Raw genomic sequence first — 72,089 nt, 5'->3', positions numbered from 1 at the left:
TCGTCGTTCTCCCATTTCGAATGCTTCCTTGTTTGATCCAGAGTTTCGTCTTCCATAAACACCGACATCGGTGTACTCAGCACATACACCACCTTCAATGTTGTCAAGAGAAAGCACATCTTCTTTTGCCATCTCCTGAAATCCTGCCCTTCAAACTTGTCCAACTTCGCAAACTTGTTTGTCATCTTCGAACTATCGTTCGTCATCTCGAAAGATTTGATTCAATCTTTTGTTGGTTAATTTGAAAATCGAGATAATACTGGATAAATCTGAAGTCGTGTATAACACTTTCAGATTGAATCAAATTTCGGGGTTCAACCAAAATTGTTTAATCGGATAAAATCAGAAGATTATAATTCAAGAGTTTTGTTTTGGTCTTGTATGTTTTGTCACACCGTTATGCTTTCTGAACCAGAATGATTATTTATGATCAAAGAACAGGTGGTTTTTGGCGGTTGATAGAAGTTTTTTCTTTTTAAAAACTGCCGTTGATGGAAGTTTTAGTAACTTCCATGTAACTTCTAACCGTTGATGGAAGTTTTAGTAACTTCCATGTAACTTCCAAAATTTGCCTAAACCGAACATCTCGTTATTATATTAAAACAAGCGTGCACTCTTATTTTAACATAATAAAGAGATCAATTACACTAAAATGTCCAACATGCATGGTTGTGGTGAGTGCACCCATGGCAGATGCTAGGATCAACTGCGGACGTGTCGCGGCCGTGGTGTCTCCATGCCTTGGCTACCTTCGGAGGGGCGGAAGACCACAGGCGAGGTGTTGCAACGGAGTGAGGAACCTTCACGCCCTGGCCAAGACCACCGCTGACCACAGGACGGCATGCAACTGCCTGAAAACCTTTGCAAGAGGTCTTGGTAGGGGTGTCAATGCCAACAATGTAGCTACACTCCCAAGAAAATGTAGAGTCAACATCCCCTACAAGATCAGCATCTCCACTAACTGCAACACGTATGTGAGACTGACTACTCACTCCATATGCTTTCATTTCCTCATACATTTTCATTCAGTAACTCCTCAGAGCAATTTCACTAGAGAGCAATGATACACAAAGCATCATTTATTTCACTAATACCTAAAGTGCAATACTCACTCTATATATATATATATATCCTCACATTGGTAAAGAGAGTAGTAATTTTTACCAAGGGGATTAAGTCTAGTGGTAGGGAGTCAGGATGGGCCCAATGGTAAGAGAGATCTAAAATAAATTATAAAAGAACGAATTGTATGTTAATTTTTTTTTGTTAACATATGTGATTTTTTTGTTAATATATGTGATTTTTTACTTTATAAAAACTAATAACAAATATTTTTTTGTGAGCCTAAAATATAAATTTTAATTACTTTATCTTTAAATTGGTCCTATTCCATTAAAGAAAGTTTTCACAACTAGTATCTGATCATAACTTAAACATGATTGACATGGAAAGGAAATATATACCATGGGAAACTAAAAAAAAGAGTAATGTTTGATTTTAGATTCTCAAAAAAAGTAAATGGATTCTTTTTATTTTCTATTTATGAAAATTTGTCATATATGATATATGAACTCTAAAGAGACCAAAGATGATATATTTTTTTTTGGAAAGATAAGGACCACAAATAATACCTTTACATAAATGAAAGGCAGCAAATGACAATTTATTTTTTAGGGACTAAAAAAGAACATTGTATTATTTGAAAGGACTAAAAGTATATCTAACCCCATTTTTAATTATTAGTTAAAATCTAACCTTTACTGTACCGAGTCTCATTTATAATTTTACATAATAAAAAATTATTTTTAAGAAAAGAAAAAAGAGGTTAAAAGTATGTTATTAACTTTAATCGTACTTAAATGGTGTTCAGAAGTTTAATTAAGAACTAGCTAGTGTCATAAGTTTGTGTAATTTGTTACGCATTCATTTTGTAACTTTATTTTACTTGACGAGCATATAGATGATTATTTTAGTTTGAAAACTTGTAGTTATTTGAGTTGATTTGTTAAATGGTTTGTGCAATATTGCAGCATCAGGTAAGGATGGATGATGAATCTCAGGATCTTGTACAAGGAAGAAACAGCAGGTCAATTTTTCAGTCGAAGGATACTATATATGATAATAGTGCTGCTGAATTAACTAATGAAAATAATTAAAGGGAGGTTGATGAGGGCTCCACTTGTGCGAGTCTCCTCTTGATCTCGGTGTGTCTCTTAGTTTTTTCCGACTTTGGTCCAGTTATTATGTTATTATTGTACGTGTTCGCTGAAATTTGTCTCATTTGGTTGTTGCATGTAATAATGACATATATATTGTGCTGTAATTCCTTGCTACTTGCTAGTTTACTTTTGAAAACTTTCGCAGTTGTCTTAATGATTCTCCTCACCTTAATTCCAAATCATTTCTCTGCATATATAGAGTATTATTGGAATCATCAGCCTCTCAAATAAAATTCTTCTAGACATATATAGTTGACAAAAATACACGGTGTATAAATATTTATTTTATATAATTAAAATTTATAATAAATAAATATTTTTAATTATATAAATTATATTATAATATGTTAGAAGAGTGTTTTAATTGTATGGTTCAATTTATTAGTGACACCATGGCAAAAAATAATACTATGGTTAGTAATTTTTATCAAGTTAAGAGGTCGGTGCAGAAATTGGGTCTCAGTTGTTTGAAAATTGATTATTGCCCGAACAGATTCATATTGTATTACAAAGAAAATTCAGATAAGAGTATAACTAATTTTTTTTTTTTGTAAGTGATCGATACTTGACAGCTAATAGGAGAGGGATTAAAAAGAAGTTTCCTGATAATAAAAAAAATGTGGTACTTTCCACTCATTCCAAGACTAAAAAGATTGTACTCTTCAATGGTCACTACATCTCACATGAGATGGCATAGTGAGAATTAGAGAGACCCGAATGTCATGTGTCATCCATCTGATGGTGAAGCGTGGAAGCATTTTGATAAAATGCATCTAGAATTTAGTTAGGACCCTAGGAATATCATATCAGGGTTATGTTCAGATGAATTTAGTCCTTTTGGTCAATTTGGGAAGATTTACTCTTGTTGATCGATTATCTTAATTCCATATAATCTTCCTCTTGGCATGTAAATGAAGAGATATGTTTTTAACTGTCTTAATTCCAAGTCCATTAGATCCAAGACACAAGATTGATGTGTACTTGCAACCACTCATAGATGACTTGTGCACCTTGTGGAATGATATACCAACTTTTGATGTGTCATTGAGGTAGAATTTTTTTATGAAGGCTACTTTGATATGGACAATCAATGACTTCCCAGCTTATGGGATGTTGTCAGGTTGGACAACTGCTAGCAGACTTGGTTGTTCCATATGTATGGAACAATCGAAGAAATTCACAACTTTAAATTTTCACAAGGTCTATTATTTTGATTGTCATCACCAATTTCTTTCGCTTAATCATGCATATAGGAGGAATAAAAAATCATTCAAGAAGGATCAGGTTGAGACCTCACCCCCTCCTCCATGTTTGTCTAGTCTTGACATTTGGAATAGAGTTGCACATTTATCGCTCTGTCTTGAGTCACAAGAAGAAAAAGATTTTCCTGGTTATGGTATTGAACATAATTGGAAGAAACAAAGTATATCTTGGTTGTTGTCGTATTGGAAAACATAGTTTTTGCATCATAACATTGATGTCATGCACACGGAGAAATGTGCTTATGAATGTCATTAACATTGTGATGAACATCTATGGCAAAAGTAAGGATACACCGAATGCTCGAATAAATTTAGTAGAAATATGTAATCAGAAGGAGCTTGAGTTGGTAGATGTTGGTCGTGGCAAGTTTTTTAAACCAAAGGTAGCTTATGTAATGACAAAATCCCAGAGACTCATTATTCTTAAATGGGTCAAAGAATTAAAGTTACCAGATGGCTATGCCTCAAATTTAGATCGGTGTGTGGATCTTAACAAGGGAAAAATCATGGAATGAAAAGTCATGATTGTTATGTTTTCATGCAACAGTTGCTTCCAATTACATTTGACTCATTACGAAAACCTATTTGGAAGTCACTTGTTAAACTTAGCCAATTTTTCAGAGAACTAACTTTGACAACATTAAATGTTGAACAACTAAGAGTTATGCAAAATAACATACTTGTGTTGTTGTGTAAGTTAGCACAAATATTCCCACCAAGCTTCTTTGATTCAATGGAGCATCTTCTAGTTCATCTACCTTATGAGGCAAGAATTGGTGGTCTGTTCCAACATCGTTAGATGTATCCTTTCGAGAGGTATAAAATGAGTAATCATTTATACACCATTGTATTATAAAGTCATTTTTTAAAAACTACTTATTCATATTAATTTTAGGTTTTTACACTCCCTAAAAAATAAAGTCAAGAATAAGGCTAGAGTCGAGGGATTGATTTGTGAAGCGTACTTAGTGAAGGAGACATCTACCTTTGCCTCGTTTTACTATCTTGATCAAATTGCAACGACAAGGACTAGGATGTCTCAGAATATTGATGCAGATGAAGGTTATTCTTCTTCTCCTCCTATACCAATTTGCAATTACCCAGGAAGAGCGAGTGGTAAATCCAAAACATACTTTTTGGACCAAGTTGATCTTCATGTTGCTCACATGTGCGTTCTTCAAAATTGTCCAAAGTTTGAGCCATATTTAGAGTAAGATGATTTTAATACTTTTATAACTCTAATTAATAATTTAATGATGTTATGTTGTGTATTTTGAGTAATTTGTTTTCTTCTTTCCAGTATTTATGAGAATTTTTTGAGGAAGCTGAATCCCATTGCTTCAGATGCTCAGCTTAACCAAGATATTTCATCCAACTTTCCTACATTTTTCAAGTAATATGTAGGTTAACACCTTATATATTATTCAAATAATGTTTCTTCCATAATGATATGGTCTTATATACGACATTAATTGTTAAAATTTTTAGGTTCTAAATCCAGAAAATAATATTCAAGATTCAAAATTGGTTAATTTGGCATGGGGACCTAAGAGAAAAGTTGAATCATGGCCTATCTACATTATAAATGGATACAAATTTCAAACTGGAATGAAGACATGAATTCTTCTAATTATGGTGTTTATGTACGGGGAACTAATGGTCAACTAGAATCTTATTTTTATGGAATGTTGTCTGATATTATTCAATTGGAGTATAGTAGAATCCCGTTGGTGAAGTTAGTTCTATTCAAGTGTGATTGGTTTGATAATACTCCTTATATAGGGACACGAGTAAATAAAAAGTATGAGTTTGTTGAAGTAAGGTAATCAAAAGGATATACTAAAGCATACGACCCATTCATATTTGCACAATAAGCAGAACAAGTTTATTACACAACATATCCCAAGGGACATCGAGAATGGTTAGCCGTAATGAAGACAAAAGCTCGCAACATAACCACTGACAATATAGTAAGTGAAACTAAGCAAGAGGTTCCATACCAAGATGATGAGCTTGTAGGGCTTCAAGATGTGTTGGAAGTTGACCCTGATGTCATTAATGAATCTCTTGTAGATGTTGATGGCGGTGGAGAAGAGATAAATGCAGATTTACTTAAACATCTAGACTTGATTGGACCAAACGAGGATGAATGCATATTAAGTGAGAATGAGATTGAGAGTAATTTTGATGATACAGATCCTTCTTAGATAATTCATACATTAAAGTTGATTGCATATCTTATGTTCATTGTGTGTGTGTGTGTGTATAGTTACATTTGTATGACTGTGATTTGTAATAATTATTACTTTTACTCTTGTAGTGAATATGAAAGAGAAGATGAGTTACCTATTTTGGTGTGGAAAATATGTTTATGTGAGTTTTCATTAACAAGTTGGGTTTATTTGTTTGGTACTTCACTTTTTATTTATTTGTTATTAAATATCATATATATATATATATATATATATATATATATATATGTATATATATATATGTATGTATGCATGTATATGTACGTGTGTAACAAAATCAAATAGGTAGATAACAAACAGAGGTAGAAGTGGTGGTCACAGAACATTTAATCGTGGTACAAGACGTGTTGTTAGTTTGGGAGCTCCAATTTCCACTAACCCTTTCACCTCTTCCATTCACATATCAACCTCAGAGTCGATGATTCGTGTTATTGCACCAGCACCACACACAGTTCCTATAGCTCAAATATGACCTTTGTAAGTGAGTCAATTCCTATTACCCCTGTTGAAGAGGCTTCACCTTCAGCATCATATGATTCTCTTACACCTGAGTACCCACCTAATCCAAATTGTGAACATATTGTTGATCAGAGGCCTTTCATTCGTGCATATAAAGGAGAGTAAGTGCATTTTTTTTAACTAATTTTTCTTAAAAAAATTTGAATGTGGTATTGACAATGTTTTTGTACATAGGTTTCAACCAACATATGGATGTTCTAGTATCATATCAAATATCATTAGGGCAAAGTTTGATGAACCAACTGCAAGTTGGTTGAAGGTATCGATTGACCTTCGTGATAAGTGGTTTAGAGAGTTTAAGGTAATTTGAATTATGGTTTAATTTAAAATGAATTGTTTTTTGTATCATTTCTAATTTAGTTCTTGTTTCCTATTTTATGCAAAAAGAGTATAGGTGGTACCCAGTAGAAGAGCGAACCATTAATGCTATTTTTGAGACAAAAGTTTCACACATTTTGAAAAATGCAATAAACAAGATCAGAAATGGTCAAGATTAAGGAAAGTGGATAACAACCAATGTTGGAGGAGCCTTGGATGAACATTGGTTCTACAGATTTCCTAAACAAGAGCTCCACTGCCAAGGCGAATCGATTTGTTGATAGAGGAGCCTCAACATACTGTGGTTCCATATCTACTACAACTCACTTCGAAAAGCAAGTAATTTCACTTTATATATATATATATATATATATATATATATACACACACACACACACACACACTTCATTGATTTTCAATTCAATGTAATCAATTAAATGTTTTACAATTTTAATTTTTTAAATTTATGTAGTCAAAGGAATTTCAAAGACCACCAACTGCTTTCGGAGGTGATGGAGAAAACTAAGAAACTGAAGTCGGGAGAATGGATCAATGATAAGTCCTTTGAATTTGTTGTAAGTTATTTTTTCTAATTATATCACTTTATTTGATATATAGTAGTTGATATTATAAATGAACCCTTACCTTTGGTTAATATCTCTTGAACTTATTTACACATCTTGATTTTCTTTTCTTTAGCTAGTGTTAAGTGTTTGTGATTGGCTAGTATAAACTTTGAAGCCTACTATAATAGATTAAAGTCAATTTTTTCTTGTATTAGTGGTGATTTTCTTGAATATTAATCATTATATACCGCCTACACATTTAACAATTTATCTTTATACCTCACTTTATATTGAAGGAAAAATATCAACATCGTCAAGAGGAAATCTTACAACATTTGACAAAGGAAAGCACATCTACACAGGATTCCCCTAACATTGTTACTTCTGTTAATGATAATGAAATATATTTGAATGTTGTTGTAGGTCTAAATTACAAGGGGAACGTGTACGTGCTAGGTACTTTGAGCAAAAGGTTTAGATGCTCAAAATCAGCTCCATCTACTTCTATTGCTCCTGTGGAAGACCAAATAGAGGAGATGCGTGAGACAATTAATAAATTGAATGTTGAATTTTTGGCAAAGACAAATAAGGAGAGGACACTTAAGGAAAAGATGTTGCAGCTAATAGAGAATCATGACCACCAAAGTCAGGAGATGCGACAACAGATGCAAGAGCAAAATGAGCAAATTTGTCAACAAAATGAGCAAGTGCAGCGTATATTACAACACTTGCATGTTTAGTCTATCGTGTCAGCTCCTAGTCCATCAACTATCATAGCGGATGGAATTGAGCACCATGTTGATGATGCTCAGGTTGATCGTCCTCATGTCATGTTAAAGGATCATTGACTCTTGGTTATTATTTATTTTAGTTTCATTATTCCATGTTAGTTATAAATTTGAACTTTATTAAACTTTGACATTGCATTTTATTAAACTTTGAAAACTTTGAAGTTGCACTTTATCAATATTTAAATTAGAACTTTGTTATTAGATATATTTACTCATTATGAATGTCCAGTTTTATTTATAAGTTTGATTATACAATTTAATTAAAAATTATATTTACAATTGATAATTACTAAGTAGGTCAAAATGTAACAAATGAAAAAAAAAACAAAAAATACAACATATTTTCGTTTAGCGACTGAATCTGCACCGAATTATAATTTTAATTAATTTTATATTTTAAAATTAAAAATTAAATAGCGACCGAATTAGCAATCAAATTGCATTTTTTATTGCAAAATTCACTATTAAATAGCAACCGAATTAGCGACCAAATTATATTTTTTATTTAGCGGCTAAGCTTAGAAAGTAATTTTTTAAAATTTTATTTTAAAATTCATTATTCAATAGCAACTGAAATAGAGACCAAATATTATTTTAATTTATTTTATATTTAAATTTAATTATTCAATAGCGACCAAATGTTATTTTAATTTATTTTATATTTAAAATTTTATCTATTAGCGATTGACATTTTGGGTTGCTGAATTGTCCCAAGCAAAACAACAACCAAATATGCAGTGATCGAATTTTTTTTTTCGGACGACTAATTCGGTCGCTAAATAGCGACTATAGAGAAATTCGATGACTAAGGACTTAGCGACTAGAGTTTTTGGGACATAGAGAATTCGACTGCTAACACTTTTAGCGACCAAATTTAACGATTTAGCAAACAAATTTGTCGATCGCTAAATCATGTTTTTTTGTAGTGGATTGTTTGAATTTAAATAGGTAATGTAGAGACAACACATAGAAACACAAGACAAGTAAGGCTTCACAAACACGGGGAAGCATGCAACAGACACAAGGAAACATGTAACAAGTTGAAAAGTGTGCAAAACCATAAACTAGTTGGTTCACAATTAACTCATGAGTCATTGGTTTTGCTAAATATTGACCGGCTCATATTGGTTTGAAAATTTTTGTGATCAAATAATAGGCTCAAATAGGTTAGTGATTGATTTCTGGTTTGTCCAACATAACTGGTTAAACTGATCAGTCCAAGTCAAGTCTAATAACACTTGGCTAAGGGATTAATTAAGAGGCCTTATGATGGAAACAGTGAAAAATTAATTTTTTTTTCTAGCATTGGGATTAGGAAGGATGGTATAAATGTTCACATGTTATAAGTTGTTGACAACAAAATTTCCTTTGCACATTCTTTGGTGAATAATGTCATCATCTCAAAGTAAATTAGATTCATTTTTTTCTAAAAAAAAGTCATTTTATTCACCACACAAATTATTTATGTTTTTGATAAATTGTAGAAATATTATGTTGATAAAGAAATTATATGATAACTACCAAGAAGATTTAACTTAGTTGATTAAATAAGATGTACGAATGTTATAAACCTCTAGTATTATCTTCGATTCCCACGAATAAAAAAAATTATATAACAACTTATTTGTTTTTCTTCTATTTTTTTAATCATATCAGTTGTTATTTTATATTTTTTTCTATTTCTTTTCTATATTTCTTATTTATAAAAAAAACATATGCAACACATATATAACCATTTATAAACCAATTTTTGTGTCTATTTTTTTCTATATCATTTAGTGTATTTTTTTCTCTTGCTCTGTTAGTTGTAAAAATTATTGTATTATTTAATTATTACTACTATAAAAGTTTGGGGTGTAAGTGGTTTGGGTTTTATTGAACTTTGTCTATTTTTTAACCTAATCTAATTAAAACTTAATTGGATTAGATTGAGTTGAGTTTACTTTTTTATTTTCCAATTTAATCCAACTCAAATCCAACTTTAATTGGATTGAATTGAGTTGGTTATCAGATTAGGTCATTAAAAAAACCTCACCTTTTTAAATCTTGTAAAAAAGTTTAAAAAATCCTCAAACTCAAAAATAGTAAGGATATTTTTAAAATGGATAAATAATCAATTTCGTTCTTATAATTTTTGCTTGGTGACAATTTCATTCCTGTACCATGGAAATGAACAATTTAGTCCACAAATATCCAAATGTACCGACAATTTAGTCCAACCGTTAACTTATCTTCATTTTTGTTAACATTGAGTGCATATTGGCACGTGAAGCTTGAAATGGCACATCCATATATGCAGGTCTGCCAACAATATTTTAGACTAAAATGTCAATGAAATTTTTAAAAAAATGTTGATTTTTTTTATTTTTGAACCTAATGACTATTTTTACTTCACAAAGGTATCGTGAACTATTTTGTCGTTAAGTTATATTTATTGGAGATCAAAGTGTCATTATGTAACAACGTATTATCACAAAACCAAGAAGAAGAAACTTCTTCTCAAAATATCCATTATGTTTAAAAATAGAAAAATAAACATTTAAAACAATTTTCACTGACATTTTACACTACTAAAAAAAGGCTTTCAACATCGCTTCATTAAAATAACCGATGTTAACGAAAGCGCGGTGGCATTTTTGTAATTAAATGGAGTTACTTAACATCGGTTTTAGCAAAACCGATGTTAACTACTTCATGTTAACATCGGTTATTTAAAAAACCGATGTTAACATCATGTTAATATGAATATGGTAACATCGGTTTTGGAAAAACCGATGTTAACTTCATAGTGTTAACATCGGTTTTGACAAAACCGATGTTAAGGAGTTGATGTTAACATCGGTTTTTTAAAAAACCGATGTTACCTTGTTGAAGTTAACATCGGTTTTTACAAAACCGATGTTAACAGATTCATCCTAACATCGGTTATCCTTAAAAAACCGATGTTGATGTTGTTATGTTAATATGTTAAAACGTGATGAAATTTCACAACTCGCGCGCTCGAAAACCCTGTTGCATTCTCTCTTCTCTTTCTCCTCCCACCCGAAATCTGCCGAAAACTACTCGGTCGACACCCACATTGCCCCACATTCATTTCAATACTGTCGGAAACCGCTCGTTGGAACCCACATAACCTCCTATCGAAGAAAAGTCGAAGAAAACCCTACATTACTGTTGGAACTGTGGGTCGAAGAAAACCCTAGACTGCTCTTGGAACAGTCGTGGGTGCTCAAAGCTCAAAGCTTTGTACGCTGCCAATTAACAAGGTATGAGCTCTACCTTAGTTTGTTGCTCTTCTTATTAAGTTCTTAATCAGTGCGATGGCATTGTCCGAAGGTTCTTATCAAATTATTGGGTCATTTTGTCCACTTGGCTAACCATATAAAAGTATCAATAAGAATTGTAATGTGGGGTTTCATTTTGTTGTGGCAGTTGATTGTGCTTTACGTGGTTTTCAAGCTTTACGTGGTTCTCAAAGCTCTTTTCCTTTAACCTAACCTCAGAACTTGATTCTCGCCTTTCATCAAAGCAAAAGGATTTGAGGATTGAAGACCGAATCACTGTGAGTTTTATTTTTAATATTTGTCTGTCACATCATAATTGGATTTAAATTTTCAGGATAGGGCTGTAGAGATTTTTTTTTATGTATTACAAATATTACATTAAGGACTAGTCATTTTATTTTATATATTTGAAAGATGCTAATAGGTAGCTAGCAGGAAAAACAGCACTACAAAGCTTATCATTGGGGGTTCAGCTTTGTACAGATGTATTAATTTATCATTCTGTCAATGCCTGATTAAATGATTGCTTATATATAGTTAATTTATGCTTACAGGTGAGGATGAAGCTACTTTAGCTCCTATAAGTATTGATTAATAGCAAGATGGCACTTTGAGCAAGATTTACTCTCTGTAAGTTTTCATATCAAAAGTCAAATGCTATTGAACTGGATAAATGCACATTATAATTGGTGTGCATCAAGAAGCCTACTTTTCCTCTTAATGCACTGATAAACACTGAGTAGAGCTACTAGTTTGAAATTAACCATTTAATTTACGAGAATTTGATTTACATTAATTTTCAACAGTTCAATCTATGCTAGTTAGAAAATATTTTAGACTGGATCGTCTCTCTTTCCCGCTTGTTGTTTTGTGAATGAATTTGTGTCTCTTATAATGGGCTGGCACATGGGCTACTTGGCCCTATGGGTTTTTTGGCCCCTACCCCCAGCTGCATTATATGAGGGATCACACTCCCAAGTTACACTACTATCACCCCATAAATACAGACAAAGCTTTTTATCTATAGATTCCTTTTTGGTTTCTTGGATGCACAGGATATCAATTTTATGTGACAAGGTCAGCTTCCTGATGGCAGACCATTTGATACCACTACCCAACCCCCTAGAATTGTATGATAGAATATTCATGAGTCAAGTTGTTCCTTTCCCATCACAGCTTGTGGTGCTGTTGATATGTCAGCCTGTTTTAATTCATTCTTCATCTTGACTATGTTGCTTGAATTCTCTTCGAAAGTCATTCCCAAATCTCTGGCTATATCCCAAAAAACACTCTCCTGGGCCTCCTTATTCTGTTTGTTTGATTTGCATGGAATATTCATAATAAACACAGCAGCACCAGAAGTACTGCTGGTGATTTATACATAAGTGCAATGCACCTAATTTTTTTTTTGGAAGACAGAAAATATATATATTATTAATATGTAAACCAGTACTAGCGGTACCAGAGATAAAATTTACAAGGCACCAAGGTGCTACCCTCCAAAAAAACCATCCAACCTAAGCAGCAAAAACATACAAGCCCAACCCTAACTAGGCAACAAAATTCGTTATATTAGAAGACCAGTGGTTGAAACTAGTACTAAAGGTCTTTATCATTAGCCTTTAACCATGACCAAGCTAAAAAAATAGCATGATCCATGACTTTATAGGGGTCAAAAGGTTTTCCTTGGAAAATCAAATGATTCCTATGCTACCATATAGAGCTAGTTAAGGCAATCCACCACCCACATCTTGTACTATGGTTCACATTTGCCCCAAAACCATCACAGAATTGAGAGAAATGGTTAACAGGGTTAATGGGAAGGAACCCTACTACCCGGATCCAGCTCATAGATTCCCACCACAGGCCATTTGTCAGATTACAGTTGAAGAACTGATGGCCCACATCCTCCTGCACACATCCACACAAAGGACAGGTAGCTTCCTGAGTAATGGCATTTCTTCTTAAAAGATTGTCCTTGGTGGGGAGTCTATTTTTAAGAAGTCTCCAACAAAAGATCACTGCCCGAGGGGGGATTTTCAGCTGCCAAATTGTCTTAAAGATCTTCCCATCTGAATTTAGTGAGCTGGTGTTCATGCATAATCTATAAGCTGACTTAGTGGTGTACTGTCCATTAGGTTCAGCCAACCACAACATAGTATCTTTATCCTATCTCTGAACGGGAACAGAGCTGATTTCCTCCATAAACTGCACAGCTAAATGACTTTCATGATCAAATAAGTTCCTCCTCCACCTCATGTCCCACCCCCAACTATCATGAGTAAAATGGCCCATATGTGAAATGTGGGCCTTTTGCTGTCTACTTATCAGGAAAAGCTGATTATATTTCTGCTGAAGAGTGTATTGTTCCCCTAGCCAATTATCTGTCCAGAATTTAATATTTTCCCCACACCCAACCTTCCAAGACAAGTTTTCTTTAAAAATACTGTGGTCCGACTGATGATACAGATTTCTAATGTCTCTCCACCAGTGGCAATAACCCCTTTTGTCTCTACCATTTTGGAATTTTGACCAACCACCATATTTTGAGGTTATAATTCTGACCCAAAGTTGTTGCTGATCAGATGCAAAAGCCCATATCCATCTTCCCATCAAAGCTACATTGAATTTAGAAATATCCTTTATCCCCCAAATCCCCATCAGTCTTAGGCAAACAAATATCAGCCCATTTCACCCAAGGAATTTTTTTATGATCATTGTCTCCACCCCACAGAAAATTCCTTTGGAGGGATATCAGCCTTTGGACTATCTTTTGAGGTATGTTAAAAAAGGAGAGGAGATAAATTGGGAAAGCATTGAGGACAGAGTTTATAAGGGTGATCTTCCCAGCCATGGATATATCTCTCTGAGCCCATTTGGCTAATTTAGACTTGAATTTAGTGATGAGAGACTCCCACACCAACTGGCTTGAAGGATTAGCCCCAATAGGTATGCCTAAATAGAGAAAAGGATAATCCAGTTGTCTACAATGCAGGATATTAGCTGCTTCCAGAGCCCAATTGACTCCACCACCTATAATGCCAAACTGACTTTTGGCAAAATTAATCTTTAGACCAGAAGCTAATTCAAATCCTCTTAGTAAAGCCTTTAGAACATGTATATTCTCCCACACAGCCTCACCTACAAAAACAGTATCATCAGCATACTGCAATATATTGGTAGGTTCCTTTTTCCTTCCAACCAAGAAGCTTCTATACAGGTTTTTGTGGACTGCTTGTCTCATCATACCAGTAATACCTTCACCTACAATATTGAAAAGCAAGGGAGCTAGAGGATCCCCTTGTCTCAAACCCCTTGTAGGGATAAATTCCTTAGAAGGGCTACCATTAATCAAAACTGATATAGTTGCTGACTGGAGGCAAGCTGATATCCATCTTCTCCATCTTGGGCAGAAACCCAACCTAAACAGCATGTAATCCAGAAAAGACCAAGACACTGAATCATAGGCCTTTTCGAAATCCACCTTGAAGATCATCACTGGGTTCTTACTTCTCCTTGCTTCCTCAACCACCTCATTGAGGATCAAGATACCATGGAGAATATGCCTTCCTTTAATGAAGGCTGACTGCCTTTCATCAATTATCCCATCCATGACAGACCTCAATCTGTTAGACAACAGCTTGGCTATCACTTTATACATACATCCTATCAAGGATATAGGTCTATAATTATTGAAGGACTGAAGGTGATTCATTTTAGGAATTAATGCCACAAAGGAAGCATTGCTGCCTCTAGGAAAGTTGCCATGAGCATAGAACTCATCCACAAATCTTCTAAACTCTGGATTCAGCACATCCCAAATTTTTTTGATAAAATTGAAATTAAGGCCATCTGGCCCAGGGCATTTATCACCTCCACAGCTCCACACAGCTTCTTTGATCTCTTGGTCAGAGAAAGGGACAGTCATCTGCTCCCTTTGCCCATGAGAAATAGAATTAAAAGGAACCCCATCCAAATAAGGTCTAGAGTAGTCCTGTTCAGTAAATTAGGTATGAAAAAAATTAGCAGCTGCATTCTTCACCGTATTGGGTTGCTGGACCCACACACCATCAATAAAGATGTTTGGAATAGCATTGAAAGCTCTCCTGTAATTTATTATTCTGTGGAAATAACCAGAGTTGCAGTCCCCTTCCTTCAACCATGTTGCCCTAGATTTTTGTCTCAAAAGAGATTCCACTGCATTTGAAACATTCCATAATTCTTGCTGAAGGGAATTTCTGACCTTGAGCTCTTGGTCAGACAAAATTCGATTAGAGGCTAGATCCTCCACCTCATTTAATTTCTGCTGAATGCTGAATATCTTATTGACATCAATATTCCCCACTCCCTTACTCCACTGTTTTATAGCAGCTTTCAAGTTTTTTAGCTTATTTTTAAGGACAATACCCCCCAAACCTCCCTGCTGATCATTACTCCAGGCCTCCCTCACCATTTTTTGATACCCTTTCTGCTGCAGCCACCAGTCAAACACCCTAAAGGGCTTAGGACCCCAATCCACCATGTTAGTTTGCAGAATCATTGGACAATGATCAGAGATATCCCTTTGTAGAACATGTTGGCAACTCTCAGGCCACAAAGATAACCATTGCTCTGAGACCAAGAATCTATCAAGCCTACTTTTTACATAACCATTAGGCCTAATCCAGGTATAGCTAGACCCAACACACTTAATTTCCTGAAGCTCCATATCAGAAATCCACTGATTGAAAACTGAGATGTCATGTGGGTCTACCCTTCTTTGAGATAAGCTGATTCTTTCCTCTGAACTTCTAATGCTATTAAAGTCCCCAATAACACACCACAATCCCCCTGGATTAGAGGCCTTCAATTGCCTCAGGTCATCCCATAAAGCTTTCTTCCCAACAAGATCACATGGAGCATAGACATTGACAATCAACAACTTTTGATTATTGCTAATGCATATCCCTTCAAGCAATAAGAAACTTCTACCTTTCTCCCTCTTATCTACCTCAAAAGTGGAGTTATTCCACATACATAGCAGGCCACCAGCAGCTTGCACAGAAGGAACACAATCCCACTGAGCAGTCGAGTCCCCCCAAATGGCTTGACAAATGTTCTTATTAAAGTCCTCCCTTTTGGTCTCTTGGATACACACAAGGTCCACCTTGCAAGAAAAAAGCAAAAGATCCCAAACTGAAACTCTGCAATACAAAATTAAATAACAGCATTGGCCAAAGATCCCAAACTGAGTTTTAGCATAATTAATTTTCAGACCAGAGGCCATCTCAAAGCCTCTAAGCATTGCCTTCAAGACAAGAACATTCTCCCAAGAAGCCTCAATACCAAAAATGACACTCCTCAGCCTGTTTGCCAAAAGCTTGGCTATGACTTTATACATACACCCAATGAGAGAAATAGGCTTGTAATCATTTAAAGATTGAGGATGACTTGTTTTAGGAATAAGGGCCATGAAGGAAGCATTGCTGCCTCTACGAAGCCTCTGTACATACACCTTTTTCTTGTTTTCTACTATGTTATTGTCTATAATTGAAATATAGTATAATTGTTTTTTTCTTCTTCTTAAAATTTGAACCGGCGCTATCATTCTTTGAATGCCATCATCTACCTTTAATGATTCACATCTAAATTGCTCCCTGCTTAATTAAATTAATTAGTTATTGCTTTAGTTTGACTCGATAGAAGTATGATATGTATTCTTAAAAAATTGTCCATGACATGTTTGATAGAATGACTGAGAATGAATTGAAATTTTCTTGCAAAGTTGTATTCTGAACTTATTTTTCTTACAAATCAAACTTGGTACTTTGAAACCAGTGTAGTTTGTGTTGAATGTGGTAGAAAGGATTCAGAGGTAATGTCTTTGGAAGAAGACAAATGAACAGTATAGGATGAACATAGGAGATCCTCATTTGCAAATTTTATAATTTTCATGTAACTGACTGTTACCTCCTATAACAGGTCATCAGTGGTTCCTGACCTGTTCATTAGACTTTAACTACTTCACCATAGCCAGCACTGTTCATTGAGAGGGGTCTTTTCCTCATTTTGTGGCAAAATGTGCACATTGCTGAAAAAGGCTTTAAATACACTCTCAGTATAATGTCTTTTGAGAATCAATGTATCACCATGAAGTGAGAGTCATATTGTTGATAAAAGGCTTTAAATACACTGTGGCTAATTTCTGTATGGTTTTTTTTAGGGTTATCATTTACTACTGCTAATTGGCGTTGCTGTGGAAGCACTTTGATTATATCTTTGAAGCCTCGAACTCAGGTATTTATATCTTTGATTCGAAAAATAATTTGAAATTGTTGTTGTATGCATTACTGGTATATTTGTAACTTATGCTATGCCTGTCTACATGACCTTTCTTTCATTGGACTGATATGTTCATGCCTCTCTACATGACCTTTCTTTCATTGGACTGATATCTTTGTAGTATTTACTGTGATTTAAACTCTCAGAACTTGTTCATTGTTAGTGTTCAATGTTTTTGTAATTTTATCTGCTGCCCTTCTCTATATATATGTTGTGACTGCCACTGCCCTTCTCTCTCTCTTGTATTATCTTTATTTTTTTATCAGCAAAATTATTTTTTTTTGCTCAGCAAAAATAAGTGTGTATATATATATATATATATATATATATATATAAATGAGTACCAGAGGTACTATAGTACATATAGATGCTATGAATACAGCAGATTCAGAGCACTAAGAATCTGTCTGAAAACATAGGAGAAAAATGCATGCCCTGCACAGATAATTGAACCTATTACACATATTATCACTCCCTAGAATTAGAAAGCTGCTTTGAGCTGTGAAGACCAGGAGCTAAAGGGCACTGTGAATCCCTTCTCCATAACCTTGAGCCATGACCAAAATAGAAAAATGGCATCATCCAGGACCTTGCTTCCATCAAAAGAGTGGTTATGAAATACTACCCCATTTCGATGCTTCCAAATGACCCATGTGAGCGCTACCCACCAACACTTCCACCTTCTAGCTCTTACTCCATCAGCAGACCTGTTGTCATGTTGCAGAAAGTGATCTTTGGGATTATGTGGGAATGCACCCAAGGAATTTACCCATGACTGAGTTTCCCACCATAGACGTAATGTTTTTGTGCAGTGGAAAAATAGATGTGCTGCATCTTCCTCTGAACTATTACATAATGGGCATCTTGAGTAGTTTAGCTCCACTAGTCTAACCCTTAGGTTTGTCCTTGTTCAGAATACTTAGAGAAGGCTAAACCTGTTGGGCTTCCTGAGTCTCGGCATGATGACAGAGTGGGTGGTAAGGGTTCAAGAGGACTGCATGTGATCACTCCAAGTGTAGAAGATTTGTTACAAGCTCACTTGTATGTCTTGAACAACAGTAATGAAGTTTTGCCATATATAGTTAAGCATGAAGCTTTAGTCAAACAGAATAATCCGAAAATGTCAAAGAATTGGGTGTTGAAAAAGCATAACAAGACTTTCTGTGATTGGTTTAAAGATACAATCTTTGTAGATGAGAATGCTTCAGAAACATTAAGAAAGCTAGCAGATGGGCCTAAAAGAAATGTTATAACCTGGCAAGGATACGACATAAACAGGTATTCATTTTACACAAAAGCACAAGATGACAAAAGTACAATGCAGAACAATGGGGTCACCCTAAGGGTTGAATCTCAACATTTTGCAAGTGTCAATGACGCCAATCCCTATGTAGCTTCCATCCCTTACTTTGGGTTCATTGATGAAATTTGGGAGCTAAACTATGTGAAATTTACGATATGTGTTTTCAAATGTAAATGGGTTGACAGCAACATCAGTGTGCGCACCGATGATATAGGATTTACGCTGGTAGACCTAAAGAAACTTGGTTACCACAATGACCCTTTCATCATGGCAGAACTAGCTAGACAAGTATTTTACGTGCAAGACCCTTGTGATGAAAGGTGGTGCGTGGTTCTGCAGGACAAAACAATTGGTGTTAATGTAGAGGATGATGATTCATACATGGACACCTATGTTAGTCCTTTGACCGCTCAAATCACTCGTAACATTGTCGGAGAAGAAGAAGCTGACGACGTTCATGCTAATGCGAAATGATCATGATGAAGGAGAATTGATTAACATCGTCTAATGTAATTTTCTGCAGAGACAGAGGTCACCAAAGCAAGTAAGTGACAACTACATTTTTCTCTGATTGAGGCATCGGTTTTTTGTTTTAGATGGTATCCTCAGGACTTCATACAGCTCATGTTTGTCGCCAGTTTCATCATCCACCACCCTTTTCTTCTCTGTCTTCTCACGTTTATTGTTGTTAAACCCATATTTATGCTTTCTTCCCTTCATGTCTTGTTTTATCACAACTTTAGCCGAATCTCCTATCTTCAGCACAGTTGAATCTCCTGTCTTATTCTCCAATGACACACTTTGATGGCCTGTATCTCTTTTCTTCGTATGTTCTAGTGCTTCAGCTTCAGAATGCATAAAGCAATCAGAATTTTCCAGTGATCACCAATGGCTTCTGCATCAGCATTGACACTCTCCACCCTCTTTGGTTTATGCTTCTGTGCTGCATTCTGTGCTTCCTTGTTATAAATCTCAGATTTATTAGAGGATGCACTAGAACGATCAGCACCAATCTGTGCTTCTTCCTTGTCTACCAGCTCAATATCTTTCCTTTCAACTTTTGTTTTGTAAATTACAGTGTAGTTTACAAAAGCAAAGGTGAAATGAAAGATATTGAGCTGGTAGAGGAGGAATAGGCACGAATTGGTGCTGATCCTTCTAGTGAGACCTCCAATAAATCTGAGAATTATAAGGAGGAAGCACGGAATGCAACACAGAAGCATAAACCAAAGAAGGTAGAGAGTGTCAACGCTGATGCATAAGCCTTTGGTGATCACTAGAAAATTTTGATTGCTCTATGCATTCTGAAGCTAAACCACTAGAACATACGAAGAAAAGAGAGACAGGCCATCAAAGTGTGTCATTGGAGAATAAGACAGGAGATTCAACTGTGCTGAAGATAGGAAATTTGGCTAAAGTTATGATAAAACAAGACATGAAGGGAAGAAGGCATAAATATGGGTTTAACAACAACAAACGTGAGAAGGCAGAGAAGAAAAGGGTGGTGGATGATGAAATTGGCGACAAACATCAGCTGGATGAAGTCCTATGAAGATCCTCCTCATTCTCAAAGAGGGGAACGAGCAACAATTTGAAGGTTGTACATTCAGGAACTAAAGAATTCAAAATAGCTAATAATAAGAAGGATTTGTTTTTGGGATTTTCTGAGCACCAAGAGCGGCTACGCAACAAGCTTGCACTTGAGGAGGGAAGGATATTTGCAGCTAATGAACAACTTTCTTAACTATTTGTCCTTCAGATTTTACTGTTTCTTTTTGCTAATATGTAAATATAAATAGTATAAGGCTATGGCATAAAAACATGGTCTATATTTACTTCTAAGATTTTTAGGGGTCGAAAAGACCATGTCCATAAGCCATAGGCTTATACTATTTATATTTACATATTAGCAAAAAGGAATAGTAAAATCTGAAGGACAAATAGTTAAGAAAGTTGTTCATTAGCTGCAAATATCCTTCCCTCCTCAAGTGCAAGCTTGTTGCGTAGCCGCTCTTGGTGCTCAGAAAATCCCAAAAACAAATCTCTCTTATTACTAGCTATTTTGAATTCTTTAGTTCCTAAATGTACAACCTTCAAATTGTTGCCCGTTCCCCTCTTTGTTTTCTGCAAAAAAGACAATCAATATCAAAGAAAACATGGATGAAGTCCTAAGGATGCCATGTACATGTGTATTTCTGAAGATATAGTATTTATATTCCATCAAGCATACATTGACTGTTAATTACATGTAATAGACTTTTTATAACATGGTTGCCCAAAATCACAATTAAAAAGCACAACTACCAATCTTTCGGAGTCCTTTAGTTAATTTGTCTTGTCTCCTTCTATGGTGGGGTTTTGTTTAATAATATTATACTTTTTCCTTCCAAAAAAACTTATGACTGATCCTTTTTTCATTAATCCTATTTTGTATGTTATTGTATAAAAGATCATGGGTTCTTCACCTGCCTCCACTCCTCCTCCTCCTCCTCCTCCTCCTACTTCGGACGCATCGGCTTCGCTGTCTGCCGTGAAGTGGACACACAAAGCCTCACGTCTACGATCGTTGTCCATTAGACCACCTGGTGCTGAGAGAACAGTGGTGCATGTTGATCCTGCTACCGGGAAGGCCGACGGTCCCCACAGGAAGAAATTAAGAACATATTTGGGGATTGTGGTGCATGATAAGGTGGACATCACCTACGAGAACTAGAAGGAGGTCCCTACTGCTCAGAAGGACCTGATTTGGGAGGATATTCAGGTATTTCTCTTTTCTTATTTGATTTTGTTTAATTAATAGCCAAAAAATACATTATTGTAACAAATAAACTTTATTTGATGTTGTCAGGCGGAATTTGATATCCTAGAGGCTTCTGACAGTAGGACGAAAAGGAAGTTACTACAGACCGTGGGGGAGAGATGAAGGCAATTTAAATCAGACCTCACGAGGAAATGGGCCCTTGCAGCCGATCAGGACGGTGTCGGGGACACTGTTTGCGAGAAATACGGCATCAGCAAGGAAAAGTGAGCCCAGTTTTGCCAGACTCGCAGAGACCCTTCTTGGGAGGTATGTTCCTTGCCATTTAAGTTGTTTTTCATATTAAACATGATGTTGTTATACTTCATTCTACCCATTTCAAACATTATTGTTTAATTTTTTCAGGATGTGCGCATGAAGGCACAGGCCATCCAGAAACAGAATACTGCCCCCCACGTTTTGTCTTATGGGGGTTATGACTATTTGGAGCATAAGCTCCTGGCTGAGAAGACGAAGAAAAAACTGTAGGAAGCTGCACAGTCAAGAAGCGTTGATGGCGTCATCAACCCTCCATCCCCGGTCAGACGTCACGTGAAGTGGAAGATGGCCCGCACGAAGAAGACAGGGGAGATGACGACTGAGGCCGCAAAGGAAATCGCTGAGAAGATTGTAAGTCATTTTCAACTAACCATTACAATTATGTTTCAATATTTTGAGAATGCCATGTACCACTGTGTGTTTTCTGTGCAGGATTCGTTTGAGGAGCAGGCCATACAGGGATCGTTCGTCCCCCATGGACGTCAGGATGTTCTCGCCGCTGCTATTGGACGTCCAGAGCACCCTGGACGTGTCCGTGCTGCTGGAGCTGGTGTCACCATCAAGCAATACTTTGGATCGGCTCCACATACGTCCCGCAGCGCTTCCTCCCTGCCTCCTGACGAATTACAGTAGCTGACCCAGCAGATCAGGGACTAGCTAGAGGAGTCCATCACAGAGAAAGTGACGAGGCAGGTCATGGCATCCTTCAGCCAGCTTCAGTCGCAGATGCAATCTCAGGGACTTGCAGTGCCTCCTGAGCCTCTGATTGGTCCCTCCGGTCCTCGAGTGAGCACAAAGGGGAGTTGTGTTGATCCCTCAGGAAACGATCCTGAGACGGGTGACTCTGACAGGTGCAGCTTGTACATAGAAGCTGATCCTGCCCGCCTGGTTGCCATGGGGAGAGTTTATGAGGGATCCATTGTTGTTCATAACACTCCTTTGTTGCCTGGCCAAGTAAAGGTGAGTGTGGAGGAGGTTACAGATGCAGATGCTCCAGTTCCTGTACCCACTGATGAGGTTTCCTTAGTGGGGTAGGCACTTCACACCTTCCTTGCTTGGCCGACACATCTGGTCAAGTCTTTATCACAGCAGGTACTTATTGTCCTTACTATATGTTTCTTCTTTTTAAATTAATTCATTAAGCGTGCCTCAAATTAGGCTATTTAACTTTGTTTCATGAACAGGTAGTTGTGTCTTCGCTAAAACCACCTCCGAAGCCCGATCTGGAGGTCGATGATCCGCTTTATCTGATGACATTGACCATCCCAGAGCTTTTCTTGAGGCCTTATCAGGTTAGATGGGATGCCACCGTGTTCGGGGTCGTTAATCCAGATTTCCCCCTCTACATAAAGCACAAAGACCTCTCCAAAATCGCACACGGTGGTCAATGTCTCAGCATATCAGTGTTACAGTTGTGGATTCTGTAAGTCTTTATATAAAAGGCTTTTAATTACCTAAGTTATGACTTTCAATTCATAAATATTTAACTTTGACTTAACATAAACAGGCATCTCACTGAAACATGTATGCGAGTGGGGAATTCTGATATCTATGGATTCCTCGAGCCACAGTCCATTCAGAGGTCTGGGCAATCACAGTTTGAGTCTGAAAGTTACATAAAGAGTTGGATGCAGAGTTCACAATGCGATGTCTATCTTGGAACCTACCTAAATGGGTAAGTCACAAAATAACTAAATTTAATTAATGTTTACTAATGTACTAACCCATTTTAGGTTTCACTACAGCGGACACTGGCAGATGGTGGTCATCCTACCCAAGGAACACCTAGTTGTCTGGTTTTGTTCATTGCATAACAGGCCAGACAACTACCTTAAGGGGATTATTAATAGGTTAGTGTTCTTTTCAATACATTTGCATTGTAATACCTCAACGTACAACACCAGTTTTTAATTGTTACTCATATGGAACAGTGCTATCAAGGGTCTTGATGATGCTCCACAGCCTAAATCAAAGGCTTCTGCTAGGTGGATTGTCGTCAAGGTACGTCATTTACATAAAACTTCCACTTATATATATTTCTTTATGTGTCTGTACACTAGTTGTTTAATTAATATCCAAATTTCATTATGTATTTAGTGTAATAGACAAAAAGGAAGTACTGAGTGCGGCTACTATGTGATGCACTGGATGTCCACCATCATTTTAGGAACTTTTAGAAATAATTGGGAAGCGGTAAGTTTATTTCAAACAAAATCGATTTATTTATAATTTGTATTACATTATTAACTTATTATGATTTATTTCATCATGCAGTATTTTAACGATCCTAGACGATTGGAGCCAGAGAGATTAACAGCATTGCGGATCCAGTGGGCACAGTTTTTTCTGAGTTAGAGATCAGGCCTAGGATTTAGGGACATTATCTTTAGCTTTAGTTTACTTTGGTTTAACATTTTTTACATTTTCTATGTAACATGAACATTGAATTCATTTGATGATTGTTCTTTATGATAAATCAATTATTTGATGTTTATTATCATTAAAACTCTTGAAAGCAGAATAAAATGTTTATTTTGCTGTGAATTGGGCCTCCTGAAATTTCATTTGACAGGTACAATTTTGGGTTTACTGTAAAAACAGAAAGTATATATAAAAAAATACTTGAAAACAACATCGGTTATTAACAAAAACCGATGTTAATATCATAAACAACATCGATTATTTACAAAAACCAATGTCGATATGAACCTTAACATCGGTTGTAATAGAAAACCGATGTTAACGTTTGTATATTAACATCGGTTATTTGTGTATAACCGATGTCAGCATTTGTATTTTAACATCGGTTATTTGTAGATAACCGATGTCAACTCTTGTACATTAACATCGGTTAGTTATAAATAACCGATGTGAACATTTGAATATTAGCATCGGTTATGTACACATAGCCGATGTTATACACAAAGAACTACACCAAATAAGTGTATGCATCATCAACATTGACATCGATTTTCTAGAAAAACCGATGTTAATGGAATATATTAACATCGGTTTTCCAATAAAACTGATGTTAATGTATTACATTAACATCGGTTTTTCTAAAAAACCGATGTTAAAATAACATATTAACATCAGTTTTACTGGAAAACCGATGTCAACGTTCATCATGCGTACACTTTTTTTGCTATTGTTCATTGTGTTTAACATTGGGTATTTAGAGAACCGATGTTGTCATATACATGTTAACATCGGTTCTCCAAAATCGATGTTAACATCCATACATTCAACATCGGCACTTTCAACATCGATTTTAGAATCGATGTAGAATGTTCTAAATAACCGATGTTGAAAGTGTATTTTCTAATAGTGTTAGTCCAAAACATTGTTGGCTGATGTGGAACGTTCCCTTGCACATGTTGCTTTGCCACGTCGACCTTCATGTGTTGTATATGTATTCAACATTAATGGACACGGGAATAAGCCAATAGATGTACTAAATTATCAATACATTTGTACATTTGTGGAGTAAATTGTTCATTTCCATAGTACAATGCAAGGATGAAATTGTTATCGAGTGAAATCTACAAGCACAAAATTGACCATTAATTTACCTTTTAAAATTAGTATTCATAAAACATTATACTCTTCATATGATAAACAAAATATATACTCACAATATCATTCATAAAATAATGTATTACCTTAAAATAAATAAAAAAAGATAAACTTTAAAATAATATATTATCTTGAGATAAACAATATATTACTTTGAATTAAGATGTGCTTAGTTTAAAATTTCTATATTAATAATTTAATTATATGTGGGTTAAATTAAGTTTTGATAGGTTCAACTCTTTTATTAAAAGTATTATTTTTCTAAAAAAACATTGTATGCAAAACATTATACATATCAATGAAGAAACTAGCAAATGTAGGACCAATAAAAAAAATGCAATTCAATCCTCGAAATCTATCAAGGTATGGAAGGATACGCTATAATATAAATAGTGACCTGTGTGACCAAGTGTGAATATATCACCCGATTCAGTCGTATTTGGGGGCACCAAATCAAGCGTCGCATATTACGCCTGGTGCCAAAAGATTATACCATGCACCACCACCTAGCATTAAATTGAGCACAACTGCCAACAAACAAAAACTTGTCACATGCATTCTCCATAACCACCAGTTACATTCCCATTGCCGAAGGAGTCCAATCTTATCTTCTATATAACCCCCCACATTTGCACCACTTCACTCACCAAGCAATAACCAACAAATCACATTACATGCACGACCGTGGCAACTGCAAGCCCATTTAAGCAGTTGCTTTAGGCCCCAAATTATTTAAGGCTTAAAATTTTGTTTATTTTTTTAAAATATATATTAATTATTAATTTGAATTATTATATGAAATATTATATATGAGAAAAAATGTTATATATTGGTAGTGTAAAAATATTATACAATCATTTAATCATAATTTATTATGTATGGTAAGTTTATTAACTTTTAAAATAATTATCTTAAACCAATTCAAAAGGTGATATGTAATTGAATGACAATGTAAACTTATTTTACATTTTCAATGCCTATACATTAAGCTTATTACATGTTACTATTTTTATTAGTAATTGGCTAATTTAGTTGTATTAGGAACAAGATCAAACAATTTACAACAAAAATAAAAGACTTTATCCAAATCTTGAGAATAAATTAACCATCTTTTTTCACGTTGTTCACCATTGGATAACTTTTGAATGTAAAATAATGAAGAAAAGTGTCTCGAGAATTTATTCTTAGGAAAACTATATTAGTAATTTTAATAGCACCTTTTTCTACTAATAAATCTCTCAAACTTGTACTAATATTTGTTCATTGACTTAGATCATATATATTTTTAATAGTAGTTTTTTTAATTTATTAATTTCTTCTTTTTCATTTTGAGTTTGGGAATCAATATAATCTTGTTCATTAACTAATAATACTTCTTCGCTATCTTCATTTTCATCAATTACTATATTGTTAACTTGTTCATTAACTAATACTTCTTCTCTATTTTTATTTTCATCAATTTTTACATTGTTAACTTGTTCATTCAACAAGCAATTACCTATATTTTCAAATTTATTTTCATTTGTTTTGATAAATGTATCTAGAGCCCCTTTTTGTGATTCAATTAAAGTATAAACTCTTTTCTTTTCTTTTTAAGTTTTGAATAATCAGATTCAATTTTTTGAGTTGACATTTTGAAATAAAGAAATTAATGTATAAAAAATAAATAAAAATTATAAATCAAGATTATGAAAATAAATATTAGAACAATAAAATCTAATTGCCAACTTGCAAATGGATTGTTTTATATACTTTTTGAGTTGAAATATTTCACTGCAATGCTCTGAGAACTCCAAAACTAATTAATGCAACACAAATATTTTAAAATTTCAAGAAATTATAAAAAAATAATACTAGAACTGAATTATAAAAATGAAAATTGTATTTCAAAAAGCAAAAAAAAAGCATAATGATTCGCCCAAATGGATAAAAGAATTATTAAAATGACATGTGTAATACCTTACATGTGAATTGAAACAATAGCAACAAATCCAAGCGACAAATCAAAAGCAAAATAAGGAATATTGAAAGAAAAAAATTAATTAGCGTACTTAATCAAATGAGAATAAAGGAAGGAAGAGAGAACCAGAGTATAAATGAGAATGAGAACGATATTTCAACTAATTTTGGAGAGAATAGAGTGGCTTTTATATTACTTTTAGTAATTAGAGAAAATAAAAAAAGAGATTTCAAATTAATTTGAATAAAAATTGATATAATTAGATTGAGAGATATTTGATATAATCAATCAAGATATACACTAATTAATAGGAACCACTGAGTAATTAATTTTAAGTAAAAACTAAACAATGAAATTATGAGTTTTATTAGAAATTAAAATTATATTTCTTGTGTATTATTTTTTATGGGTATTATAAGAAAATATGAATCTTATAATTATTAATATATTTTTTTAAGCCTAATTTTTTTGGATCCCTAAAATAAGAATTTTAGTTGCTTTACACTTGTTCGGCCTGCTTGAATATTCAACACATGAAAAAAAAAAAAAAAAGCAGCAGAGGCTTGAATTAGAAGTTTTGAAGAACAACAAATAAAACGTGAAGATGGGACGTGGCAAGTGGTGATTGGAGAAGTGGGATTGGCACAAATTGTGCTTGTTGGCAGACGGTTCTGGCGAATGCGACCATAGCCATGGCCGCTTCTCTTACGTGCATGATATGGAGCTTGAATTCCCCTAGGACGCATGCAAGCAAAAGGGGTGCGTTGATGGAAAGTGCATTTTTTGTTAAGACGAGGAGCAACGTGAAATCGACCTCGACGTCGTTGTGGACGAGCTTGGGGAGCTATATGACCGTTTGGATGGGAATGCTGAGGGCGACAACGGCAACGCGGACGCGGAAGCATTTGCGGAGGACGACGAAAACGTTGAAGTAGCAAATCGTTATGGCGTTGATGTTGACTATTTTGCGACTATTCCGATGTTTGGGGAAGGGGTTTCTGAACTTGGTTTTATGTGGATCGAGGACTTAATATCTGATGGTGTCGATTGGGCTTGGGGTTGTGGAACCACGCCAATTGTTGATAGGGTGAAAACAAACTTTGATTTGCAGCTTGGTGGGGTTCTCTTGTTGAATAGTGTGGGTTGAGATGTGGGATTGGGTTGAAACGGTAATGATGATGGTGTTGTTGTTGGGAGGATTGAGGTAGGCATCTGACTTGATTGGGGTAGTTGCCCAAAAATGTGTTTTGTTAGGCGAGCAAGCAGAAGGTGGGTAGTGTCGTGATGGTGGTAGGGAAATAGTGAAAGGGTTGTGGTTGTTTGGGTTTGTAGAGATTGGAAAGGTTGATGGCTAGGCGGTGGCGTTTGCTCGGTGGTGTTGGCATAGGAGTGAAAAGGAAAAGGGTTGGAATGTTCATATGGGTAAGAGAAAAGAAAGGGTTGGTTGATGAGGGAAAGGTAGGTTGGGATATTGGAAAAGGGTGATGTATGTGGGCAAAGGTTTGGGGAAGTTGTAATATGTGTTGGGTAGTGCTGAAAAAATAGGTTCTTGATGGTGTGGGTTGGTGTTGAAGGAACCCTATTTTTTCAGTAAGACAACCATTGTAGAAACAAGGATTTATGGTTGGCGTTAATAGCTGGCTGGAATGTGCATGGTGTAGTAATAGCCCTGGAGTTGTTCGAAGTTGTCAAGTTGAATTTGGAGAGCTCTCACCTGGTCGATGATGGCATTGAGGTGGAGGTCTTTCATGGGAGTAAGCTAATGAAAACATAGTTTGATAAGCACCCAATTCTATCATATCATTACTTCTAAAATCTACATTAAAATTACAAATAAAAGCTAATAAAACAAATTTCATTTTTTTTTATTGATGCCTCCATATAGTACAAAATTTATTTTATATTATATAATAAAACTAATGAATGATCTTACACTTGTTATCATCTAGTATTTTAGAAATTTAAATAAAACTAAATATCATTAAAAGAATAATATCTAAATATTCAAATCTAATTCTTAAGTCATCTATTGGGTCCTTCTAAGTTCATCCTATTATTGTCTTCGGTTCACTTGAACTTTGTCCTAAGATCCTTAAAAGAATGGGTTTGTCTTTTTTTTTTTTTTTTTTGGGTGGATGAATAAAAAATGGGCATTGAAGGTCCTCGCAATCCCATACTGTCTGGTTCACTTCTTCTGAAAAGTTTCTATAAGCATGCCATTGTCTCCCTCATCTATGCTGTTAAACCTGTCTCCATCCAAACCAATGTCAATATCCTCAATTTCTTTAAATCTCTCAAGAAAGAACCTCATTGCCTCTATTTTAACCACTAAAGGATCATCCACCCAACTTCCATTCAAATGCAACCCCTGGATGTTGTTGGTTCACCTTCTTCAATTTATTGTCGAGTGAAGGAACTTAGTATTAATATCACCCTTCTAAAGCCACTTCACCCAAGATTTTTGACGGGCAATGGACTCAAATCTCCAAGCTAACTTCCAGAATTTCTCCAACATATTCTTCCTGTCCTCGATCTCTTGCAAAGAAAGACCTATATTTTCATCCTCCACATCCAGATTTCCAATCTTCTCCACCAAAAGATTACATATTGCTTCCAAGTTGCCAAATCACTTCAAATGGAGTGATGTGTAATGTCTGAGGAAATTTCGAGTTCGTCATATAAATGTTGAAGCATGGTGTAGGGGAGTGTAAACAATTCTAACTTGAACAATTTAAAAAAATTAATGTCATTATAAATACTCTATAAATTATAAATTATTGAAATTTAAATGCAATTGAATTTTCCTATGTGTAGGTTATAGTGCTTAGGAGAAATAGTGTCTTTTGATTTAAGCCATTCTTTATAAAATTTATATGTAAATAAACAACCCCATATATCACAAGTGAACCATATCCATTTAAAAAAAAGAAGAAAAAATTCAGTTTATTTTGTTCACCGCACAAGTAATTTTACATTATTTTTTTCGCATGTATCTTCTTTCCTGAGACAATATTGATCGAAAGATTATGGGCCACTAAATATGTGAAGTTGTGAACACATCTCCCAAATCAAAATACTTCTTTTACATTACTAACATATTGTAGAGACATATCCATAAATAAAATTAGACAAAATTACACTTTTGGTCTCTTAGTTTTACTCTAATTTCATATTGGGTTCCCCGAAAATTTAATTCATACATTTGATCCTCGTATTTACAAATTTCTGCAAAATTGGTTCTGGACGTCCTAATCGAATATTAACCGTTAATCTCAGACGTTGACTGTCATGTGTCAATATCTGGAAGACTGTTAAACTTTTTTACTCGGTTGTGGTGAAATTTTTTTCGGCTTACTTAATTCCCCCTAACATCAGCATGTGAATGACATGTGATTTCTTTTAAAAAAATTATCCCAAAAACTCTCCCATCTCATCTTCTTCGCAAGGTACCTCAAGGAAAACAAACAAAAAAATTTGCAGAGAAGATGAATAATTTTTTTGTGTATATCCAAACGTGTTTAGGCACCCACAATGTTCAGACAACAAAACAAATCATCATCAATAACAAGAAACAATTTGACTCAACTTTTATCAAACACCTTATGATGCCAATGGTGAAGAGATCTACATCAAAATTTTAGAATACCAAATATGATATCATAAAAATTAAAGCAGATTTATCTTTAGTAGAAGATCACAACGGCTACGCTTAGGAGAAATAGTGTCTTTTGAATTAAGCAATTCTTTATAAAATTTATATGTAAATAAACAACCCCATATATCACAAGTGAACCATATCCATTTAAAAAGAAGAAGAAAAAAATCAGTTTATTTTGTTCACCACACAAGTTATTTTACATTATTTTTTTCGCATATATCTTCTTTCCTGAGACAATATTGATCGAAAGATTATGGGCCACTAAATATGTGAAGTTGTAAACACATCTCCCAAAGCAAAATACTTCTTTTACATTACTAACATATTGTAGAGACATATCCATAGATAAAATTATACAATGACGTAAATATAGTTTTTTTTTTATCTCTTTTCATACCCTTCATCATCTAATTATTTACATCTGTTCCTTTTTCCTTTTCTGTTACATAAATAGGATTTCTCTAAACTATGTATAAAAAAATAAACTAGTTGCCCGATCAAAATGCAATTCAATCTGCCAAAGTAATTCAATTGGGGAGATACAACAAGGTAGAAAATTCCCTTCCAAATTCAGTGCCGTGACGTGAGCATGTATCGTTCTACTCTAGATCAATAGTGGGGGACTACTATGCTAGTAATTTTACTTGAAAACAGTGAGTAACCAATTCAAAAGTTTAATTTAGTCGTTTGAGGGCAGTAAATACGAAGAGCGAAATATTGACCTGTCCATATGCCATAATAATCCTATTCAACCGTATTTGCTCACACCAAATCAAACGTCTCATAGTAAGCCAAGTGCTCAAAGATTAGACCATGTACCACACAACATTAAATTGAGCACATCGAACAACAAACTAAAGGCTGCTAAATGCATTCTGAATAGCCACACCTACGTTCCCACCGACCCTATGATTCCTTCTTATGTTTTTTATATTTTTTGTTGGCAAATACTAACAAGTGACGCTAAGACACTAGTTAAGCAAGAAAAAGAAGAAATTATTTTACTGGGAAGCATAAAAATGTACTCTTTTATCATTTTTAAATGCACGCGCTCGAATAGTAATGGATTCAGAAACTAAAGTGAAAGATAATATTTATATATAGAAATCAGTATTTTAGTTTATGGATCATAAATAATAAATATTTATTTTATATAATTAAAATTTAAACACTAAATAAATAATTTTAAATATAAAATGACATTATAATTAAAGTCCATTATAAAAAAATATAATTGAATAAATAATTTATATTTTGAATTTACAATGAAGAACTTATATACAATTATGATTTACGATTACTTTTAATTGTTGATAGTTTATTTAAAAAAATTATTGATATTTAATTGAAAGATGAAGATAAAAGAAGATAGATTGAAAATGATAATCAGTTAACAAAATTCAAATATTATATATGTGTGTAAAAATAAAAGAAAGGTAATTTAAAATGAATCACTGATTTTTTTATTAATTATAAATATAGTATGTATAATACACATCAAAAAGTAAAAAGAAATATATAGTATAAATGTTTAATTGAGAGAATAAAAGAGTGAGATTAAATAAATTTGTGGGAGCAATATTTATATTAAGAATATACTTATTTTATTATATTTTAAATTACAAAGATAGATAATAATTATACATATTTATTACATAAATAAAAACTAAAAAATTAGTGGGCCACAATGGAGAATGTGCATCCGTCCCTGCACTCCCATATTTATAATAAAAACTTTTTTTTAATTTTTTATTCAATGTTTTAAGGGTATTAGTTAGGAAGATTTTTTTCTACATATCTCCTTGGTATATAATTTTGTTGGAAACACAATTATACATTAAATATTAATATTTAATCAATAAAAATACAAACCTTTACTCATCCCATATGATGGGAAACTAATCTATTTTGCTAGACTCAACTCCACCCAACTATTGGTCTCTTATGCTCTATATAAACCCTAGATTTGCAGCACTTGTTCCCACCAATAACTTTGTCTTTTGTTCCTCTGAGTAGTGATGGCTAGCCTCAAGTTTGCATGCGTAGTTGCGGTGATATGCATGGTTGTGGTGATCACTGCACCCATGACAAATGCCATCACGTGCGGGGAAGTAGCCAGATCCCTATCTCCATGCATCAATTACCTTCGGAGCCGCCGCGGCGGATCACCGGAGGCGGAATGCTGCAGAGGAGTCACGAGCCTCAACCGCGCCGCCAGTAACACCGCCGACCGACGCACCGCGTGCAATTGCCTGAAATCCGTTGCCGCTTCTATTTCTGGTTTAAATGCCAACAACGCAGCTTCACTCCCCGGGAGATGTAGAGTCAGGGTGCCCTACAGGATCAGCACCTCCACCAACTGCAACAGGTATGTTATACTCACCACTCACTCAATATGCTTTCCTTTCTTTACACATTTTCATTCAGTAACACATCATAATTTCACTAAATACCTCATGCTTTACACACTCTAATGTATTTCAATGCATTTTTAAGGCATAAGTATCTTTTTAGTTCATCAAATTTGGCATACTTTTATTTTGGTCTCTCAATTAAAAATTTACTCTTTCTAAAAAATTAAAATTACCTCAAATTTGAGAGATAAATTAAATATATGAAAAATACCAAATTAAATCAATATAGTTTTCTATTTATAGAATTCTACTCCTAATTTTTTTTCTATATGCAAATTAGAATAGATATTTTGAATGAAAGTAATTTTAGGAGCTATTATTCAACATCATTTTTAAAAAAAGATTCTTCCATCATATTTTTTTTTTAAAATTTTTCTTAACTTGTTTCGTTTAATATATCATTTTTATTTATAAATTGAATTTTATAAAAATTTAAAAATAATCTTATATCATAGTACAATTATTTATAATAAATTTAAAAAATAATTTATATGTTCAAATATGTTTATTTATTACAAATTTTAAATATAATAGAATTTATATATTTAAAAATACTTATTTATAACATATTTTAGTTATATAAAATAAACATTTATTTTATGCATGACAGAGACTAAAAAACTAGTTTTATATAAAATAAAATAAAAAGAAGAAGAAAATGTTTGATAGATATTCAAGTGCTATCCAAACAAAAGAGAGAAAAAATATAGATATAATTGAGTTTATGATGTGATGAATAGAGAGAGATAAGGAGAAATAAGAGATATTGGTGGAATATTTAAAATAAGAAATAATTTGTGTATTATTATTAAGAAAATGTATCTAAATAAAGAAACATACATTGGAAATTTTGAACTTGATTTTTTTTAATGAATATTATATTTAAAATATTAAATAATTAAGATAATTGTTTATATTTAAGATTTTAACTACAAAGATATTTAAGTTTTATTTATCTTTAGTTGTGCTTATCGATAAAATATTTTATTCTTATTTATAATATTTGTTGGGAAGATATTATATTTATTTTTAAAATAAGTATTTTATTTTATTTCTTATAATCTCTATTATGGAGATAATTGCATCCCCTCTATTTTGATAAAATATTTAAATTTAAGTATCATATATTAAAAGTTTTTTTAATTTTTTTGTTATTTTAAAGGTTATAGATAATTACATTTGTAATGAAAATGAATTTATTACTTTATCTTCTATATTAATTTCTTGGTAATTATTTAGGAATTAATGACTATTTAGTATTAACATTTGAAAATCTCTCTCTAAAATAACCTAGCATTTGCAAATGACACAAACTTGCCAACATTATATGAGATCGACTAGTTAAACTTTGATACATACCAATAAACATTTTCTCTTTCTATTATTATTTTTTTGATAATCTTCTTTCTCTCATCTTTGTTATTATTTTAATTGTTTTTAGGCTCTAATGTACTTCTTGTTTTGAGTGCTCCAGAGATTCATTAGAATTTGTTCTCTCAGCAATTGCCACTTTCACAACACAACATTATTTTTTATTACTTTTTAACAATTTGATAACAATTTATTTTTCAATTATTGTTAACTACTATCATTTTTTATTATAGGAACGCAATATATTTTAAAAAAACATCATGATTCTTTCACAATTTTTCAATTTTTTTCTCAGTCATTCTATTAACTGAGAAGAAGAGCTCTGTTGTGCAACTTTGAGTTCTCTCTATCACATGAGAATCTTGAATCATGTTGTTTGTTGAATGGTTCCTAATCCATCAATCTTTTTAGCCTTTTAATCTTTCTTCTTCATCATGCCAAGGAAAAAGAACTCGATAATTTCATACCTATTCCTAGTTCTGTTTGTTTAATTAAGTGGAATTGTTAGGCTATGAAAAATGTTAAGGTCTAACGATAGTAGGATTTTGCGATTAGATTTCTTATAGGACTCAATGAACATTTTGCTAAGGTTTATTCTTAGATCCAGTTAATCGATCCTCTACCTCTATTGAATTGATTATTTTCAATGGTTATGCTACACGATTGGAAGAATGGTTTGAATCAAGGAGAAGAGCATTAGGTCTTGATCTTAATGCAAATAGGCAATTGAAGGAAAGAAATTTACTGGCTAATGGAGTAATAATTCCAATGGGCGAATGAGTAACTATTCTAGCAAGAAAGGCCACACTTATGTGACTTTGTTATCTCAAGCATAGATTTTCTTAAAGAACTCATTTTAAAGGTGGTCCTCAGTCATATGTGTGACTGATGTGTAATGAGGAATTTGATTCAAAAGGTGACAATGTAGATTCAGTTTAGGAACAAGCAATGCAACACAGTATACCTGTTTTCACTCAGTTTAAAACTTTGCAGTCTCTTTTGTGAAGAGTTCCATTGAATCTCAAACTTCTCATTTAGTAAATTAGTTTTTGCTTCAATACCCCAAAGATGTGACTTCTTTGAGTAGTCTCAATGAAATCATAATAACATGTTGCACTTGTGGTTCCCTAAAATGCATGCAGTAGTATAATCTGGATCATAAACTTAGGCATTTCAAATCACATATGCTCATCCTTAATTAGAATGGTTTACAAATAAATCACAATAAAATTTATCCCATTTCTTTTAAATTGCCTAGTGGCAATATGATCATATACAGAAACCCCATCTTCATTTTTATCTTGCCATTTCTAAACCTGGCCTACTAAAACCTTGGTCTGAAACTTCTTCCATTGTTGACCCATCTAGCTACCTCCTCACCCATGCCCTCAGAAACTATAAAATCTATTAGACCTATGCGCCATCCTTTTTTACACTTCTGATGATTAACTTACTGAAACTTCACCTCAGTTAGATGCCTTGTTGTTAGGGAACATGGTACTTCTGGGATCGTGAAGTTACCTCTAGTTGCCTCCTCTGCTCAAATTGATATGTTTACTAAGGCTTTATTGCATATCTCTTTCATCATTTCCTATCTAAGTTGAACTTGGTTGACATTTGCATAGTTAGTAATGCCACGAATTATTGAATGTTCATATATGACATTTGCATAATTTTCCAATTTTTCTCTCATTCGTTCCATTAACTGAGTTAGACTGTTATTTTAGTTTTAAATATTTTATTATTTGACTTCGTTTGCTTAACAGTGTGCATTCAATTGCAGGATCAGGTAATGAATCGTGCATGGATCCGGGGAGGAAGAAATGGAAGGGAAATTTTTCAATAGCACAATACTATATATCATTTTGTCATTGTAGAGTTATAATTAATAAATCAAAGGGCGATGACTGGTGACTACACTTATGCGACTGTCATCTTGGTATCAGCGTGTGTAGTCGTTTCAGACTTTGTTCTAGATATGTTAATGTTGTTGTGTTCACTGAAATTTGTCTGTTTGTTGGTGCATGTAATAAAGACAAATGTAATAAATTCCTTGCTACTTTACTTTAATTTTTGCAGTTTGCTTTTAATAACAGAATATTGCAGTTTCCTTGTTGGCTCATCTTATTTCACTACAAATATTAGGGAGACGTTATAGAAGGCCTAGTACGTCGTGGATAATTACATACACCGAGGTGGCCTAGACCTTGGTAACCATGCATAATACAATAGTTATCATAAATACAATAAATTAAGTAAATAAATTCTATAGATTATTTTATATATAATAAGTCAAAAAAAAATGAATATTGTATAATAACATAATATAAATGTTATATAAGATCCATACAAATAGAAATAAACGCATTACATAAACTAATATAAATTATATATAAGAACGAATTTAGAAATCTTATAAAGGGGCGGGGGTTCGAATTTTGTTTTCTTAATTTACAATTGTTTAAATTTCTAAATTTAATAAATTAATTTTTTAAAAAATTATTATTTTTACACAAAATTGAAACTAATTTTTATATTGAATGATAATAACCTTAATTGTTATCCGAATAACAATAAACACACAACTAGTTTTACAAAATTTTGCACTAATTATTAATTTAATCATTATAATAAAATAATAAACATAACTAATTTTATATAATTTTATATTAATTAATGTTAACCATTATTATAATAACATGCAAAATTAATTTTATATTAATTAACTTACAAATATATATGTATATACATGAAAATTTTGAAGGAAATTATATATATTAATATTTTAAAATAAACAATAATATAATATTTATAATAACTTGAATATCTATACAATTTAAATATACTAAGACAATATATCTAGCAATTTATTTTCGGCCCATGGCCAGTGAGGAACATTTTATTTCTTAATGTTTTGGACCTTCTATAATACCCTTTTATTTGTCAATTGTTAAATCTATTCCAAAGTTTGTTAAGTGTACCTCCCCTTTGATTTATTATTTCCAAAAATACCCTTTTACAACCACACCCATCACATATCACAAGCATCAATGGCTTTTAGGGGGGGGGGGGGGGGTGCCCCACAACCATGAGTCATATAATAACACCATGGCATCCACCGATAACCAATGCAATATGATTAAATTATACAGAGAACATTGAAACCATCATATATTTTATAGAGTTCAATCATCATACATGGATAATATGTTTTTATAATATAAAATGTTTTTACATTATCATCTAATAAAAAAGTACTGCTAATTTAATTTTTAAAGTAATTATTATAAAAATAAAAAAAATTATAATATACAGTGGATTGTGATTGGATCGCTTATATTGTCACTGTATAACCCTTTTAATTTCTCTATTTTATATTGTTGAACTTAAATATATGACCTTCTAATTAAGATGAACGCAACGCCACACATGTTGTATCGGAGCAGCAACAGATCAATGGATTGGGTGAATTGGCGGGATTGGATGCATGCCTCCGATGCACAATGGCCATATGATACATATAGACAATAATGATTGTGATTGCTGGTATGTGATGAGAGTGGTTGCAAGAGGTTATTTTTGAAAGAAAAAAAAAACAAAAAGATATGGAGGTATACCTAACAAACATTGGAGAAAAGAGGTGTATGGGAATTTGAGTGTTGGGGTTGGTGTTAAGATTGAAGAGTTAGATGAGATGGAGTCAGAGAAGGATACTTTTGAATGATCTATGGAATAGTATTAGGTTGAAGGAAAGTATGTTGGCTCAAAAGTCAAGGGCACGGTGGGGGAGGGAAGGGGATGAGAACTCAATTTTTTTCATGCCTCCTTGCAGGAGCAGAGTCAGAAGAATCAGTTGGTTGGCCTTAAGGTTGAAGGGTAGTGGATTGAGGATGTCTATGGGGTGAAGGAAGTAGTTGTTCACCATTTCCAGACAACTTTCTCGGGGTCTTGTTTTGAGCGTCGACTTTTGGCAAGTATTCCTTTTAAACAAGTATTTGCTTCAGATAGTTCTTCTCTTGTGGTGCCTTTTAGTGAAATTGAGATAAAGGATGTTGTTTGGAGTTGTAATGGGGACAAATGTAACATCCCTAACAGGAGTTGAGTGAAATGTTACCGTGTGAAATGTCATCATATAAAGTGTCGTAATATGTGAGCCGCCAAAAAATTGACAATCAGGGATGTTACAACAAAAGTTCAAGAACAGACGAATTTAATTTCAATTTCTTCATGCCAAGCTAGGAGGTTTTGAAAGATGATGTGATAGAGATGATGCGTGAGTTTTTTTCATCGGGGGTGCTCCTAAAGGCGATCACCATGAACGATCCTCATAAAATTATTTCTAAATTGCTGGCTTTTATTAACAAAGAGCTAGATGCAACAAAGAAATCTCCAAATTCTCATTATTGGTAATGAAGAGATACAAGGTTATATACATGGTGTTTGTATCCAGCTTAACAGAATTAGTAACTAACTTTATTCTAACTAATTGCCAACTAATCTAACTAACCTCTAACTGAAATAAATAACTTTCATCCCTTTATACAGCTTTAATAGCCCCCCCCCCCCCCCCCCCCTCAAGTTGGAGAGTAAATGTTAATGAGTCCCAACTTGCGGATAAAGGAAGAGAAAGCTAGAAGCAGTAAAGGCTTTGTGAAGACATCGACAACTTGGTGTTGAGATTTCACATGAACAAGCTTGAGTATGTTGGAGTACTACACTAACTCATGAATGAAGTGATAATCAATATCAATGTGTTTGGATCGTTCATGGTGAGCTAGATTGGATGCTAAATCAATGGCAAATTTGCTATCACAGAAAAGCATGGCAGATGGGATGGTAATCACAAAGTGGAGTAAAAGTCATCTTAGCCAAATGACTTCACTGGAGACTGAGGAAAGTGCTCGATATTCCGCCTCTGCTGAAGATTTAGACATAGTGGGTTGTTTTTTTTACTTCCATGATATTAAAGCATCTCCTAGAAACACACAGGAACCAAATGTGGATCTGCGTGTGTCCAACCATCCTCCCCAATCAGCATCTGCATAGGCAGACAAATTGAAGGAATTACTTGTTGGAAAATGAAGACCTTGACCTAGAGTACCTTTGATGTATTGGAGAAGATGATGCATAACATATAGATGAGGTTTCCTTGGATTCTGCATGTACTGGCTTAGCTTGTTAACATCAAATGTAATATCTGGCCTTGAAATAGTTAGATACATTAGGCTACCAAGTAAACGCCTGTACATTAAGGGATCAAGTAGTAATTCACCATTGAGCATGCTAAGCTTTAAATTTGGATCCATTGGAAGAGAAGATGGTTTGCAGCCAAGGAAGCCAGTATCTTCTAACAGAGAAAGAGCATATTTTCGCGGAGTCGGGACAATGCCCTTGCTGGATTTTGCAATTCCCAGACCCAGAAAATATTTCAAGGAACCAAGGAAGCACCTTTGCCAATGGTAAAGAGATAATAATGATTCTTTGACTGAGAGAAACCATTAGCAATTAATGTTATTGAGAATTTACAAAACCATTGTCTAGAAGCTTGTCTAAGGCCATAAATGGATTTGTTGAGTATGCAAACAAGATTTTTATCAACTGAATTGTACCCTTTTGGAAGTTCCATATAAACTTCCTCAAATAGATTGCCATTAAGGAAAGAATTATCCACATCAAGTTGTAAGGTTGACCAGTTTTTAGCAGCTACAACAACCAAAAGAACTCTAACTGATGTAAATTTAGCAATTGGAGAGAAAGTATCAGAAAAATCAATGCTAGCCTGTTGTGTGTAGCCCTTAGCTACCAATCTAGCTTTGTGGCGATCCACAATGCCATCAGGTTTGAATTTCACCTTATACACCTACCTGCAGCTAATGCATTGTTTTCCAACTAGAAGGGGAACTAAGGTCCATGTGTTATTGGATTCCAAAGCTTTGATCTCAGCAGTCATGGCTTGGCGTCATTCTGGAAAAGGGACAGCTTGATGATAGAATTGTGGCTCATAAATGGTGGAAACTTGAGCAATGAAATCCTTATAAGGGGGGTTGAAATGGACTAGAGAGCAATTGTTCTGGATAGGATGAGATCTTTGTCTAGGTTGCGGTCTAATGTAATCAAGAAGATAAGGTGGAGGGTTTTATGTTCTAATGGATCTTCTTAAAGGAGGAGAAGGCAATGTAGATGAGGTACTAATGGTAGTATCAACTGTAGAATCAGATAACTGAACAGGCAGATTATTTGTGTCAGGAGAACTATTGGGTTCAGAAATATTGGTGTCGATGGCTCTAGGTTGAATGGTTGAGGATATAGATTCAGGAATAGGTAAGGGAATAGCTAATTCACTAAGGAAATCATGTTCTTAAGATGAATTTGGTAAAGTTTGAAAAGGAAAAATGCTCTCATGAAAGACTAGATCCCTTGAAACATAAAATTTCCTAGGATGAAAGTTATACAACCTGTATCCCTTGATGCCTTGTGGATAACCAACAAACACAAAAGGAACTGCTCTTGGAGAGAATTTGTTCCTCTCAGAATTCAAAGTAGCTGCAAAGGCAAGGCAATCAAAAGATCTCAAAATGGAATAATCAAGTGCAGAACCATAAAGAACTTGATATTGAGTATTTTGTTTCAGCAATGGTGAAGGCAATCTGTTGATAAGGAAAGCAGTAGTAACCACACATTCTCCCCAAAAAGTAATAGGCACCTTTGACTGGAAAAATAATGCTCTAGCAACATTAAGTAAATGCTTATGTTTCCTTTCAATAACAGAATTTTGTTGAGGTCTTTCAACACATGAGAATTGATGTAAGGTGCCTTGAGATGCTAGGAAGTCTGTAAGAGCTAACTCCTAAGCATTATCTGATCTTAGACATTTGATTGAAGCTGCAAATTGAGTCATTACCATTGCAAAAAATCTCATGATCACAGTTGATGCTTCAGATTTATTTTTGAGCAAAAAAATCCATGTAAATTGTGAACAGTCATCCACAATTGTTAGGAAGTATCAATTGTTAGCATAAGTTGAATGCTTATAAGGTCCCTAAATATCACAATGAATCAAGTCAAAGGGCTGATAAAAAATATTATTAACAGAAGGGAAAGATAATCTACGAAAATTAGCAATAGGACACACATAACAACTTTTGGTGGAGAACTCATTAGGTATGGAAAAAGGAATTTTATTACTCAATATTTTTAAAACACTGTCTGATACATGACCAAAGCGATTATGCCAATTAATAGCTTGAGTACAAGTTTTGGAAACAAAATTTATACAGGAATTATCTACCAATTTATACCAATTTCTTTCTGTTTTTCTTCTTGAACCACTAGAGAAAAAATGTGATTAATAGAAGGGAAAGGATCCATAGAAAGAATCTAACCTCGAATTGAACTATAGGATTCATTGAGCCCCATCAAGAAATGTATGACATACTCCATCTGTGCATAGTCATGCCAAGGACGGATGTCATTGCAGGTGCATGAATGTGCAGGATTTAATTCAAAAATCGATTCCCAAATTGATCACAACTTGGAATAATAGGATGAGACAGACATAAAACCCTGCTGCAAATTTGCTAGTTCATGTTTTAGCTGGAAAATCAAGGGACCATTTCTCTATTCAAATCTTTCTTTAAGATCATTCCAAATGGCTTGAGCAGTTGAACAATGAAGAATGCTTATTTGTATCTCCTTTGTAAGAGAATTGAGAAGCCAAGATGCAACAATGCTATCATTTCGCTGCCATAAAGCATGACTAGAGTGCTCTAATGAAGGTTCGAGAATGAAACCATTCACAAAACCAAACTTATTCTTGCCAAGAAGTGTCATCTTGATGGCTTTCTTCCAAGAATTATAATTCTCGCCAGAAGAAAAGCTGGTTTGTATGAAAAAAGGATTGGAATCATCCATGGCTCCCATCGAATCGAAAAAAGAGAAGAAAAGCTAGAAGGAAATCAGAGAAAGCGGAAGAAATGTATCTCTGCTGATACCATATTAACAGAGAGCTGTGTGCAGCAAAGAAATCTCCAAATTCTCATTATTGGTAATGAAGAGATACAAGGTTATATACATGGTGTTTGTATCCAGCTTAACAAAATTAGTAACTAACTTTATTCTAACTAATTGCCAACTAATCTAACTGAAATAACTAACTTCCATCCCTTTATACAGCTTTGAGATTGAAAAAGGTTCTTGGCTCAATTATTTTGAGCTGCCAAACTACGTGGCTGGTAGAAGTATTTTGGATGGGGTTGTGGCGGAAAACGAGTTGGTAGATCTTGTTAAAAGGGGTAAAAGGAGTTGCTTTATTTTTAACATTGATTTTGTGAAAGCTTACAACTCAGTCAATTGGGAGTTCCTTGATTATATGATGACACATCTTAGTTGTTTTGAGGAGCTGCAGAGGAAGTGGGTAAAGGTTGTTGTGTGCTCTAGTAGGATGTTGGTCTTAGTTAATGAGAGTCCGATGAAGGAATTTGTGGCAGAAAAGGGATTGAAACAAGGTGATCCTTTAGTTCCTTTTCTCTTTTTTATTGTGGCTAAAGGTGTCCATGGTTTGGTGAGTAGGTCAGTGAAGTTAGGGACCTTTAGGTTACTTAAAGTTGATGATGAGGTGTCTTTCTCTATCTTGCAATATGTCGATGATTCGATTTTGTTTGGGGAGACTAGTTGGGACAACTTATAGGCAATTAAGTGTTAGAGTTTGTGGTCTTAGTTCCTTTGTCCCACATCGCTTAGTCTGTAAAACTTGTGTGGTCTTAGTCCCACATCGCTTGGTTTGTAAAAACTTGTGTCTCATTAGTGTTATATATAGAGACACCTTGTAAGCCTTTATGTGCAAGTAATAAAAAGTTCTCCTAGTGTAGCCGTGGACGTAGGCACATACATTGTGTGCTGAACCACGTTAAACTGTGTGTCTTTTTCTTTCTTCCCTTTATTTCTTTCTCTTCTTTTATTGCTCTATACTAACAACTGGTATCAGAGCTTTTGGTTACTCCACGGGATTTCCTTAGTTTAAAGGAATTAGTGGGAGTCTTCTCAGTTTAGAGGAGGCAGTGGGAGCAATGGCATTAGAAGAGGGGAAGGTGAAGATCGAGAAGTTCGATGGCAGAGATTTCAGCTTTTGGAAGATGCAGATAGAGGATTATCTATATCAGAAAAAGCTGTATCAGCCCTTATCAGGGGTTAAGCCAGAAGACATGAAGCAAGAAGAATGGAACTTGCTAGATCGACAGGCTCTTGGCGTGATCAGATTGACATTAGCCAAGAGCGTCGCGTTCAACATCGTGAACGAGAAGACTACTGCAGGCTTAATGAAGGCATTATCAGATATGTACAAGAAGCCGTCAGCAGCCAACAAAGTATACTTGATGCGCCGGTTGTTCAACCTCAAGATGGGAGAAGGTATCTCTGTAACTGATCATATTAATGAGTTTAATACTATTCTTGCCCAATTGGAATCTGTGCAGATTAAATTTGAGGATGAGGTGAAGGCATTGATTCTATTGTCATCACTACCGGATAGTTGGGCTGCAACTGTTACTGCAGTTAGTAGTTCTACAAGGGAGAACACATTAAAGCTTAGTGACATCCGTGACTTGATCTTGAGCGAAGATGTTCGCAAGAGAGATTCAGGAGAATCTTCCAGTCATGTTTCCAATTCAGCATTGAATACTGAAGGCAGGGGAAGGACTACCCAGAAGGGTCAGAATGGTCGAGGCAGATCAAAGTCAAGAGGGAAAGGTTAGAGAAAATTTCAAAGTGACGTTACTTGTTGGAATTGTGACAAGAGAGCTCACTTTAGCAATCAGTGCAAGGCACCAAAGAAGAACAAGTCGCACAAAAACAAGAAGCGCGATGATGATGAATCCGCAAATGCAGCAACTGATGAACTTGATGATGCATTAATTTGCAGTTTGGATAGTCCTGTTGATTCATGGATCATGGACTCAGGTGCGTCGTTCCACACTACTCCCTCTAAAGATTTATTGTCTAACTATGTTTCTGGAAGATTTGGAAAAGTTTACCTTGCAGATGGAAAATCTCTTGACATTGTCGGAAGAGGTGATATCAACATCAAGACTTCCAGTGGATCCCTATGGACATTGCACAATGTCAGACATATTCCTGCCTTAAAGAGAAATTTAATATCTATAGGGCAGTTGGATGATGAGGGACATCACACCACTTTTGGAGATGGAGCTTGGAAGGTAACAAAAGGCAATCTCATTGTGGCTCGTGGAAAGAAGCGAGGATCTCTTTACATGATTGCAGATGAGGATATGGTAGCAGTTACTGAGGCTATCAATAATTCAACCATGTGGCATCAAAGACTTGGACATATGAGTGAAAAAGGAATGAAGCTTATGGCGGCAAAGGGTAAGCTATCAAGCCTCAAGCATGTTGATGTTGGTGCTTGTGAACATTGTATCCTTGGAAAGCAGAAAAAGGTCAGTTTCTCAAGGGCAGGGAAGACTCTGAAAGCTGAAAAGCTAGAATTGGTGCACACAGATGTTTGGGGGCCAGCCCCAGTGGAATCTGTTGGAAACTCACACTATTATGTCACCTTTATCGACGACTCTACCAGAAAGGTATGGGTTTATTTTCTTAAAAATAAATCTGATGTGTTTTCTGTGTTTAAAAGGTGGAAAACAAAAGTTGAAAATCAGACAGGTTTAAAGGTTAAAAATCTGAAATCTGACAATGGTGGGGAGTATGATAGTCAGGAGTTTAAAGACTTCTGTTCAGAACATGGGATCAGAATGATCAAGACAATACCAGGAACACCTGAGCAAAACGGTGTTGCAGAAAGGATGAATAGAACCTTGAATGAGAGAGCAAGGTGTATGCGGATCCAATCTGGCTTGCCTAAAGCATTCTAGGCAGAAGCAATAAACACAGCAGCATATCTCATCAATAGAGGACCATCAGTTCCTTTGAATTATCAGTTGCCTGAAGAAGTATGGTCTGGAAAGGAGGTAAAACTTTCACATTTGAGAATTTTTGGTTGTGTTTCATATATACTGACAGACTCTAATAGTAGAGATAAATTGGATCCGAAGGCGAGGAAGTGTTATTTTATTGGTTATGGATCTGACATGTATGGCTATAGGTTTTGGGATGACCAAACCAAGAAAGTTATCAAAAGCAGAAATGTTACTTTTAATGAGAACTTATTTTATAAGGACAAATTTTCTGCAGAATCTACATGTGCAGGTAAACTGTCAGAAATTTCTGAGAAAGCAACACTTGAAAAAATTTCAGAAAGTGATGTAGCCAACAGAAACCAGAGTACAGACGTAGAGGTTGAGTCAGAACCAGAACCATCAACTCCTCCAAGAAAATCCAGCAGAATTTCAGTACCACCAGATAGGTATTCCCCTTCATTGCATTATTTGTTGTTAACTGATGCTGGTGAGCCAGAATGTTTCAATGAGGCTACACAGGGGAATGACACTATTGAGTGGGAGCTAGCGATGAAAGATGAGATGACATCCCTTCAGAAGAATAAGACGTGTGGTCTTTAACTGAATTTCCAGAAGGAAAGAAGGCGTTACAGAATAGGTGGGTCTATAGGCTAAAGGAAGAATCTGACGGTAGAAGAAGATACAAGGCGAGACTTGTGGTGAAAGGGTTTCAGCAGAAACAAGGAATTGATTTCACAGAGATCTTCTCTCCAGTTGTAAAGATGACTACCATCAGAGTTATTCTGAGCATAGTAGCTGCAGAGAATCTTCACTTGGAGCAGTTAGATGTTAAAACTGCATTCTTGCATGGGGATTTAGAGGAAGACATCTATATGACCCAACCAGAAGGTTTTGAAGTGCCAGGCAAGGAGAATCTTGTATGCAAGCTTCACAAAAGTTTGTATGGCTTGAAACAAGCACCGAGGCAGTGGTACAAGAAGTTTAATGAGTTTATGAGCAACTCAGGATTCAAAAGATGTGACATGGACCATTGCTGCTATGTTAAAAAATATACTAATAGTTATGTTATCCTTGTTGTGTATGTTGATGACATGTTGATTGCAGGATCTAGTATGGCAGAAATTAACAGGTTGAAGCTGCAGTTGGCAGAAAACTTTGAAATGAAGGATCTTGGTCCAGCTAAACAAATCCTTGGTATGAGAATTCTTAGAAACAGATCAGAAGGAATTTTGAAGCTGTCTCAGGAGAAATATATACACAAGTTGCTTGACAGGTTTTACCTTGGAGATTCTAAGACCAGGAATACCCCTTTGGGATCTCATTTGAAGTTTTCAAAGAAGCAATCTTTGCAGACAGATGAAGAAAAATGTTACATGTCAAGAGTACCATATGCATCAGCAGTTGGGAGTTTGATGTATGCTATGGTGTGTACCAGACCTGACATAGCACATGCAGTGGGAGTTGTCAGTAGGTTCCTATCAAATCCAGCAAAGGAGCATTGGGAAGGTGTAAAGTGGATACTCAGATATCTGAAGGGTACTTCAAAGATGTGTTTGTGCTTCAGAAAAGGCAATCTCACTTTACAGGGATTTTCATATGCAGACTTGGGAGGAGATTTTGATACCAAGAAGAGCACCACAGGCTACATTTTTACCTTGGGAGGTACTACTGTGAGTTGGAAGTCTAAACTTCAAGATAGAGTTGCTCTCTCAACCACGGAAGCCGAGTACATAGCTATCTCAGAAGCAGCTAAGGAGATGATTTGGCTAAAGAATTTTCTCAATGAATTGGGGAAAGAACAAGATGATGCTCCAATGTTTAGTGACAGTCAAAGTGCTATAAGTCTTGCTAAGAATCCAGTCTTCCATTCTAGATGCAAGCATATTCAATTAAGATACCATTTTATCAGGGAGTTGATAAATGATGGAGACTTATCTTTATTGAAGATCTTAGGATCAGAGAATCCAGCAGATATGTTGACTAAAGCTGTTACAACTGACAAACTGAGGCTTTGCATTGCCTCAGTTGGCCTTCAAGGATAATTGAAGATGAAGGCGCTACACTAGGTAAAGAGTCGATGAACTCATTGCTTACAAGGAGCTGCTAGAGTTTGGAACTTAGACCCCAAGTGGGAGAATTGTTAGAGTTTGTGGTCTTAGTTCCTTTGTCCCACATCGCTTAGTCTGTAAAACTTGTGTGGTCTTAGTCCCACATCGCTTGGTTTGTAAAAACTTGTGTCTCATTAGTGTTATATATAGAGACACCTTGTAAGCCTTTATGTGCAAGTAATAAAAAGTTCTCCTAGTGTAGCCGTGGACGTAGGCACATACATTGTGTGCTGAACCACGTTAAACTGTGTGTTTTTTTCTTTCTTCCCTTTATTTCTTTCTCTTCTTTTATTGCTCTATACTAACAATTAAGGTCATTCTTAGGAGTTTCGAGCTTGCCTTAGGGTTAAAGGTAAACTTTGCTAAAAGTATTTTCTTGCATTGTTCAGCTGAGGAGATTTTTAAGTTCCTCGGGATCTCGATTGGAGCTAATCCAAGTAGGGTGTCCATGTGGGACCTAGTGATGAGTTCTTTTAGGAAAATATTGTTGGAAGGGTTGATATCTTTATAATTTTGGCTAAAGGTTAACTTTGCTGAACTCGATTTTATCTAATTTTCCACTCTACTTCTTCTCTTTTTTTAGAGGATCGAAGAAGCTTATTGCTACTTTGACTAGGATCCAATGAAAATTTTAGTGGAGCAGTTTGTTCGACAATGAGAAAATTTATTGGGTTAATTGGCCTATAATCTGTAAATCGAAAGGCTGAGGGAGGCTTGGGGTGAAGGATTTGGAAGCTTTTAATATCAGTTTGTTGGCCAAGTGGAGGTGGCATTTTCTATTAGAAAAGGATGCCTTGTGGAGTGGCTTGCTTCGTTATATATTTGGCTATATTGAAGTGCCTAATTTACGTAGTGATAACAACGCATCAAGGTGGTGGAGGGATCTAGTTTCCTTGGATGGGGGAGGTGAGTGGTTCTCGAGTTTGGTTAGTCGCAAGGTTGGTGATAGAAGTGCCACTGGGTTTTGGAAGGATGCTTGGGTGGGTGGTGGTTGTCTCATGGATTTGTTCCCTCGTCCCTTTAATATCTCTATTAATAGGGATGTTCGGGTGGGAGATATAGGGAGGTGGACTTCCTCAGGATGGGTTTGGGTGTGGCGTGGAGGAGGCAACTTTTTGTTTGAGAGGAAGAACTTGTTGAGCACTTGTCCCAAGTTTTGAATAATGTTGTTCTTACTCGGGATAGGGAGGACAAGATGGTTTGAGGTGTTGGAGGCGAGATGTACTTCTTGTTGGCGTCAGCTTATGATCACATTTTGTCAAGTAGAACTATGGATGATATGCTTTTTGGTTTTTCTTTTAAATTTTTTCGAAATATGTTATTCCATTCAAGGTCTTGGCTTTTTCTTGGAGCCTTATTCAAGATATAATTCCATCCGGTGCTGCCTTGATCTGTAGAGGTATGTCTGTGGATGATGATAGGTGTGTGTTCTGTGAGCATGATAGTGAGGATGTGGATCATCTTTTGATGGAGTGTCGGTTTGCCTATGAAGTGTGGTGTGGTATGTATAGTTGGTTGGGGTGTTGTATGGTCCAGCATAATCTCTTGAAACACCACTTTGTCCAATTTGCAGGGGAAGAAGCTGAGGAGATTTCATTTTATGTTTTGGCATGCTACTTGCTGGTGTTTATGGTTGCATAAAGACAAGGTTATTTTCTATGGTGTTGTTGAATATTCAATGTCTCTTGGATGTGGTTTAGGTATAAAGGTCCATGTTCTTGGGATCTTTCTTTTGCTAATTGATGTAATATGCCTTTAATTAGTTTGTTTGAGTGATTATGTTTAATGCTCTCTTTGTTCTTATGGCTGTTTTGTTAGGCTGATTGATTTTGTGCTACTCTCTGTATTCTTTTGTAGGTCACTTTTTGTGTCCTTAATATATTTATTTTTCCTTTCAAAATAAAATAAATAAACTTGGGGAAAAAACACATAATTCATAAGGTTCACTATTTAATTCCCATTTTAGTGATCTGTTATTCACTTCAAATAAAAGTTATTCTTTCTTTTTCATGGCATTGTCACAAGGTAATTAATACAAGTGTGCCATATTTTCCTTTAAAAAGTTTGTTTTTTTGGATTACAATTCACAGACACTCCACAAAAATGGAAACACTATCATCGTTAGCAATCGCCATTGTCCTCACAGGTAGTGACATGACCTTACTATGGGTTGTACTCTTAGTCACTATCAAAGCAATTTCTAGTTGTTGCATCTTTCTCTTCTTTTCTTTTATTCCTCTCCATGACTAAAAACACCGTAAATAATTCAAATAAATTGTAATTAAATTCCTAAACCATTATAACTTTGTTAATAATATACTAATGGGCTTAATTACACTTTTAGTAAAGTTCTTTAAATATTGTAAATGTGTGATTTTAATTTTTAATTTGTTTTCTCGTTTACAATCAAATTCCTCTCCCTTAGAGTCTTTCATTAAGAATATAACAAATTTTAATGATGTGACATTAAATGATAACTAATGTGATATTGACAAGATGATGCAACAAAGATGCTGAGGATCACATATTATTGTTTAAAGCACACATGCTAATATGACACTCATCCTATTTTTGTATGTCACCTCAACAAGACCCACCATTTTCATGTTAATATATACGTCCGACAATATGTCAATTTTCTCATCATTGTTACATTAGCACTATTAAGAACTATGACTTAATTATAACTAAGATAAAAATTAAAACATCTATTGATACAATTTGAACTTGAGGGACTAAAATACAATTAAGTATTTATATTTAATTTAACAGTTATTACAGTAAGAATTTAATTGCAAAATTTTTAAATTATGATTTTTTAAAATTATTGTTAACTATAGGGACTTATCGATAAATTAAACCTATATAATTAAGAGATAAAGAAAAGAACAGAGAAAAGTATGGCATCATATTATTGATGTAACAGAAAGAAATAGAAAATAATAACAGTATAAAATACTGTAAAAATATAGGATATAAATAATACAACAATGAAAAATGTCCTTGTGAAATTGCTTCGATAAATTCCATCATGTCTTTTAAATCACCAATAAGCTAATAACGATCAATATCCTAAAACAAATTTGAAGTTTAAAATGAATAAAGTGAGAATAGGAATAAAGCACAAAATTAAACATAAGGAAGTATAGCTTCACTAACTTCAGCCACCCTACCGCATTTCTCTCATTATGTTTCCCTTGCATTTACTTGGAACAGCTAGCAGCCTATTTGTACATCAGTACAGAATAACAGATACTGTTGATAGTTTATTAGGTTGATAATTAATAGTTTTAAAGAATTGTTTTAGAAAGAAGATTATGTTATTGATTTCTTGGATAATCAATTATAACATATCAATTGCCTATTTATAGGCTCAAGTCACCAACCTTTTAATGGTAGTGAATGTTTCTACATTACTTTAGATTTTTTTAGAGTTTCCATGATAGATTAGTATCATGATAGTTCTAAATTTTTCTATCTTATACATATACTTATAGTTCTAGATTGTTCTACTATATTTAAATACATTATAGTTCTAGATTATTCTACCATATTCATATACACTATAGTTCTAGGATATTCTATTATTTCCATACATATTATATTTAAGAATATTCTAAAAATTTGTAATAATTTCAACTGATACTGATTTTTTTTCCGGCCATTTGTCCAGTTCTACTCTGCAATATCAAAATCTTTTTGCTAATTATTCGCGTAAAATACCATTTTATCAATTTATTTCTTCCAAAGTTTAAATCTCTAATGGTTTAATTCCTTTGTTCATTTTAGTCTAATATGTTGGTGGAAAACTAATATGGCTTCATATTATATAAAATAACATTATAGACAGGTATTTTTAAAAAAAAAAAAAAAACTGTATAGACAGGTATTATAAATATTATAACAAATTTCAAATATTACAACCCCATTAAAAATATTAACTACATAATATTTAAACATTAAAAATACTGTCAATTTTTATAGGTTGCTAAATTAAATAATCCTTCGAAATGAACCTTGTTGACAATGAGCGTGTATTTAGCAAACAAAAACAGTAGTTATTATTATTTTTCTTTTTTCCAAACTCATTGATTCCAATTAAACACCAATATACCAATTAACCTGGACGATCCCTGTCCATTCATTCTTTCCTACAAACGAAGAAGCCACATCACATTTAAGGGCCATTGTGGTACTTACATTTTGGCACAATATAGTATCACACTTCAATTCTCTCATCACTTAAGCTTGGGTACGTAACTTTTATATTTAATACAAAGATTTTAAGAAATTAAGAGAGTCTGAGGTACATTCTTCTTAGCACATGTGTTCTTCGATTAATCCATGTTTTGGATTGCTTGAAGCACTGCTTGCTTTACCACTTGCGCGTCAATGCTTTCGTTCTCTTGACTCTGCAAAACCAACAGGTTTTTCCAGTGTTACACATGTATCACAATCATATAGGAGAATTTTCAGGTGCACCATTCAATTAACCAGTTAACTCCATGACAAAACGTGTATAATCTAGCTGTCTACTTCACGAGTAATGAAACACTTATAATATATATTTTTTACAGTGCTTTCTAGGATTTTTTTTCTTTCTATTCCATCACATCACTTATCTAATGTTCTCTATCCTCTTTATATTTTTCTTAAATTGTATAATTTGTAATATAAAATTTATCTATTAGTATCGTTGTTCTTCCTTTATTGGCGGATACAAGGCCCGTCCAACTACAGAACACGGTTAAATGAATCCATATATGGGAGCCACACTCATTATTATGTCAGTACTTTGGAGTTTGGACATTGAAGCTAGAATTTTAGATATGTCGCTCAAACCAAAATTGTACAACTCACGCGTGATATTTTGATTATTTTCCTTTTTTTTCTTTTTTCTTATTCTTAATTTACTGTTTTTATTTCAGGACAATATGAACTACTATTGTATATAAGTTTCACAAGAAATTTAATCGTCCCATCAACTAAGCAATGAATTGTGAATCGATTTTACACGGTTAAAATTATTTAGTAAGGAAAAAAATTAAAAGAAGAATACTATATAATATATATTAAAGAAACAAAAAAATGTAAAGTAGATTATAAATATATATATATATATATATATATATATATATATATATATATATATATATATATATATATATATATATATATAGTTTCAGAAATCATGTATCTAAGCCAATAATTGTGACCTGATTTTAGACGCTTAAAATTATTCCAAAGGAAAAACAAAAGAAGGACAAATATATACTAAGATAAGAAGGGATTAGACATTGTATATCCTAGTGTATTCTCTTACTTCTCCTCCGACTGCTTCAAGCTGGAAAGTGTCTTCGCAAGAAACCCTAGCATCAAGCACATCAAGTCCCAGTTCTTCAAATGCATCGAGTATTGCCCCAAGCATACCGGGACAATTCCTTTCTGAAAACACATTAATGAGGAATCCCCTTTCTAGGGTTTCTACAGTGACCTATGAAAATTTTACAAAATATATAGAAAGAGTTAAACATGTGTTATGCTATAATCTAATGAGAGAAAGAACTTGCAAACAATTCATTAGATTTTTTAGTTATATTCTCTAATTATCTAATTAGAATTGGAGTTTCATGATAATATGCATAATTTTTAATGCAAATTATCAAGATAAAACTCCAATTTTGATTGGAGAATCGCACAAGCACAACACTTATAAAATTTTGTCTAAAAAAGTAAGTCATGTAACTGATATATGTATGCAGGTTGGAGTATATCCTTGTAATCCTTTAATAAGATTTCTTTTGCTTTCAAAAAAAAGAAAAGAAAAAGTATCAAAACAATAAGCACCATGGGTAGTTCGTCTTGGGAGATTGATGATTCCGCGGTTCCTAGCTCTGAGTTCAATCCATCCACTTTTTGCTTCAGCTCCTCTATGTATCTGGTGGCATCCACAATAATTGAGGCTTTGTTCACCTGCCAAATTAACAAAAAAAAAACAGTTAAAAAATAATGAAACTCTTGATTTGTGCTAAAGAAGCATTGAAAACCGAAGTTAATATGCATCATATATATTATAATCAGTGTGTAGAGTGAATTACAGCACTGGAATTTGTAACCGATCGAAGTTGTTGCAACTTGCGTTGCATAGATGCGTTTTTACCACGCCGCCTAGAATCCATGCTTCTTCCAACTTTTTCCTCTAAATTGATTTTGGTTTTTGGTTTCTCGATGGTTTTCCTTTCCCATCTGAGGCTTAGGGGGTTTCTTTTTTATATATATATAGGAAGGGTGGGTGTAAATAATATTTGTGATCACTTGTTTGTTTCCCTCACGACTACCTACATATTCCCCACAGCAAATTCTGCTTTTCAAAACTAAATTACGAAATTGGCCTTACCATATAGGATATTTCTCAAGAAATAAATATTAATATATGAAAAATATGTTACCAAAAAATATTTTATTTTCAATTGCAAATTGGTACGTTTGGAGTGATAACCTAACTATCGTGTTTTCAAACATGCACTGGAGCACCATATATATACATAGTGGGTTTTCTTTTCAGTCATTCCACTAGAACTAAGACCAGTTTGTGTTGTTATTTATCTTTCCTTTATGCTACATCCTATTTTAGATTCTAGACCCAAGGACTTGGACAAATATATAAAGCCAAAGTATTATGGTGTCACTAATCATAAACAACTAAATGCAAAACTCAGTACCTCCTTATACCTTCTTATGATTCACTTTTTTTTTCTTCTTTATAATGATAACTATATATAGTTGATATATCTCACATGAACATGGAGAGAAAAAAGAAAGTGTAAAGAAAAACTCCCAAAACATGCGTTGAAGTCAAGAGACTAGCCAAGTTAGTAACGAAAATTGTTGACCAATATAAGAGGAGTCTCATCTTGTATTATATTTCGTTCACCCTTTTTACATAAAAATTAATGATTTTATTGATAATTTATAATATATAAATTCATATTTCACGTCCTTTGCTTGATTTCAATCTAAGCAACATGGAATTAATTGCTTTCAAGATGTTTTTTTTTTTTTTTCTGTTTCTGTCCTTTTTACCAAGCGCTCATCTTCTGAAAGCAACCTATATCTACCGCTTCAATTTACATTTTATTGCTTCCTATACTCATTCCAAATATACAGCCAAACTATGCTCAGATCTCATCATAACTTTAGATGTATTCACATAATCGAATAATGATCCAAGTTTACATAAAAAATAGTTATCCTGGTCTCACATGCGGCCAGTGAAATCCTTATAATCAATTGAAGCAACACAGCCAGTTGACATGAAATCTTTAATTTGAAGATGTTTGGTAGAAATTTCCTGGTGTTACATTTATTTATTTATTTATAGACCATAACATATTTTACTAAAAATAATCATGTTCAAATGAAATAAAATTACTATAGAGGATAAAATATTTTACTAAATATTTAATGTGTAGTTCCATACTAGATTCAAACTCCAACAGGAGTATTAATCCTAGTTGTAACTTTGATTTAGCTTTTGAGTTTTATGCATTAATTACACGCCACATGTGGTTAGTGTAACGTCTCTCAGCACGTCTCAAGAGAGAATGGGAAAGGGCAATATAGAGAAAGCATACCACAAACAAATTTGATGAAAACGTAGAATTATAGAAAGAGAATGGAATGGGAGCCCCGTGAGAGGGGTTTGGAGGGATTGACAGCTAAACAACGTTTGACGCTTCCTTCGCAGTTTTCGATGCTTATCATGGAATTGAATCCCTTCATGGATTCATCCGCTACTGCCAATCCAATTCCAACCCATGCATGTCTATAACCCATTCCCTCTCTATCACGTGCAGATTCCCTAACCGCGTTAAGCTAGCCCACAACAATATATATTATACTAAACATTTCATTCCTCACTGTGCACGTGCCCCCCTCTTCTCTTCATGTGACCTTCCACCAACACTATAATTTTAGCATGTCTGGAATTACGTTTTGAGACGTGAAAGTCATAACTATTAAATGCATGTTTGATTTGTCGCTTGCAGCTTTGTAATTAACGTTCATTCAATCTTTCCAAACCTTCAAATGGAGAAAAAGTGTCACGGTGGATTAGAAAAAATGTGAGTTATGTTTAACCCAATATTATTTTAAGCATGTCCTAACTTTTAAAAATCACATTTGAAACATGTAATCAAACTCGCTATTAAGCAAAAGGAAAAATCATTAGAATCGCTCTAGTGATAGAATTTAAATATATAATTTGTACAAAGATATAGGTTCAAATTTTGTTATCATTGAAAAAACTATTTCAATAAGGGTATTAAAATGTATGATCTCAAGCCCGCTGGTGTATTGTTCAACAAAGAGACACAATATTCAGGTGGAACTTACCAAAATCCTATATCTTTCTCTAGAGATCTCTTCCTCCTATTGATGCAATTGTTGGAGAATGACCAAGCTATTATGTGGATCCATCCAGAGATTTTATAAATTTGGGACGAAATAATAAATTTGAGTTTTTTATATTTAAGTATTTGCGTCATGATTCCAACTGACATACATTTGTTGCAATTGAGGTCATGACAAATTGAAAATATAAATATATATTATAGAAAAAAATAGACATGTCATTTTATAAAAAAATGGTGTGTTGTTATATTAAACAAATAACATAGCTTCAATAATCCCAAAAAGACATATCACATTTTTATTTAATATATTCTTAAGTTATCAATTATTATTCAATTTATTAAGAAAAAATACATAGCATAAATATTTATACATATAAGATAGGTATGACAACGAGACAAGGTTAAAAATAAGTTTGACTACCCCATTTAGATTTTAACAAATTCATAAACATTTAAAAGGACTTTTATGGATTTATAAGATCTTAAAGAATTCTATGAATTTTTAGAAAACATTCAAAATTATAATAGTCTATAAAAAATTGATAGTTTGCAAATTCTTCCATTCATAAAACCCACAAACCTTCAATACCCTTAATTTTTTCATGAAAAATAAATGAGTCACATGACCCTTCTTTTGTATCCTATTCAATTCAACTTTTGAACATAGTAAATCTTATTCAATCGACAATTGAAGCTATTAAATTAGGTTTTTGTTATTGCAAGTTTTTTCTATGACAAATATTTTTTTAAAAGGCAAAGCCAAATATAATACTAGTTATCAAAACCAAAAACAACACCCACAAGTCATGAGGGAAGGCACGCTCCAGGTTGCTAGTTGAGTGCTAACTTTGTACAATAACCATTTCTGTGAACAAGTTTTAATATAGATGAGATGAATTACAGATAGCTCAATCTATCATTCTTAAAAATGATAAGTTTGTGAGCCTTTCTAGTGTTGAAAGCAAACCCTTATTTGAGTATATAGTTGAGAATGATTGTATTTGTATTAATAATGAAAAGTTGAATAAGACACAAAGAGTTCATAAACAACTGCATATACAAAAATATAAATTCCCCATGGACCAAAATGTCTACATGCTCATAATACCTAGCAAATGATTGTATTTGTATTTAAATAATGAAACATTGTTATAGAGAAGCAAGAGAAAGAAGAAGCAACCTATAGATGACAATCGTAATTGTTGGGGATAAATATGCATGTCAAGATCCAATCCATCATGTTATCAATTTTAGTAAAGAATTGTTCTTTATTTTATTATCATATTTATTGTTTTATTAAATTGTTAATTTGACAAGTCCTTGATTAAAATTAAAGGCTTATTATCATAATAGAGATTATGATAATGAGAAACAAGTCCTTTATAATTTTAATCTAAATTATTCTTGATCGTAGGATTATTGTGAATAAGACATCAATAATTCGGATAGATCAATATATATGTAATGGTGTTTATTGAATAAAAATTAATTGATCTTATTTATTAAATTGCATATATATATATATATATATATATATATATATATATATATATATATATATATATATATATATATATATATATATATATATATATATATATATATATATTCTTTTGACCTGAGATTATCATAGTAATTAACAAGATATTTGTTATATTTTAATTTTGGACACGTAATGTCTTAGGACACTAGTTGCTCGCTCAGCGCGTCTCAGGCGTTTAGCGCAACACATTCGCTTAGCGGGGCAACGCAGGCTTAGCACCAAGAAGTATGGAGAAGTCTGGAACACGAAGGTGTGCTTAGCTCGAGTCACACGCTAAGCACGTCAATCGCACTTAGCACGAAGGTTGCGTGAAAACTAAGTTGATCTACACCTAAAAAAGGAAGGATAGAGAAAAAGGAAAAAAAAACACACAAAAATTCTTAGAGAATGCAATTCCTTACAAAAGGCAAAGGTTAGAAGAAGGAGAAGTAATTATTATGAGTCATTCCTTCCCTCTATTCACTTTCTTGTCTATCCCCTTTTATATTCATAATCCTCTTGCAATTGTAAGGCTTCTTATGATAATAAGAGGTTAAATCCTAAGTTGTTGGGAACTCAGCAGCCAACTGCTCTTAATATAATTTTTCTTCTTATCTATTATGAATATTACTTTTTCGTTATCCTTTCCTGTGCTTAATTTTATTGCTTATGGTTTGATAACCTGTTTGCATGGTAAGTTTTAGGGGTAGCGTTGGAAAGCGTTATTCTTTAAGAGAATTGGGAAAGGGTATCTAAATAACTTCATCATTAGGGATAGGTTGATTTTATTTTGCTTGTTATACATCTCTATTCTTAATGCAATTTAACTATTTTATCTCTTAAATGGATTTGAGAGAGAAGATAGATAAGTTAGACTTTTTCACTTGAGGGATTTTGGTTAGAGTATATGAATAAATGGAGGTGTAAATTGGAATAATCATTAATATTACATCAAAAGTAGCTCTAGTTGGCTAAGTTCCCAACATTCTTGTCTTCTGAATCACTTCTGCAATAATATTGGCTTGTCTTCTATTTCTGTTTTAATTAATTAATTTACTTTTATATTTTTTTTCTTCTCTTGTTTATTTTATTTTTACGTCAATTTAATTTACTATTTTCTTTACAACCTTTTAAATCAATTTATTTATTTCTTGAAAATTATATATTCATTTATTTAAGTACAAACAAAGTCCTTGTGGATTTGATACTCAGACTTCCGTTTTAACTTTACTACTTGTGACAATTTTGTGCAGTTGTCAATCATTCAACAAGTTTTTGGAACCGTTGTTGGAGACTTTATTCTTTGTACTTGGTAATTTGGATATTCAAATTTTTAAGCAATCAATTTTTCTTAATTTCTTAATTTTTATAGAAAAAAATTCTATTCACTCTTTATTTTCAATTTCTAATTTCTAATTTTTATTCTTTGATAGCCTGCACGATAATTGTTTTCTTTCTTGTATGCGAGGTATAATTTCAGGAAACGACCTTGCTCCTTTGGATCTAGAGATTGAAGCAACTTGTAAAAGAAACAACGCCGCAAGAAGAAGGAAAAAAAACAAGAGGTGCAGGCCAATCAAGGACCATCATCCTTTGTATCATCTTCTTCCTTCCCTGTGATCAACCCACATCAAAATTTTGAAGAACAACACATTATGGCAGAGGACCAGCCACAAAGGATCACTCTAGAGGACTACTCTAGTTCCTTTACACCTTAGTACTTCACAAGCATAGCACAGCCCAAAGTTCAACCTACCAACATCACTTACCCACATCCCCTCATCTAACTGATTCAAGGCAATCTCTTTCGTGGGCTACCCAATGAAGATCCATATGCCCACCTTGCTACATACATAGATATTTGCAACACGATGAAGATAGCAGAAGTTCTAAAAGATGTCATCTGCCTCAACTTATTTTATTTTTCTTAGGTTGGTGAAGCAAAAAGATGGATGCACTCATTCAAAGGAAATAGCTTGAGGACATGGTAATAGGTGGTGGAGAAGTTCTTGAAGAAATACTTTCCAGAGTTCAAGACCGCTAAGGGGAAGATGGAGCTCTCTTCATTCCACCAATTCCATGATGAATCATTGAGTGAAACTTTAGATCATTTCCATGGGTTACTCCGAAAGACTCCCACTCACGGGTTCAGTGAGCCAGTTCAACTAAATATCTTCATTGATGGCTTGCGACCCCATTCCAAGCAGCTTCTCGATGCCTCTATTGGTGGAAAGATCAAATTGAAGACACCTGATGAAGCTATGGAGTTGATTGAAAACATGGCAGCTAGTGACCATGCCATCCTTCGTGATCGAGCTTACACACCCACAAAGAAGAGTCTTTTTGAGCTCACATCACAAGACACACTACTAGGCCAAAAACAAGCTCCTAGCCAAGCAAATAGAGACCCTCATAGAGACGCTAAACAAGCTTCCTCAACAGTTGCATGTAGTGCAACCTGCTCATCCTTCAGTCATGCATTTTAAGGGATGCAACATTTGTGGTGGGGCCTATGAGTCAGGCCTCTACATGGCTCAAGATGATGCATCCAAAGAATTCAACTACATGGCCAATCCCAATCGTCAAGGGTTCCATCAAGAAGGACCTCCTGGATACAATCAAGGGGGAAGTTTCTCTCAAGGCCAAGGCTGGAGATCCCATCCAGGGAATAACTTCAACAAAGATCAAGGTGGTCCATCCATCCGGCCTCCCAACCAAGGGCCTAATCTCTATGAGAGGACCATCAAGCTAGAAGACACTTTGACTCAATTTATGCAGGATTATTTGTCAAATCACAAGAGCACAGAGTCAACAATCAAGAATTTGGAAGTACAGGTGGGCCAACTAGCTAAGCAACTGGCTGAAAGGTCCACAAGGAGTTTTGTGGCCAACACTAAGAGGAATCCCAAGGAAGAATGCAAGGTGGTTCTTACTAGAAGCTAGAAGAAGGAGAATACTGAGAGAGAAAAAAGAGCTAAGGGAGTATTGGAGGATTGAGTAATGAGAAAGGAAAGAATAAAAAGAGAGAATAGAGTGAAAAAGAGAAAAATAAAAGTAAGAAGAATGATGATGATGTCATAACCACTAAGACCAAGAGTCAGTTAGCTAGGGAGGCTAGGAAAGAGATACATGTAGCCCCAATGAAGGACATCCCATATCCCTTGGTGCCGTCAAAGAAAGAGAGGGAGCGCTACTTTGCTCATTTCCTTGACATATTCAAGAAGTTGGAGATTACCATTCCATTTGGAAAGGCCTTACAGCAGATGCCTCTGTATACTAAGTTTCTGAAGGACCTGCTCACAAAGAAAGGTAAATACATCAACATTAAGAGCATCATGGTGGAAGGAAACTGCAGTGCTGTGATCATGAGGATTCTACCATAGAAGTTCAAAGACCTAGGAAGTGTAACCATCCCACACTATATTGGGGATGTGTTAATGGGTAAAGCTCTCATTGATCTGGGGGCAAGCATCAATCTGATGCCCCTCTCTATGTACTAAAGAATCGAGAATCTGGGAATTGCTCCTACTAAGATGATGCTTCAGCTAGCAGAACGCTCGATTACTAGACCATATAGTGTAGTTGAAGACGTCCTTGTTAAGGTTCGCCAATTTACTTTTTCGGTAGACCTTGTGATCATGGATATAGAAGAAGACTCTGATATTCCCCTTATTCTAGGCCGACCATTCATGCTTACTACAAAATGTGTTGTGGACATAGGGAATGGCAACTTGGAGATGAGCGTGAAGGATCAAAAAGTCACATTCAACCTGGTCGAAGCAATAAAGCATCCCAGTGATAGTAAGACAAGCTTCAAGGTGAAGGTAATAGAGCAAGAAGTCAATCTTGCTATGCTGCACTTGATCATTTACTCCCCATTGGAGAGGGCTCTAATAAATATTGTTAATTGCTAGACTAATGAGGAAGAAAAGGATCTTAGAGACTGTCTAGAAGACTTAGACCGATTGTAGGAGATTCCCTCAGGGGAGCATGCCTTTGAAGATTTAAAGAAAGACAGCCTAACAGAGAAGCTCAAGGTGGAGTTAAAAGCTCTACCTACTCATCTGAAGTATGTGTTTCTGGATGAAAATGAAGCCAAGCCAACCGTGATAAGCAATGACCTATCATCAGATGAAGAAGCACGATTGATAGAGGTTCTCAGAAAGCACAATGAAGCTATTAGGTGGCATATCTCTGATCTCAAGGGAATCAGTCCACCCTACTACATGCATAAGATTATGATGGAAAAAGAATGCAGACCAGTGAGACAGCCACAAAGGAGGCTCAATCCATCCATGAAAGAGGAGGTGCAAAAAGAAGTTCTTAAGTTACTTGAGGCTGGACTTATCTACCCTATTTTTGACAATGCTTGGGTGAGTCCAGTCCAAGTGGTGCCCAAGAAAGAAGGAATGATCGTGATCCGCAATGAAAAGAATGATCTCATTCCAACTCGAACTGTCACTGGCTGGAGGATGTGCATAGACTATTGCAAGCTTAACGATGCCACAAGAAAGGATCACTTTCTTTGCCATTCATGGATCAGATGTTGGAGCGGTTATCAAGACAGTCATTCTATTGTTTCTTAAATGACTATTCATGGTACAATTAGATTGCAGTAGACCCCAAGGAGCAAGAGAAGACAGTGTTTACATGCCTTTTTGGAGTCTTTGCTTACAGAAGAATGACATTCAAATTATGTAATACACCAGCCACTTTTCAGTGGTGCATGCTAGCTATCTTCGCCAACATGTTGGAGAAGTGCATCAACGTTTTTATGGACGACTTCTCTGTCTTTGGTCCTTCCTTTGACTGTTGCCTGACCAATCTGGAGCTTGTGCTAAGACGCTATGTTGAAGCAATTCTGGTACTAAATTGGAAGAACTGTCGCTTCATGGTCCAGGAAGGAATAGTGTTGGGCCATAAGATCTCAGCTCGAGGGATAGAGGTGGACAAAGCAAAAATTTATGTCTTTGAAAAGCTACCTCTGCCAATCAATGTGAAAGGCATTAGGAGTTTCCTTGGATATGCAGGATTCTATCGGCGATTCATAAAGGACTTCTCCAAAATTGCTAGACCCTTGAACAAATTGCTGAATAAAGATGTAGTGTTTAAGCTTGATGAGGAATGCTTGACAACCTTTCATACCCTAAAGAATAGTCTAGTATCTGCTCCAATAATAGGGGCACCTGACTGGAGTAAAGAATTTAAGCTCATGTGTGATGCTAGTGACTATGCAGTTGGTGCAGTTCTTGGACAATGACAAGACAAGGTGTTTCATGCCATTTATTATGCTAGCAAGGTCCTGAATGATGCACAACTCAATTATGCAACTATTGAGAAAGAGATGCTAGTCATTGTCTATGCATCAGAAAAGTTTTGGTCATACTTAGTAGGCTCCAGGGTCATTATCTTTACTGATCATGCAGCAATTAAATATCTCCTTACAAAAGCAGATTCAAAGCCAAGGCTGATCAAATGGGTCCTTCTAATTCAAGAGTTAGATATAGTTATTAAAGACAAGAAAGGCTTCGATAATGTAGTGGTTGACCACCTCTCCAGGTTAGTTAACGAAGAAGTAACGCAAGAGGAACAGGAAATTCGAGATGAATTTACTGATGAATCTTTTATGCATGTGAATGAGAGACCTTGGTTTGTAGACATAGCCAACTACAAAGTTGTAGGTATTATTCCAAAGGACTTCAATTGGAATCAGAGGAAGAACTTCCTCCATGATGCTCGTTTCTATTTCTGGGATGATCCTTATTTATTCAAGATTGGAGCGGATAATTTGTTGGGAAGATGTGTCACTATGGAAGAAGCTAGAAGTATATTATTGCACTGTCACAATTCTCCTTGTGGCAAACACTACAATGGGGATAGGACAACTACTAAGGTGCTACAAACTGGATTTTTTTGGCCTTCTATCTTCAAGGATGCCCATGATCATGTGCTTCATTGTGATCAATGCCAAAGAACAGAGGGCATTTCTTAGAGAAATGAGATGCCATTGCAAAACATTTTGGAAGTAGAATTCTTCAACTGCTAGGTCAATGATTTTATGGGGCCTCTACCATCTTTTTAAGGTAATTAGTACATTTTGGTTATTATTGATTATGTGTCTAAATGGGTAGAAGCTATAGCTGCTCCAAAGAATGACACCAAGACTATTATCAAGTTTTTGAAGAAAAATATATTCTCCCATTTTGGAGTTCCAAAAGTGCTAATCAGTGATAGAGGATCACATTTCTATAATGCACAGTTGCAGAAAGTTCTGGGACATTATCATGTCAGACATAAGGTAGCTTCACCTTATCATCCTTAGACTAATGGTCAGGAAGAAGTCTCTAATAGAAAGATAAAGAGGATTCTAGAAAAGATAGTTGCTTCCTCAAGAAAAGATTGGGCTTCAAAACTGAATGATGCATTATGGGCCTACAGGACTGCTTTCAAGACTTCCATTGGACTATCACCATTTCAGATGGTCTATGGGAAAGCATATCACTTATCGATAGAGTTGGAGCACAGGGCCTACTGGGCCCTCAAATTTCTTAATTTTGATGCATCTTTGTCAGGTAAGAAGCGGAAGCTGTAGCTACTGGGGCTAGAGAAGATGAGACTCAATGCCTACGAGTCTTCCAAAATTTATAAGCAAAAGATGAAGGTGTACCATGATCAGAAATTGATAAAGAAGACCTTTTAGCCTAGACAACAAGTATTGTTATTCAATTGAAGACTAAGGTTCTTCCCAGGTAAACTTAAGTCCAAATGGTCTGGTCCCTTCGTAATCAAATAAGTGAAGCCTTATGGAGCAGTGGAGCTGGTAGATCCTGCCTCAAGTGAGCTTGAGTGAAGCTAGATTATCAATGGTCAAAGACTGAAAATTTACAATGGTGGCTACATTGAAAGAATGACCACCGTCATCCACTTCCAGGACCCATGAAGGGGTCTCACGTCAAGCTAGTGATGTTAAAGAAGCGCTTAGTGGGAGGCAACCCAGGATTTCTTCTCTTTTCTTCTTTCTTAATTGTTTTTTTCTATTTTTGTCATTTTTAGTTAATTTTCAATAAATATAATGTTCACTGTGATTTTTCAGGTGTGTAGAGCGAGGATTAAGGATTAATTTTTGTCTTTCAAGATGGAACTGCAAGTGCTAAGTGTGCCATCCTACGCTAAGCGCGAGCATCTGATGACACGCTAAGCCATAATATCTCGCTAAGTGCCTTTACAAATTTCTGAGAGAGAAGACCAAATGACTTCATCCTTCATGCACTAAGCGTGCCACACTCGCTAAGCATGAGCATCATTAACTTATGTATAACCGTCAAATTGTACGCTAAGCACAACGCTCACGCTAAGCATGAGAATTGTAACTACAGGTAGTTCGAAAGCTGCCTAAAAACTATAAACCTTCTTCCTCCCCCCTACTCTTTACACATTTCATTCGTCAACTTTGTCTTTTCTTTCAAATTTTCTCTCTACATTTCAAATATTACATTGTGTGTGTGTGTTATTTATGCATTTTGATTACACTAGGTATGTTTAGCTATGTTTTTCATTTGTTTATCATATGGTTTAGTGATTATTTGTGTTTTCCTATTATCGTTTGTTGCATTCATGTTTTGTGATGTCAAACACGCATTATTGTGATTAAAATGGTTTGTTTCATCTATGCCTTGTTAATCTTGCTAAGCCCACATCCATGGCTTAGCGAGTTCAGACAATTTGGGAAAAACATGCAATTCTGGGGATTTTGATGAACATGCTAAGCCAACATGTCGTGCTTAGCAAGTTCATGAGTCACATTGTTAACTTATTCGCAAGTGCATCAAATTGTCACAAGTAGTAAAGTAAAATGGAAGTCTGAGTGTCGAGTTCACAGAGACTTTGTTTTTACTTAATTAGTGCAAACCTAATTTACAAGCAAGAGATAAAGAATTTAAAATAGAAGATAAAGGGAGGTAAAAGATAAGATAAAGATTTAAAGTAAAAGAAAAAAAGATGATGATAATGTGTTTGAATGCTTAAAGATAAATTCAGAATTTAAAATATGTTGGGACCTAGTATGCCTAACTACCCTCGATGCAATGTTAAGATGTTTGTCTATTCAATGTTATTCCAATATATTTATTCTCTCACGATGAAGAGCCTAATTTATCTATTCTCTCAAACCTCTTTACAGAGATAAAACAATAAATTGCATGAAGTTTAGAGATGTATGCATAGGCAAAACAAGATCACTCTATCCCTAGCAATGAGTTGTTTAGATGCACTTTCCTAGTTCTTAGAAATTAAACAATTCTCAATGCCTAATCCCTAAACAGATGCATGGATGATCAGGTCATACAATAACAATAAAGCACAGGAAGGAAACAATAAAAATTGGCATTGCATTAAATAGATAGTAAGGAAAGATTACATTACAAGGATATTTGGTTGCGTGGCTCCCAACAATGGTGGTTTAGCCTTAAGGGCTGATGTGGATAGAAGAATAAGAGGAATGGATAAAGAAAGAGAAGGAGAGAATGCTATAGAAGGAGGGTTTCCCCTATTAGAGATACTCAGGCTTAGGATGTATTCATTAGAGAGCTCTGAGTCTCTGTGTGTATTTCTCCTTTGCTTCCTACTCCTTTTATAAGCCTAAGGTAGCTTAAAATTCACGTGACCTCGCGATAAGCAGGCCTTTTGGGCTTAGTGAGGCAATCACGCGCTTAGCACGAAATCTCACGCTAAGTGCTCCTTTGGGCTTCTTCGTGGGCCTTCTTCGCGCTAAGCTTGAGCTTGACCGCTAAGCGAGGAGGTGCGCTGAGCCTGGCTTGTGCGCTAAGCAAGTTGCCCCATCTTCAACTTTTTCTTCAAGTTTTTGCATCAATTTTCCTCCAAAGCACTTGTAATTTACTTCTTTTCAATCCTACTGGTAAAAAATTAACATGATATTAAATTCCTCATTATTTCATTAAAAATAATAGTAAAATAAAGGAATTTTAATCATTCTTAGCCAAAATTGACTATCAATTAAACTCAAATTGTGCAATTAGCACACATGCATATGTTCTTGTGTTTCTAGATTTTTTATGAATACTCATGCATGGCCTTAGCATGCAGTCTCGCACTAAGTTCCACTGTCTTTTAGTACCATGCATGGGCTTAGCGCGTAGTGTCGCACTAAGCCCAATACCATTTTTTCTTTCCTGAGTCTTTTTGTTCTCCATGCATGGGCTTAGTGCGCAGTCTCGTGCTAAGCCCTAGTGCATGTCTATTCCATGCATAGGCTTAGCACCCAGTCTTGCGCTAAGCCCCCACTAGTCTTGCATTGGCACTAAGCACCCCATGGCAGCTTAGCGCCACACTCAGATTTTAAATTTTTGTTTCTTTGTTTTCTTATTTTGTTCTAATCTTGTTACTATTTTTTTGTTTCTTTTGCAGATGGCCTTGAGGAAGCACCAAACAGGATCCAGCCAACCACAAGGGGGGATTCCACTTGGGATTCCTCTCGCTTTGCTTCTGAGACAGCCTAGTTTCGATACTAGGAAAACATTCATCTCTGGAACATTCTTCCAGAAAGGAACGTGGAGCTTGCGCCTAGCATGTATAATGAATTCTATGGTGAACTCCAGAGGCGTCAGTGGCACAAAAGACTCACCCTCCTACCAAAAAAACAGATTGATGTGGTGTTGGTGAAGGAGTTCTAATCCAACATCTATGACCTGAAGGATGCTTCTCTGAAGCAATGTCAGGTGTGGGGGCGGACCATCAGATTCGACATGCATACATTGAATGACTTTCTAGGGATCCCTGTCATTGTCCCGGACGGGGAGCAGCTGACTTCATACTCCCAATACCTCCACACCTATCCTAACCATCAGTATATTGCGACCAAGTTATGCACGCTAGGAGGGCAGTTTATTTTGAATATTGATAGGGCTCTATGGAAGATTTTGTAGAAGGACTTCACCACAATTGCCCAAACCTGGAGTGTGCTTTCTTATTTCAACCTTGCTCCTACCTCCCACACCTCCGACCTCAACATGGACAGGGCTTGCCTGATATATGGGCTCATGATGAAGATGGACATGGATGTGGGCGACATGATTTCTCTGCAGATTACCCAAATAGCCCAGTCCATTACATGCAGACTCGGCTTCCCCGCTCTGATTGCAACATTATGTGATGCCCAGGGGGTCGACTCAGATACTTTGACTTTCAAGTCCCTCAACCCTGTGATTAACTTGGCTTACATAAAGAAAAACTATTGGAATCCAATAGATTCATCTATAGTATTTCTAAGGCAAAGGCAGGTTTGAACCAGAGCCACTCAAGATGCTCCACCACCACCACCAGTCATTCCTCCTTTTTCCACCTCATCTTCTGCCGACCAGTCTTCTTCTTCTCAGCCAGAGCAGCTCTTCCCCATGCTACAAAGCCTCCACCATGGCTAGTATCTCTTGGCCCAAAGCCTTCATCGACTATCTCTCTAACAGCCAATGATGACACCAGAAGCATTCCTATCTCAGGTTTCCTGACCAGGAGTCTAGCTTCCTTTTGTAGGAGGGGATGATACTTCTGGTGTCGGCGATGATGATGATGCAGACACCGGAGTTGATGATGATTATGTTGTGGATATCAATGCTGCACAGGGAGCCTGGGACCTTTGGTCAGGTCAGCATTGAGGCCCATTTTTTATTGATTAGGACTTTTCTTCATTTTTCCTTTCCTTATTTTTCTTTATTTTCTGTATTTTTATTTATTTTTATTTTCTTTATCATTATTTTCTATTTTATTTTCTTGAAACTATGGTACTTTAAATTTTTGTAATTTAAAATTCAATCAATTTTAATTATGATAAAGAAGTAGGCACTTATTAATTGGTTGCAACACATTTTGAGTGAATCGATTGCATGAGTGAGATAAACTACATACTAATGAGTATTTTTTGTGAATTTTATGATTCTCATGTAAGTAGGTGTTAGTGTAAGTGTTGGAGTGTGAATTAAACCTACAAGAATGAAAAGGTTAGTATTTCTGACAAAATCATGGATCGTGAACCTGAATGCTTCATAAAAACTAGTGAGTTATGTAAACTTTAAACTGTGAGAGAAGGAATGGTTTTCATTTCCTGATTTTGCATGATTCTTGGATTGTTTGAATGCATGTATGATGTGGAGATCATCAAGGCCCTGTTTGTTATTTCATTATAGCTACTTAGCCAAAAAGTCATCCTGTGAATGAATGTATCCCTTGCACCCTTTTTGAGCTTAATGTGAATTATTTGCCATTGTAAGCTAAGCCTAATAAATTGATATTGAATAACTAACCTTTCTTAGGTTGTAGGAGAGTACTCATGAATCCAGCCAAATTTGTCCCAAATTTAGGGAAGTGTTTTTGGGTGAATTTTTATCGCAGGAATATGAATAAACAACACAAGCTAGTGTGAATCACAGTATATGGTATTACTTTAGCCCATTAGTAATGTCTATTACTTTTTCATCAAAAAAAATTGAAGAATAAAATCTAGGGTAAACCATGACCAAAGAAAGTGGCTATGCTGAAAAGAGTTGCAAAGCCATAAGGTTGGTGTAATGAATTTTTTTTTTAGTTATGGTTTGTAAAGAATTGGAGGAATGAATGTTCTCCTAGATCCTAAACTTTGAGTTCAAGAAAAACCATGATTTCTTTGTTAGCCCAACCACGTTACAAGCCTGATAAAGTCCTTAGTTATCCGCATTGTGTATGTATGATTGCATTGACTGAGATGATGTGCAAAGTTGGGAATTTTACTAATCAGTTGTTGTAATTGAAACACTTATAACTGGGACACCTGTGGGATTGAGATAAACACTAGCCTTATGATGAATGAAGCTTGGTGAACTCTCCGTGTGATTTGTCATACTTGCTAACTAATTCATCTTGAAGTGCATCTTTTTCATGCTCCTTTCATGAACTTATGACAACTATGAACTTGAGAATTGACCAATGAAGCATTTTGGAATGAATGCAGTTATTTCATGTGTTGTGATTGGTAATCTCTAGATTTTTATCTTAGTTACTTTTGCTTGAGGACAAGCAAAACTTTGAATTTGGGGGAGTTTGATAACTGCTATGTTAGGTATATTTTGGGATTAAATTATTTAGGAATTGTTAATTTTTCTCTCTTAATTCTTCCCTTTTATGTGAATAATTGGAAATTTAACGTCATTTAAGTTTTTGTGCAGAAAGTGTTAAAAGCTTGTGAATTTATAGTGCTTGGTGACTAATTGGTGCAGAAAAACAAAGTAAAGCCTAAAGAAGAAAATTGAAGATCTGATGTTATTCGCTCAACGCATCTCAGGCGCGACACAGTCACTTAACCGGCAATGCAAGCTTAACGCTAAGAAGTATGGAGAAGTTTGGAACGCGAAGGCGCGCTTAGCGCGAGAATACCGCCATACTTGCTAAGTGCAACCATCGTGCTTAGCGCAAAGGTTGCGTGAAAACCAAGTTTATCTGCACCTATACAAGGAGAGATAAGAAGGAAAAAAACACAGAGAAATTCCAAGAGAATATAATTCCTTACAGAAGGAAAAGGATAGAAGAAGGAGAAATAATCATTAAGAGTCATTTCTTCCCTTCATTCCCTTTCTTGTCTATCCCCTTTTATATTCACAATCCTCTTGCAATTGTAAGGCTTTCTATGATAACGAGAGGCTAAACCCTCACTTGTTGGGAACTCAGCAGCCAACTGTTCTTGATGTAATTTTTCTTCCTATATATTATGAATATTACTTTTGCATTATCCTTTCTTGTGCTTAATTTTATTGTTTATGGTTTGATCACCCATTTGCACGGTAAGTTTTAAGGGTAGTATTAGGAAGCGTTATTCTCTAAGAGAATTAGGAAAAGGTATCTAAATAACTTCATCACTAGGGATAGGTTGATTTTATTTAGCCTGTTATACATATTTATTCTTAATCCAAATTAACTATTTTATATCTTAAAGGGATTTGGGAGAGAAGATAGATAAGTTAGGCTCTTTCGCTTGAGGGATCTTGGTTAGAGTATATGAGTAGATGTAAGTGTAAATTGGAATAATCATTAATAGAGCAAAATCATTAATATTACATCAAGAGTAGATTTGGTACGCTAAGTTTCCAATATTTTCGTCTTCTGAAATACTTCTGCAATAATATTGGCTTGTCTTCTAATTTCTGTTTTAATTAATTAATTTACTTTATATTTGTTTTTCTTCTCTTGTTTATTTTATTTTTATGCCAATTTAATTTATTTTTTTCTTTACAACCTTTTAAATCAATTTATTTATTGCTTGAAAATTATATATTCATTTATTTAAGTACAAACAAAGTTTTTGTGGATTTGACACTCAGACTTCCATTTTAACTTTACTACTTGTGACAATTTGGTGCACTTGTCAATCGTTCAACAACTGGCTATGATATCAATAGTTTAATACACAATGTGATGGAGTCAAATTCAAATTTAGGTTGAATTCAGATATCACCTCAATTAAGTTCTATATTATAATGTAATTGTAAAGTGATTTTTTGTTTTTTTTTTAAAAAAGAAGAGCATAAAACAATTTTTTAAAACATGTAATGAGCATATGATAATAAATAGACTTAAAGGTTTTATTTTTCAAAAAGATAAGAAATACAAATAATACAGTGATTTATTTTTATATTATAAATTAAAATTCACTGATCTATCAATTAGATATTTTTAACACTTTCTCTCTTTTTCTTTGAAAGTACATTTTCACACACCATATTCTCTACCATGGATTTGTCTTTGGTTGGGGACCTTTGAATGTCTCCCACAATGGGGAAACCCGTTTTTAACGTTGTAACTTTTAGTTTTTAAATGAACAACTAAGATTTTTCTTTTATTTTTCTATATCTTTCCTTATTTGAATTTGATTTTCCTTTCTCTCTCACAGGTGTTTTTGATGGTCGTGACAACGACACCTCCCGCAATCACCCTTTATTGGAACTCGTCTTCCTCTACCATGTTTCAGTTTGGAATTTTTTTTTCTTTTGTCAGATCCGGTTGCGATTCAGTTGAATGGTTGTGATGGTGACACCGATGACAACAATTCTAATTGGTTGGGTCTATGGCGATGGGTTCTATTTTTCATTTTTTATTTGTGACTCTGGTGTTTGTTTGTGATGATTTTGTGTCGTTCATGAGTCTTTTGGATTCACAGATCTTTGTGGCTTAGGGACTCACGATGGCATTG

At 34.7% G+C, this 72,089-nt stretch overlaps 5 protein-coding genes across 5 annotated transcripts; 2 read left to right on the top strand and 3 right to left on the bottom strand.

The window, feature by feature from the left end:
- Positions 1–15,217: 15,217 nt before the first annotated feature.
- LOC114382630 lies at positions 15,218–16,663 on the bottom strand. Its single transcript, XM_028342213.1, has one exon. The coding sequence runs from the start codon at positions 16,661–16,663 to the stop codon at positions 15,218–15,220; it is 1,446 nt and encodes a 481-aa protein (XP_028198014.1).
- Positions 16,664–33,064: 16,401 nt separating this feature from the next.
- Positions 33,065–37,012, top strand: LOC114416742 (non-specific lipid-transfer protein 1-like). The gene is made up of 2 exons (XM_028381731.1): positions 33,065–33,473; positions 36,674–37,012. The coding sequence occupies exons 1-2, from the start codon at positions 33,124–33,126 to the stop codon at positions 36,681–36,683; spliced, it is 360 nt and encodes a 119-aa protein (XP_028237532.1). The 5' UTR covers positions 33,065–33,123; the 3' UTR covers positions 36,684–37,012.
- A 2,827-nt stretch (positions 37,013–39,839) lies between these two features.
- On the bottom strand, positions 39,840–40,840 carry LOC114382557 (uncharacterized mitochondrial protein AtMg00810-like). Its single transcript, XM_028342103.1, has 2 exons — positions 40,755–40,840; positions 39,840–40,338 (listed from the first exon to the last, which is right to left on the bottom strand). The coding sequence occupies exons 1-2, from the start codon at positions 40,838–40,840 to the stop codon at positions 39,840–39,842; spliced, it is 585 nt and encodes a 194-aa protein (XP_028197904.1).
- Positions 40,841–52,037: 11,197 nt separating this feature from the next.
- LOC114416735 lies at positions 52,038–54,190 on the bottom strand. Its single transcript, XM_028381721.1, has 4 exons — positions 54,025–54,190; positions 53,774–53,899; positions 53,250–53,420; positions 52,038–52,338 (listed from the first exon to the last, which is right to left on the bottom strand). The coding sequence occupies exons 1-4, from the start codon at positions 54,103–54,105 to the stop codon at positions 52,264–52,266; spliced, it is 453 nt and encodes a 150-aa protein (XP_028237522.1). The 5' UTR covers positions 54,106–54,190; the 3' UTR covers positions 52,038–52,263.
- A 7,205-nt stretch (positions 54,191–61,395) lies between these two features.
- LOC114382275 lies at positions 61,396–63,122 on the top strand. The gene is made up of 3 exons (XM_028341616.1): positions 61,396–61,686; positions 61,834–62,235; positions 62,472–63,122. The coding sequence occupies exons 1-3, from the start codon at positions 61,396–61,398 to the stop codon at positions 63,120–63,122; spliced, it is 1,344 nt and encodes a 447-aa protein (XP_028197417.1).
- Positions 63,123–72,089: the final 8,967 nt, after the last annotated feature.

The sequence above is a fragment of the Glycine soja genome, chromosome 1, assembly GCF_004193775.1.
Source record: "Glycine soja cultivar W05 chromosome 1, ASM419377v2, whole genome shotgun sequence".
Taxonomy (NCBI): domain Eukaryota; kingdom Viridiplantae; phylum Streptophyta; class Magnoliopsida; order Fabales; family Fabaceae; genus Glycine; species Glycine soja.
This window is presented reverse-complemented; position numbering and strand designations above follow the sequence as displayed.

Bases quoted from the DNA above. Each gene is read 5' to 3' on its own strand.
- LOC114382557 (XM_028342103.1), bottom strand. From the start codon at position 40,840: ATGACTGCTGAGATCAAAGCTTTGGAATCCAATAACACATGGACCTTA. The intron at 40,339-40,754 runs GTAGGTGTATAA...CCATTGGCAAAG, and splicing joins AAACAATGCATTAGCTGCAG to GTGCTTCCTTGGTTCCTTGA.
- LOC114416735 (XM_028381721.1), bottom strand. From the start codon at position 54,105: ATGGATTCTAGGCGGCGTGGTAAAAACGCATCTATGCAACGCAAGTTG. The intron at 53,421-53,773 runs GTGCTTATTGTT...AAATTTTCATAG, and splicing joins CCCAAGACGAACTACCCATG to GTCACTGTAGAAACCCTAGA. The intron at 52,339-53,249 runs GTAAGAGAATAC...TTGGTTTTGCAG, and splicing joins TTGAAGCAGTCGGAGGAGAA to AGTCAAGAGAACGAAAGCAT.
- LOC114416742 (XM_028381731.1), top strand. From the start codon at position 33,124: ATGGCTAGCCTCAAGTTTGCATGCGTAGTTGCGGTGATATGCATGGTT.
- LOC114382630 (XM_028342213.1), bottom strand. From the start codon at position 16,663: ATGGCCCTTATTCCTAAAACAAGTCATCCTCAATCTTTAAATGATTAC.
- LOC114382275 (XM_028341616.1), top strand. From the start codon at position 61,396: ATGATGCTTCAGCTAGCAGAACGCTCGATTACTAGACCATATAGTGTA. The intron at 61,687-61,833 runs GTAATAGAGCAA...GACCGATTGTAG, and splicing joins AGACAAGCTTCAAGGTGAAG to GAGATTCCCTCAGGGGAGCA. The intron at 62,236-62,471 runs GTGAGTCCAGTC...TGGTACAATTAG, and splicing joins CTATTTTTGACAATGCTTGG to ATTGCAGTAGACCCCAAGGA.